The sequence below is a fragment of the Strongylocentrotus purpuratus genome, unplaced genomic scaffold, assembly GCF_000002235.5.
Source record: "Strongylocentrotus purpuratus isolate Spur 01 unplaced genomic scaffold, Spur_5.0 spur5_scaffold_14, whole genome shotgun sequence".
NCBI classification, from domain to species: domain Eukaryota; kingdom Metazoa; phylum Echinodermata; class Echinoidea; order Camarodonta; family Strongylocentrotidae; genus Strongylocentrotus; species Strongylocentrotus purpuratus.
In genome coordinates, this window is record NW_022145599.1 from 17,428,688 (window position 1) to 17,500,776 (window position 72,089).

Here is a 72,089-nt window from a genome sequence, read left to right on the forward strand (position 1 = left end):
TACCCATCTCCACCACATACCCCCCCCCCCTCTCTCTCTCTCTCTCTCTCTCTCTCTTCTTTTTTTTTCTCCTCATTTGTATTCCTTTCCACTTCCCTTTTCTTTTCTCTAATAATAATTATTGCCTTGCTTTCGTTTATCCAAGTACGATAAAATAGTTTCATGTTAGATTCCTTAGCCTGCAAATGATTACCTCAAAACATGTTAAATACATGTTGAATACAACCCCAACATTGAAAATAAAGGTACAAAATAAAGTTTGCTTCTTTTTTCTTCCTATTTCACTTCTTCATTTCGGTGAAATGAAATGAAATGTCCGCGCAGACAGAAACTCAAGATACATTCGCTTCCTAATTCTTCCCTTGACAAACCAAATCGAATTTTCATCGAAAGCACACACAATCATGCGAGGCATGGGGTTTGCCACAGTGAGAAATGAAGTCCCTGAATTCATTCAACCCTTCATTATACACTCTAGATCTAATGCTCAGGCCAGCCCCCTCGACTGGAGATAATCGAAATAATTCAATATTGCCTCAGCTGACATGACTGCTTGAGTTCACTGCACACACATTCGAGAGTACATTATGCGCGAGGCCTGGATTACCTACCCTGTACGAATGGGAGCTAGAGTATGGTCACAAATCGATGCTTCCTGTGTACACGCCCCTGTCTCACATCATTATCAGGATCGCAATGATTACATCTGAATGAGAATGCCCAACATATCAACAGCTTTTTAGTACACATCTGGCTAGAAACACAACCTCGCGTTGATTCGAAAGACACAGAGCTACAACTGTATGCTATTGCCATAGTAAATAAGCACTGTTTTATGACGTCATTTGTTTGATCGTGATCTCATTTTTTTTTTTTTTTTTGGTAATATGAGGGGAAATGAGATGCAGTCAAAAGAGAGAATGGATTGAAGTGTTGAACATGATATCCCGATTCTGTAAAATATAATTTGTGACTGTTCTTTCAGTTTAATTTGGCTTCTGTACCAAGACCTCTTAAAAGAAAAGGTCTGCATAAGAGCAATGCTAGAATGCGGCGTGCAAATTAGTGACTCCTTAAACTCATAATGGTGCTTCTGTATCGAAACATGAACACATAAGAGGTTAGTTTCAGACTCCTTTGCTCCGACTTCTTTTATCAAGGCAATATGCCTTCGTGCACGCGAGGTTGTACTAGCTCCTTTATGTAAAAAATAAAAAATAAAACTTAAAGGTACATGTAGATGGATACATATTACCCAGAACAACAATATAATTAAGAATGTGACCGTGCTAGATTTGGGGGATTTTACCAAAATAACGATGAACTTCAACTGTGTATAGACCTAAATGTATTCTTCAGCATCTTCGATATTAAGAGAATCAGACAAACTGAATTTATTGGTGCACCACCAATTGCCCCCGAATCAATATCTACGCACCCTCAATACAACCGATTACATCTGCCTCTGTAATATTTCTGGATTGCATCGAAAAAGTGGCGAATCGGCGACCTACTTTTTGATCACGTGCTTTAATAGATATGGCAGTGACTTTCTGCGCGCTGTCGCTTTCTTGATTAATTAAATTGTGTTAAAAGTGTCTGAAGATTGGGGTAAAATGCTAGGCTCCCGCCCAAACCGGGTTTCTGGCGCTCGCCTGGTTAACGCCGGATATGAACTTTGGAAAGTACTGGGGTATTACTGAGGAAGTGGGTACAGGGGGGTATCTTACCAACTAATGCATGTAATTTAGCGTATAGGAGGATAAGGACTGTGATGTGTTTAAGCATTAGCGTACGAAGGTTATGGACGAATAGTGACAGACTGCTTGTGCAAAAGCTTTCTATGTTGATTTATTGTTATCTTGGCGAGTCATGTCAGTGCCCTGTTTTGTTTTTGTTTGCCTACATGTAGTATATACTGAGCCACGTGATCACTTCATCAGAACTGAGTTCGTAAAAGAATCGAATTCCTTGGATTTTTAGCAAAGACTGTTGCATTTCAATATTTCAATGTTAGTATAATGTAACGTTCACGTTTACTTCCAAACATATACCAAAGAGTATTGACAAGTTATGATCCCATTAAATAGCTCATGAAAATGAAGCAACCATCATCAATGCATATTGTGCAATGGTGTGTGCTAACAAAATAATCCTACCAGGTGCTCAATTACTTCACCTGGGTCGAGGGTGACCATTGTAGCAGAGATTCCAACCCCGTACTTTGTGATCAAATGTTCGATGTCCAGAAAACCACTAGACCTGCACAAAGAGGACTAATTTGTTTTGTTCTCGTTAAGATGAATACTTTTCCAATTCCAACAGACCGTTACCTTAAAAACCATTTGGAATAAACAATTCATGCATCGCCGACTGGATATGGAAGAAAAACATCTTCTTCTATTTCTTTTATGACGATACTCAGCAGGATCCATAAGTGAGGATGTAGTGCTGAGGAATCAACTGAGGTGCTCATTTGCAGTGCATGCTTATTGGTGCATTTAAAGCCCCACTGTTCCACTTGTAGCTACTTGCTCCCTCTATATAGAAAAATTCCCCAATCGGTGCCTGTTGGGCCCCCATGATCCTCTTTTTCTTATGTTAGTAGAGAGCTGAGTTAATGAGATAGCCACCTGTCAGTGACCTCGCTGTGTTGTCTAATCCCCTCTGGCCCAGTAGTATTGACGGTCTTTAAAGGGTAGTGCAAGTAAAACTATAGTTCTTAGTCTAGATGCTGGGTGGAAGCGCCCCCTTGAAGGCCTCCGATGAAGTAGCATCAAGAGTGATTTTCATGATGATAGATGGGGGAAATGGAAAGCAAAATGTTGAGAAAATTCTGTCGAACAGGTAGATTGCTCTCTCGTATAACCTCATAGGCATTTCACTAATTCTGTCAATAGAAAGAGTACATCTACCCTCTGTTTCATTTATTTGCATAAGATACACTTTGTATCCGTTAGTGAAGCCGCTGGCTGAGGGGCAATTGTAGGTGGAGGGTATATCGGCATCGAAATCTAGAACACGAAATAAGCGTTCCAATGGCGTCGAGTGCAAAGTGATAATGGCATTGTCAATACGTAGTAGTGTCTCAATGGCCATATACACATGCATTACTAGTTATTTGGTTAGGGGAAGGAGGAAAACCCATCTGCGAGAAAAATAACAAGTTGGTGTGAATGTTGCGCTTGATATACTTCATGTGGCTCTTGAAACATTGGGTCGCCAATCCATTTTCATCGAGATTCGGAGGGGCAATACCGTATGAACTGGAAGCATTTATCAATGTCAATCTGATACTGGGGGGGGGGGGGTGAGATTCCACCCCCCCCCCCTCCTACCATCACCACAGAAATTTTTCTCTCTTTCCTTTCTTCCTCTTCTTATCATTACCATTAATATTCCTAATCTTGTTTTTCTTGAAAAAGTTTTGTTTAACTTATCGCCATTTTAATCTGTTAAACCCTTTTCCCATTAAAATGGCATATGTGCACCTTTGCTGCCTTAAACTTTCGTTAAATCAGATGTATGTTGATAATCATATTAAATACCCATAAATGTGTATCATATATACTGCTATATCTAATAAGTATATTGATTCCATGTATCGTGACAATCTACTATTATTCTAACTGACAAATATTCCATTTTTTAAAATCTCCACTACAGACTTGCGCCGAAAGCAAACTCAGCGACAAGAGCATCTACCCGACCTTCGCCCGGACGATCCCGACCGACGACCTCCTGACCGAAGCCGTGTCCGTCCTCCTCGAGTACTTCAACTGGTACAACGTCAGCATCGTGTCGTCGTCGGAATCGAACCGCCTCAGCGTGAGCGAGAGCCTGCAGTTGAAGCTGCCCACGAAGAATATTCACATCAGCGACGTCAAGATCTACGCGAGCCCCTACATCCCGCCCCTCTATGAACCCGAAAACGGGGTGGAGCCTGAGATGCGTGCGATTGTCCGGGAGACCTACGAACACACTAGAAGTAAGAGAAACATTCTTCGCTTTCTATGATTAATAAATATTAGTTTAGGTTATCCCTATTCCACATCTGAGTGTGAATTTATAAGCAAGAAAAAGAAGAAGAAAAAACAAAATGCTTTTTTATTTTGTATTCATGCTATTCTTTTTTCGGGGGGTGGCGATAACACGACAAGACAGTCTCGAAAAGTAATCTAAAAATTTCCGACAAAAATACACAAACACAACTGGCACTGGGGCGTAATACCTCACGTCCCACTGATGACGCTTCTGACGCTTTATTTTAGTTCTCTAAAAGTAGAAGGAAGATTACCGTGGTTACACTATTGGAACATTCTTGTCTACACTTGCCACTCACGACACAGAGAATAAATAGTATCCTGGGAAGATGTGGAAAGCCGTCGTAACTGAATTTTGCACATGCCCAAACGAGAGCAACAAAAGTTGTATACTCCCACGAAAAAGCGGATACAGCGCATATTACCATGATTACTGTCTGACAAAATGGACATGTAAATCACTCGAATAATAATAAATCAAGCTTATCACTGCTATACAAGTTCAAATCCATCTTTACCTCAACCCTTAACCCTTAACCCTTAACCTTCATGACCTATGGGAACCCGACCTAAATGTAGGTGATATGATTACACAGTTCATTCAACAAGTACGTGTTCTTCATGTAACGGTTTTTTGTATGTGTGTTTCATGTATACAAAAACAACAATTTATTGAAATGGCAACCCCTTTTATCCTTCCGAATGTTCGTCTTTATCAAACCAATCTAAAAACCCGTATCATATCCCGTCCTCAAGTCGCTGTGCATCTACATGTACCATTGGTTGTACACTTGGGTTTCAATCCGGGAAATTTTTAATTGATCTGTCGATCCCTGTGGACAATTAAAATGGAATTTGCTCGGTTGTTGCTTCGAGCTGTGAAAATAATCCCTTTTGATGAAATCGAGCAGATCATGAAAAGGGAAAGTGAGCAGCGGTTTAATTTGTTTTCGTCCGGTCATATCACTATTGCTATAAATCCACTTAGTTTACACGGGAATTCAGGCAATGATGTTTATGGGGTAAAACAAACCTAGGGTACCCCCCTCCTATTTTCTTTTCCTTGTAGACCTGCATGTATGCCATTATAGATAGGGGCGAAAGGCAAGGAAATTAATTGGGAACACAAATTTAGCCACATATCCTTTACCTCGTCATACAGTGTCCTCATTTCTTCATTTCAAATCTTGAGGTACGTTCGTCAAGTTATGATCAGAGAAGAGATACATCGCCAAGAGACCCAGAAGATATCACTAAAGACACAACGTTTAATTGATATGTACAAAACTAGGTTAAGTTTCCAATTGTAGCGATCATTTCTCTTCCTTACACAACATGCTTGGTGTTTTTTTTTTGCATTATATTTTCCCTTCGAATGCCTAAAGGTCGAGTAAGAATACGCGCGTCGGGTGTCGTTAACCAGCGATGAGGGCGCACTGTGTGGCCTAACAGTAGTACAGTATATTCTCTTTATTGGAGGGCATTCTACCCCTAAAACTTGCTTCTCATATCCTCTGCTTCGTTTTCGGTTATGATCCTGCATGTGCATGTAACCCCACACTGACCAAGAGAAAACTTTCATTGATTTACCCTTTTCCCTGCGTGACTCGACCTAAGGGAGGGCCATCGGCTCGCGGTCTAACAGAATCATGTAACTAGTCCGCTGTTCCAAAAAGAAGGGAAGGTAGGACAAAACAAAATGGCGTCGTCAACTGAGATAGGTCGACCCCTGTGGGTCCAATATCTTTCGTTCCACTTTTCTCTCGTGTGTCGTGTTGCCCCTGGAAATTGTACATTCTCCGATGTCTTTGAGTGTTCCTCTTAAAACCAATGTTCCCGAATAAATAGCACACGTGTAGAAGGAGCAGGAAGGAGAAAGAACAAAATATATTTATTACAAGAGAGATCCAAACGGACTAAAAAAAAAAACGACTGTTGACTCGGTAATGTTCCACTTGGTACAATTTACCCAAATTTAATAGAATTGAGGAAAATAAGAAAATGTAGTTTAGCTATAATTTTACTCTAAAGCTAAACCATTGCCATGATATTAAAGTGAATAGGTAATAGCCCAAGCCATAAACATTACAACGACCAAGTATTTTGTTTTGTCTTTTGATTGTTCTTTCTTTCTTTCTAAAGTCTACATCTTTATTGGCGAGCTTTGGGAGGTTTACGAACTTCTACACGAGATGATGTACCATGGTCTCTTAGAAAACGGCGAGTATATGGTCATCTGGGCTAACCAAGAGAACTTCGATTACAAGCAACTTCATCTCTTTCAGGGAGGTAGGTATAGAGGAGATTCTCGCTCTTATCCTGCCACCGGGTTAATTTCCATTGTGCCAGGCCCCAAATCCCCGCAGTGCCAAGTTTATAACGAGATAATCGGATTAACGCGATGGTACTATCAATAGCGCGTGCAAAACACTAGGCACAGTCCAATAGGCATGAACAATAACTGCTATTACATATGCGTGCAGACATGCAAGAAGCAGAGGAGCAGTAGCTTGCTGAGGTGTACATGGCATTATAACAATAGCGTGCATGCATCCTTATGGCAGGCTATGAGTTTAACGATCAATTTATTGATTTCATTTGATTCATCTCTGTATTAAATGTATTTTTGTTTGCAATTTTACAAATGAAATAATCAGTACAGGCCCTTTGTTTATAGTTACCACGTATTATACCTCCCTCGAGAAAAAAAATGTGTGACATCGAACTTATGTCTAGAAAGGCCAACGTCTACAGTGGCCACTTTCTTTGGTTCCCTCGGGCGGCCTCGGTAGACATCTCAAAATGTAGTTACGTAATTATCGATGACAATAGAAAACAATGAAATGGACCATATATTCGCATCAGATCAAGAAATAAAACGAGTGGGCTACCAGAATAAATAAAGTTTGATACCAAAATCACCCTAAAATACAATAGGAATTATGTAAGTAATCTTTTTTTTTTCTTAAATGGGAAGGAGTCTACTCCCATTTAAATTAGAATTCACGGATCTACCGTGTGAGTCAAAAAAAAGTTTACACCTAGAAAATTGCTAATTATTTGAAAAATCATCTATGAACAGTATATCATTATACATCTTATGAAAGAGTGTTTTATCTCAAATCATTTGGTATCATTTTTGTGTGATATGTGTTTACGCTTCGATGAACAGGAGGCATTGTTTGCGACAGTCCCGCTGCTGTCGCGGTGTTTACTCAGTGTGAAGGCTCTCCGCTATAACACCGCGACAAACACGTGTGATTTGTTTACTTACCTATCACTGACCTCTTTTCTCCAGCAATGGGGAACATAAAGTGAAATAGAAATAAAGTAACCAGTGGATTCAAATTGATTTTATTATTATGTAGATATTATAATTATCCAAATAAAAATATTTCACACTTCAAAAAATTAAAATATTCTGACTGGAAGCAATAAAAATGCTAGTTTTTTAAAAAGTAATATGATCGAGCTAGCTACATGAGGAAGAGTGTGTAAAGTACAGCTAGCGCGCGCAATTTCAAGCAATCGAAAACCCCGCGCTGAAGTATTTCCGGTCATATCGGGGTCACTCGCGGGTCATGAGCCATGCATACACGTGTTTGTTACGGAGGTAATAAAAATCACCCGCTGCAGCGTGAATGGGTACATGATATTTATCCCGCTGCTGCAGCGGGATAACTTTTCTACTGTGAATGCATTTGTAGCGGTGTTATGGCGGTGTCGCCGCTCCGCTACAACACCGCTACAAATTTCAAAACCACTGTGAATGGGGTATTAGAATAATAACTGCCAAAGTCCTAGATGTGCTTCATGAATACCTTTTATTTGCCCTCTTGAAAAGAATACGTCCACCTGCGTATCTTAGAATGTACCGTTGGTGCATAAATGAATAATGTTACATAACTTTCATGAGCGCATATCCAGTATTCATATTTGGTGGGTTTTACCTTTTTGGTACATTAATGACCTTTATCTGCCCATGCGCAGATTGTATCTGTAAACTCCCTTATTCCCTTATTAAAAGAAGCTGAAATTCTGAAACATACACAGGTTACAGGGCAAAATATTTAGGACGCTTACCCCATCCCCTGGTAACTTAACATTTCTCACCTCACCTGTGCAATTATCGATGGTTATGCCGCATACATATCGACTCACATTTTACGCATTTTCATTCTAATCTTTAAAGATCCTTACCTTCGCCAACCTTCGAGGGAGGTCATGATGTACTACCGGACGTTGCTGGCGCTCTTTCTCTCTCCTGCTACCGATCCGAGTTACGATAATTTCCAACGAAAGACCTATAAAAAACTCCAGGAACCCCCTTTCAACTTTGACTTTGGAGATGCAGTTGACGTTCTCGGAGTAAGTATATACATGTAGTTATCGCTGTTCTTAGTATTTCATATCATGTTTGGGCAAATCAAAGCGGTGTGAAAAAGGGGGCTTTTTGCCTTGGAGATTTACAGTTTCCCAAAGCCTATCACCCTGACAAAAAGACACCTCGCAGTTTGCTTTGACTTACATGTGAATTCATAGCAAGATACTCTGAGCTGTTGCACTTTTTTCCCCTAACAAGCTACATTAATTCAAAGTAGCCACACGAAGAAATCAAAAGTGTTTTGAATTGATGCAAAACTCATATATTATTACGAAGGGGAAGCCTTGCCGATCAAATACAACAACTCTTCTCTATTTGGGGCCCGCAGTAATCAACTCTCAAAAATGTTAGTTTTGAGATCCAGATTTTCTGCCTTCAGCGGTCCTTTGTAGAGCGTCAATATTCGTGACGTCATATACGAGACACGGCTGGCTAGCTGCATACTGCTACACGGCACTGAGCTGTTCGTCCAGTGTGTGACGTCACAATTCAGAGCTCGCTACGCTTGTGTGTTTGACTTACGTTCAGGGGCGTTCGGGGGTCTAAGGAGGGTCTTGAACAATTGCATTTTACGCCTTTCCATGATATCTATATGATTTCTCAGTAAATTGTTCTATTTATGAGTTGTTAGTGAATTATCTTTGTGTAGCTCCTTTAATGATGACTGATTATTCCGCCTTAATTTACGATGGTTGAGTTACCACCTTAACGTCACATGAATAATAAATTAGCTTCGCGGTGCTGCGAATGTAATGAATGATATGAATGTCCAAACGCAACGTGAGTTGAATTGAATCCTCTTGCACACCACTACTTGTTAATACCCGTAATTATATAAAGAATCGCAAATAAACACGGTGCCAGTCACGTGTGCGTAGGTGTGGGGAACGTCAGCCGATGATTGTGAGAAAAGGGTGGAACAGTGAGGGGGAAGCACGTGGCAAGAACATAGGACGACCCATTCCAGCACTCTCCCCTCCCCTAGATGACCTCGGTCAACTTGCATTTCATCCACCGGCCGCTGCCCCCCTCCCCCAATGGTGCAAGTGCCCCCCCCCCCCCCCCCCCCCTCTACTACCGCTGTTAAAGAGAAGGTTGAGTTTTCGGAAGAGGTGAAAAATAATCTCTGAGCGTTATCATGTTATTATGCAAGTGTGGAAGAACATCAGATAACAAATGTTCCCTGAAAAGAATGGCTCTTCAAAATGCCTTAATATTCTAAATATGACATGCAACAGCATAAAAATCGGGACGGATTTTTATGCCACATGTTTATGTAGTCCCATATACATCTTTCTGTGTACAGTGCTTGTAATGTTACCAAGCAAATTTCTTATCATGTTGATAATTCCAGAACCTTGAATTACACACTAATACTTATATGCTAGATGATCAACCTTTTCTGATCGATTCCACAACTGTTCTCTCCCCATGCAATCGCATGACCAGAACCCAACTTTATATTTAAGGAATAAACATTTTTACCCACTTATATGATTTATTTCGAAAGGCAAAACGTTCTTGAAATTGTTTAAACCATAGCGTAGAACATTACATTGCTCGAACGCAACTATTCTCGAAATAGCAACTCAATTGCAATTGTAATACCTATAGAACATCCAGTAGCAATCATGTTATGGTTACGTAATACATCATTGTCAGGTTTGCACTTTTCAATAGGTGACACACAAAGTAATAACAATCGCCTTTAAAGGGTGATTTTTCGGAAGTACAGTAGTCGCGATTATGTAATATTGCGTTAGTATGTGTATCGAATACTGATGAAAGACATGCAATGACATTAAACCTTATCAAATGAACCAGGGAATAATTTTCTGGGATTAAACGGAAGAAATTCCAACTACTCAAATTAAAGTTTGACTTCGATACACACCATCAAATCACTCATTTCGTACGACCCCCTAAAGGAAGATGTCCATGTCAGTCCGAAAGTGAGGGATGAAGTTACTGTTCTCGATTCAAAATAGAATTAAGACCAGACAAACTGGATCATAAACTTTCGTTTTTACAAAACAATAGCTGAAACCGTATACATTTATTTCGATGTTTATTGGCTCGGAACTAGTTTTCTTTGCCCCAAGACAGTGTTGACCAATTACCACCCTAAAGGGTAAACTCAATACATACGTGGGAATGTGATTCTGACGCGGACTCGCAGGAAACTGAAATGTATATGCCCCAGAGTCCTGTAGATAGCCATCAGTCGGTATTCAATGTAAATTTGGCGTCTGAAAAGAGGCGACTTTAGGCCAGTCCCATCGTAGTCTGCTCGCACAGACTCTAACTTGAGATTTAAAAAATAATTGTATAGAGTCTTGGCCGAGTCTAAATTTGTCAGTCTGAAATGAGGCTGTTTCAGGAGCTGCTACAGTACATAACTTACGGACTCCAGCCTCAGTATAGTCTCCTTACCCAGACCTACCGTTATGCACTCCCTACTGACAAGGGTCTGCACTTGCAAGACTAGTCCCACCTAGCCACCACAGCGCTTCTGGGGGGATAACATTTCGGTCAAATATTCGCTAGAAGGGAAGGATTTACCTATATATTTTCAATTTTTAGCGTTACCCAGGAAAGATAATTGTGATTAATGTTGTAACGTGTGGGGGCGTAATTTGATATATTGCTATTTGCCTTTCAGGTGGAACCTATAATTAGAAGTAATTTATGACTTTTTTTCTAGAGCACATGCCGTTTTGAACTGCGGTAGTACATGTAAATGGAAATTATCAGGTGACGACGTATTCCTGGCAAAATGATACTTCCGCTGATCATGCGTACTGTCTTATCATGGTATTGGAGAATCAAATCAAACGTTATTAATCACCATTTTAAAGGTGCAATTATTACGTTTCCAGTAAAACTGAATGATAAGATCAGAATGAGCACCGAAAGGAAGACATGACGTCAGAGTGTCAGGGCGTGTTTATGCTCAACTTTTTCTGGCCAGAATCAGGCATCTGTTACGCGTTTAGTTTAAAACACGGTTGCGCCGTTTCTCACTTTTGTAGAATCACCGAAAAACGGCGATCACGATCGCCGATCGTAAACTCACAAAAAGATGCGTTTACAATTTGTAAACGCGTTTAAATGGGGTCAACGCACTGACCTCTAGTGGGTCTACGTAGCATGCACAGTGTAGGTTTGCGAATCCAGCTGCAAGGCCAATTAAGGCCACTCAGTGAGAGTTGCCTGGAGGAGCCAGAGAAGTGAGCATAAACAGTACACCGTGGAACTGCGATTACGATGAGCGTTTACGATGTGCGTTTCAAATCGCTCATTCTGCCTTCAAAATTGAGCTTAAACGCACCTTCAGTCATGTTATTGGATTATGCAATCTAAAAAAAGGATCAACTCAAAAGTAGGATTTCTTAGAGATGTAGTCGAGTTCTGGGTCCCGTCCTATAAACAGATCCGATTAGTCGCAACTTATTTGCAATTGATACCAATCGCAACTACATGTATGTACATAAGAAATAAGAGAATGCAAACTTGGATTGGATAGAGGACGCATCTCTTTATAAGAAGGGGCCTTGACATGCAATTACAATGTGAAGGGAACTGTTCGGAGGCGATTGGAAATATTGATCATGTTGCACGTAAGGCCAAATAAATATTTAATAAAACATGTTTAGCGTCCTGCCTTTTTGAAAAATAGGAAGGAGGAGGCCCTTTTCTTCTTTTTTTCTTCAAAATGGCCGCTCAAAATTGCCGCTAGGAACATTTTCCCTGACACCCGAATTATTTTTCAAGATGGCCGGCGGCATTTTTTTTCCATTTAAAAAAAAATAAAAAATAGATCATTTTAGGAGTGTTTTTCATGCTGTTTTTTTATTTAACAAAATAAAAAGAAGAAGAAGAAAAAGGAGGCGACCATCAAAAAGGAAGCGGGCGGGGACGCTAATCATGTATTTTTTTTGTTAATGGCCTAAGTATGGGTGCGTACTGTCCGGTTTTGAAATCATCAAAATGAAAAGAAGTGGGCTCAGTCTTGATAAGAGTCACATTTACTGTACACAGAAATGTATATATTGGACTATACAAACATGTGGCGTAAAAATTGTGGTCCACAACCTTTTAATAACTATTGTTTGTCATATTTCGAATATGAAGGCATTTAAAGAGCCATCCTTTTCAGTGGATATTTTTGCTATGAAATGTTTCCACACCGTTACAAAAAAATATAACAAAACTCACAAATTGTTTGTGGCCTTTCCCAGAACCCACGAGGTATTTAGAAAGATTTTTAAATTACTAACAGGGGAGAGATTAAATAATTTCTTGGTTGTTTTCATTGATCTCCTGGAACCTCATGAAAATTTAAGTGAGGTTTAACTTTAATCGTTCTATTAATAGCTTGGAAGAAAAAAAAGGTTGAAAGAATGTGAGCTGCAGATATTATAATACGCTTACTGTCTTTGCAATGGAAAGCAGGTGCACTTGTTTGTGGTTACGTCCATACGTATTGATTAACTTGAAGATGATTCTCATCGAGCTAATGCTGATGTTAAAAGGGTTTCTACAGAGGAGACCGTTTCATTTTCCAGCTGGCGCAAAGGTTTGTTGCCCGAGTGAGCATTCACCCTGTCTCTTTCCCTCTCTCTCTCTCTCTCTCTCTCTCTTTATCTCTCCCTCTCTCTCTCTGTCTGTCTCTCTGTCTCTGTCTCTGTCTCTCTCTCTCTCTCTCTCTCCCCCCCCCCTCTCTCTCTCTCTCTCTCTCTCTGTCGAGTGATAACAATCTGTCCAAAAAAAAATCCTAGCTGACATCAAATTGATTTAAACACATGAATGAAAAATAATCGCAGCAATCTGAGAAAGATCTGCTAAAGGTTTAATCATAGTTATTTCAAAGTTGTGATTGAACAAGAAAAAATTGACAGATCTCTGATTTCCTCAGAAACCAGCTCTCCTATCATTTATGTAATTTCAATGGTCATTATTTTTTCTCTTTCATAGGGAATACTTGGGCCCTGGAATTTACCAACATTTGGTTTCTTTTATTTTTGATAATTTTGATATAAGGGCGGATTTCTCCTGTTAAGGATGCATTCTTACGTTGTAATAATGAAGTTCGTCTGTTCTTACGATGTCGCATTTTTACTTCGCATCTCTTAGCGGACCGAGATATGTCACACCTTATTGTCAGCGAACGTGATAAAAAATCAGGGACAAAGTTTCATCAAACGATTTCAACAATCGCGGTGAAGTAAAAACGAATAGGGTTTGGATGTGCACATCCCCTCGTCAATAAAGATGCACTGGGAAATGGAATATTATTAAGTGACTGACCCTTCGCACCGCGTTCCGCCCTCCCTTACCCCCCCCCCCCCCCCCCCCCCACACTCACACACACACACACACACACACAAATGATTCCGTCATAGATATTGTTGTAATGGTTATTCCATTCCCCTCTGAATTTCTCAAGCTTCAATTTTTTTTTAACGTTTGACGAGCTCCTCGAGGGGTTCCGCAGAACTTAGCAATCAGGGTAGCTAGCATGTTCGGCGTCTCGGTTTCGCCCTCGTCGGAGATATGAAGATTTTCTTGAGAATCGCGAAATGATCTTCTAGAGCGTCGAGAGGATGAATTATGAGGATAGGGAAAAATAAATGATTTGATACGAGCCCTTGATTGCCTTTTTGGAGAGATTTGGCGCCTCTTCTGGTTTCAAGAGACTTCAAGTGGAAGATTAGCACGTCAGCTGAACTTTTTCAGATTAATACTTGGCATTTTCAACCTAAAGGGTTCATTATGCACATATCATTTTCTTGGTAATCCCAAGCGAAAAGAGCAAATATTCTCAGAGTAGGGTTTATTATGACGCAAACCACTTTGCAAAAGAGGTCTCCAGTAAAGTGTATTCATTTTGAAGGAAATATTTCTGCGGTCAATTGTCCTCTCTTCCCCATCATGCCATTAATCATCTGTCATCTTCCCATCTATCCCATTTCACGCTTTCAGAATCCTTTGAGGTTTGGTTTCGGTCTATTCAGGTTTTATCATTGCAAACTACAAATCCTGAATAGATTTATACCAGACAGTGTTCTTGCATGATAAGAAGAAATCCATCCTCTACTAGTAAAAAGGTCGAGCATTGCAAATTATAAATACATGATTGTATTTGAAATGTGTAGTTGAAATAAAAGATATGAAAGTATAATTTATCTATACAAGATATGTTATTATTTCATAAGCTGCAGTAACTATATATTTTGTCACTTCGTTTATTATATTATTTGTCTTTGGCATCAGAGAGTTCCTAATTTGGTGAAAGTTGGTAATGATACGATCACTGAATCATACGCCCAAACTTTCTGATTATTGTAGTTCTTGCGTTATTGGAATTATGGAATACACCAAATATTTATGTTTAAATTAATGTTCTCTCTCTCTCTCTCTCTCTATTTCTCTCTCTCTCTCTCTCTCTCTCTCTCTCTCTCACTCATTATCTTTTCATGATTCCTTCTTTTCCCATGCTTCTATTTACATTTTTCCTATACCTCTGTTTCCCTCCTCTATCTTTACCCTCATTTTCCTCCTACTGCTACCCTTTCCTCCCTTCCATACCCTGCCCTATCCTCTTTTCCATTCTATTTGTCTCCTCCTCCTCCTCCTCCTCCTCCTCCTCCTCCTCCTCCTCCTCCTCCCGAATATCCCTCTCTTTTTGCTCCTCCTAACTCCTATATTAACCTTCCGCTTCTTATTCCTCCTTCATTCTCGCATTTCTTTCTCCCCATACACATTTTCCTTCAACCCTTCGTATTTCTTCCCATTCCCCTGATCATCCCTCATCTCAAACCCTCATCCTCTCCATCCATTCTCCTCCTTCTCCTCTCCATATCTTCTCTCCTTCTCCTTTCCATCTCTTCTCCTCCTTCTCCTCTCCATCCATTCTCCTCCTTCTCCTCTCCATATCTTCTCTCCTTCTCCTTTCCATCTCTTCTCCTCCTTCTCCTCTCCATCTCTTCTCCTCCTTCTCCTCTCCATCTATTCTCCTCCTTCTCCTCTCTATCTATTCTCCTCCTTTTCCTCTCCATCTCTTCTCCTCCTTCTCCTCTCCATCTATTCTCCTCCTTCTCCTCTCCATCTCTTCTCCTCCTTTTCCTCTCTATCTCTTCTCCTCCTTCTCCTCTCCATCTATTCTCCTCCTTCTCCTCTCCATCTCTTCTCCTCCTTCTCATTTTCCATCTCTTCTCCTCCTTCTCCTCTCCATCTCTTCTCCTCCTTCTCCTCTCTATCTCTTTTCCTCCTTTTCCTCTCTATCTCTTCTCCTCCTTTTCCTCTCTATCTCTTCTCCTCCTTCTCCTCTCCATCTCTTCTCCTCCTTCCCCTCTACACCCCTTCTCCTCCTTCTCCTCTCCATCCATTCTCCTCTTTCTCCTCTCCATCCATTCTCCTCCTTCTCCTCTCCATCTCTTCTCATCCTTCTCCTCTCCATCTCTTCTCCTCCTTCTCCTCTCTATCTATTCTCCTCCTTTTCCTCTCCATCTCTTCTCCTCCTTCTCCTCTCCATCTATTCTCCTCCTTCTCCTCTCCATCTATTCTCCTCCTTCTCCTCTCTATCTATTCTCCTCCTTCTCCTCTCCATCTCTTCTCCTCCTTTTCCTCTCCATCTCTTCTCCTCCTTCTCCTCTCTATCTATTCTCCTCCTTTTCCTCTCCATCTCTTCTCCTCCTTCTCCTCTCCATCTATTCTCCTCCTTCTCCTCTCCATCTATTCTCCTCCTTCTCCTCTCCATCTATTCTCCTCCTTCTCCTCTCTATCTATTCTCCTCCTTCTCCTCTCCATCTCTTCTCCTCCTTTTCCTCTCCATCTATTCTCCTCTTTCTCCTCTCCATCCATTCTCCTCATTCTCCTCTCCATCTCTTCTCATCCTTCTCCTCTCCATCTCTTCTCCTCCTTCTCCTCTCCATCTATTCTCCTCCTTCTCCTCTCCATCCATTCTCCTCATTCTCCTCTCCATCTCTTCTCATCCTTCTCCTCTCCATCTCTTCTCCTCCTTCTCCTCTCCATCTCTTCTCCTCCTTCTCCTCTCCATCTCTTCTCCTCCTTCCCCTCTACACCCCTTCTCCTCCTTCTCCTCTCCATCTCTTCTCCTCCTTCTCCTCTCCATCTCTTCTCCTCCTTCTCCTCTCCATCTCTTCTCATCCTTCTCCTCTCCATCTCTTCTCATCCTTCTCCTCTCCATCTCTTCTCCTCCTTCTCCTCTCCATCTCTTCTCATCCTTCTCCTCTCCATCTCTTCTCCTCCTTCTCCTCTCCATCTCTTCTCCTCCTTCTCCTCTCCATCTCTTCTCCTCCTTCTCCTCTCCATCTCTTCTCATCCTTCTCCTCTCCATCTCTTCTCCTCCTTCTCCTCTCCATCTATTCTCCTCCTTCTCCTCTCTATCTCTTCTCCTCCTTTTCCTCTCCATCTCTTCTCATCCTTCTCCTCTCCATCTCTTCTCCTCCTTCTCCTCTCCATCTCTTCTCCTCCTTCTCCTCTCTATCTCTTCTCCTCCTTCTCCTCTCCATCACTTCTCCTTCCATCCACAGATTCCTATCGAGGCGGCCTACCTCTACGACAATGTGTACAACGTGTATGCTCCAGCACTGAACGAGACCTTGGCCGCTGGTTACGACATCAGGAATGGAACGGAGATCCTGCGCAGGATTTTGTGCAGGAAACATGCTAGTAAGTTTCGATTTCAACCACTCATAATCCAGGTCTTCGATTAGTAGAAGAGGGTTTAAATTCGGCTCAACTACTGTCTTTATTAGATATATAATATTCTTCACTTTCACAGTACTCCAGCACTGAACGAAATCCTAGCTGAGACTTACGATATCAGCAATGGAACGTAGATCATGAGCACGATATCATGTGTCGATTTAGACTACTTCTCATCCAGCCCTTACCCTAATAGCAGTCTCTTAATCCAGCCAAAAAGGGGTTTTAAAGTAGGATTAAACCATCAATATAAGATAGCCTATGGATTATAACTCTCCCCATTCCCCTATTCATCCCTCTTCTTAATCCCTTCATCCTCTTCCTTATGCTCCTCCTTCTCCTCTCCATCTCTGGATGATATTAATCCTGCGAGAAGGGGATAAAACTTGGGTTAATCTTCGATCTTGAACATATCGTCACCGCCCCCTTAATCTTAAAGGGATCCGGTAACTTTGTCTCAGATTCTGAAACAAAATTCTGAATTTAGCTCGTGATGCAATGATATTTATAAACCTTTAGGTCAGTCAGGAACCCCATGTCTTTTACAAGCCGATCGCCTGTCTGATTATCAAGATATTTATGATTGGAATTACAAATTTTGAAAACCGTTCGCCTGACGGTTTTCATAACACTACAGTCTATTGGGGAAAACGAGTATGGTAAAACCGGTCACTCAAAGATTTTTACTTTTTTTAGGCACTTCTTGATCATTTTGAAGCGCGATTTTTTTTTAGAGCTTCAATATTACACCATATCACAGACACTGATAACCCGTAGGGCCGTGTATCTCAGATTTAACATTGCTAAACGATCCCTTTAAGAAAAGGGAGGAAACTGTTGGGTTGAATTTAAAAGTTCTAAATAAAGGCGATCTCCAATTCTAAATCTTTGAATTTCACACACCTGTTTCTGTCGTATTCCAGCTCTTAGTCAAGCAGAAGAAAGATTACATTCTTAATCCGATGAATCTTTCTACATGTATCTCGAAAAGTTTTTTAATCTTGAATTTTCAACCACTTGATCAGACCATAATCCAGCCCTTAATCCAACGGAAGGCGGTTTATATTTGGGTTAACCTTCAATTCAATTTCAATTCAATTTCAATTTATTATTTCATAAAAAATCACATACAATATATATACATTGAGAATTGTGCTGGATCATTTACACCCTATAAAGCCGATGGCTTGAGAGAAGTGGGTGGACCCATATCAATAATAATCGGAGAAAAACTTGGCCACTGCCCAACCACCCCTTTTAACACTTTCAATCCTATTCCTAATCCAGCTCTTGGTCAGCTAGAGGTGAGAATTCTTGACCATCTTCAAACCACCACTGTCACGTGATTTTTGTGATATTTAATAGTTTTCCCCCTCAAAACAGAAAAACAAAAATGATTTTTCACAATTTTTTTTTTCTTCACAAATAAAGATACGATATACACTATTAAAATGCAAACAAAAATATGAAAACAAAACTGTATTCATATAGTCATGTAGAAAATATATAGTATACAAATATACCAAACTGCTAGAATGTATAGTGGAAATTGTCTATCTGAGCAAGATAATGATATGATCATTGATACTAATGATGACTTAATAATAATATATTAATAATAACAATAGTATTGATAAAAATAGTAATGATAATAATAGTAGTAAGATTATACTAATAATAATGATAACAACGATGATGATGGTGATGATGATGATGATGATGGTGATGATGACACTAATAATATAGCAGTGAAAAGAGATACATGTATATTAAAGCTTTACTACTTTCCTATTCTTTAATATTTCTCGATTTTGCAGTACCAATCATCTCTTTAATGGCAATTGAAAAACACTCTAAAATACAATCGACCGTCTCCCTATTTATACGATTTAATTTCAGTTACATGCACAATCTTCCATTCATTTTTGTTTCAGGTATAACGGGGCGACCAAAGTATATAGATGCACGCGGTGACGCCTATGCCGATATAACAGTGATTGCGGTCAAGTTGGGAGAGGACGTCGACGAAACATTCGGCTACATCATGCACCCCGTCGCCACCATCAAAATCACGAATAGCACCCCGGTAAATGTCTTTGCTTCCATATTTCGCATCTAAATCAGAAAGAATCATGTTCGACCAGAACATTCAATCTAATCATACTATATGTATAATAGTTTGACAATCGATCCACGGGTCACGTTTTGTAAAACAAAAATGAATTTGATATTGTGTTTTCGCTCGTATTTAAAGGTGGCTTCAAATGAACTCCCTCTATTCACAAACAATTATACTTGTGTATACGACAATTTTTTTAAAATATGACACATTTATCAAAGCTTAATGCTGATGATGTTGCAGCTCACAGAGATACAGAGGCGTACGAACGAGGGGTGGGGGCTCTAGCCAACACCCCTCCCTCCCCCCCCCCCCGCGCCATAGACAATATCCAATATTATATAACAGTCTTACAGTGAAATTGCTTGTCAAGCACTCAATTTAATGTTTAGACATTTTTCGTATTTATTTTATTTTACAGGAAGTAGAACAGTCATGTCTTGGAAACGGAACATCTTTCCAATGGGTGAGTACATTCTTATAAATTGTTTCGTTTAGATTAACCAAGGATGGGTCAAATGGGGTTGAAACGGACTCGGTTCATCCCCACCCCTCGTATTAATAGCAAATTTGGCCCCACTGCACTACTTATAGCTACTTGCGCCCTCTATATAGCAAACAATGCCTAGTCGGTGACCATTGGTCCCCCATGGTCCCCTTTTTTATATTAATTGAGAGTTGATTTGATGACATAACCACCGACAGTGACCATGCAGGGAGGTATAATCCATCCTGGCCAAACATATATATGTACCACATAACCAAGCTTCCTGCTTCTTCTACATCAATGTAAATAGTTCCTTCTTCATTTTCTCTTCTTTCTTTTTTCCTTTTGTTTACAATTAATGATATCGCAAGACCAGTAATGAACTTTATCTTTAAACAATGTCTCCCCACCCCCACCTCCCCCTCTAGGTGTACGAGCCTATCAACGGGACCTTCATTCCGTGGATCAGCGGTAGCGTGCCCCTGGCCGTGCCCACCTGCGGCTTCTACGGCGAGTTCTGTGACACACCCTACAGACCCATCGTCGAGATCGTCTCGGGTGTCGTCGGCGGTCTTCTTCTCGTCATCCTCATCGTTGCCATCACCGTGTATAGGTAAGCCACTGTCAGGCCGTGGTTTACGATTCTTGTATTATTGTTATTGTTATTATTATCCCATCTATTGGGGTACCTATGATATACAAGATTAACTTCTTCACCTACTATTCCACTATATGTCTATCAATTTTTTTTTTATTATGTATTCTCTTGTTAAAGGCTATGTTTAACAATGTTTCCAGTTGTACATATATGTGATGCACGGCCCTACGTGTTATCAGTGTCTGTGATATGGTGTAATATTGAAGTCCTAAACATTGCGCTTCAAAATGATCATGAAGGACTTCAAAACAGAACAATTTTGAGTGACCGGTTTTACCATACTCATTTTCCCCAATAGACTGTAGTGTTATAACAAACTGTTCAAAACCGTTTGGCAAACAGTTTTTGACATTTCAAATTCCAATCATAAATATCTGGATAATCAGACAGGCGATCGGTTTGTAAAAGTCATGGGATTCCTGACTGACCTTAAGGTTTATAATTATGATTGCAGCATGAGCTACATCCAGGATTTTGTTTAGAATTTGGGGCAACTTACATTCCCAATTCCTTTAAATATCATGTTAGAGGCAACCTTCTTATGTGGAAGGTGGAACATTATACGAGAACAATAAAACACACTAAACAAAACGAAACACTCACATTTTTCAAAGAGATAATGGAATTAAGTTTTCCAAATCTCTTCTAATCGGCAAGAATGATATAGTATCTTTCAAAACATTTACATAATTTTAAATTGACTAAGTCCCTCCATTTGTTGATTTATATGACATGTTTCAACACTTAATGATTTGTTTTCTCCCCCATTTTAATCAACAGATGTACAGCCACCTACTTTTTATGGTAGCATTAAACGACCATAATATTCAAATACCTCTCTGATATCATTGTCTTTTTTTTTAGAAATTGGAAATACGAGCAAGAGCTTGCGAGTCTCCTGTGGAAGATCGACTATGCTGATATTCAAACTAAGCGGCATAACGGATCAACTATATCTGCGATTAGTAAGGTAGGTCTTCCTTTTTTTGTAATGGTTGTGTGGGGGGAGGGGAGATTATCGTCAAGCTTACGATGATCTCAAAGATATTTGTCGGAATTTCGAAATACGCTTAAGATCAAAGTATCCGTGTGTCGATAGTCGATACATGTACCTTAATATTCAAATGAAGATGCATAATGCCTCAAAATGTGATGATTAGCAAAGGAAGTCTCTTTCCCCTTTAAGTGTGTTGTTATGGAGGAGGGGTGTTTCGTAAAACTTGATTTTGTGGATATGTTTTTAATCGATATGGGCACGATGGGAAATGGGAGCAAGAGATTGCAAATCCCCTTAAGAAGATGCCTTGATGTTCAAAACAAAGGCTGGAACATAAGGGCTCCGAATATATCAACGATTAGCGAGGTACGTATTCACACTATTGAAATGGATGTGGAGCAGGCGTGTTTCGTAATGCTTTCGATGATTTTGTGGATATTTGTTAGAAATGAGCATGATGGAAAACGGAAGCAAGGGCTTGTAAGTCTACCTCAGAAGATATCTTGCCATTTAAATCAAGAGATGTAATGATTCAAAGTATATCCACGATGAAAAAAGTAAGCCGCTTTACTCTTTAAATTGTTGTGGATGAGGAGTACTTCTTAAATCTCACGATAATTTTGTAGATTTTTGTTGAGCAATGAGTATGATGGAAGATGGAAGCAAGGGCTCTTGTAAATCTAATTTATCTTGCCATTTAAATCAAGAGGCATAATGACTCAAAGTATATCCACGATTAAAAAAGTGAGCCGCTTTACTCGTTAAAATGTTGTGGATTAGAAGTGCTTCTTAACTCTCACGATAATTTTGTAGATTTTAGTTGAGCAATGAGTATGATGGAAGATGGAAGCAAGGGTTTTTGTAAATCTAATTTATCTTGCCATTGAAATCAAGAGGCGTAATGACTCAAAGTATATCCACGATTAAAAAAAGTATGTCGCTATAGAATTGTTGTGGATTGGGAGTGCTTCTTATTTTTTACGATAATATTGCAGATTTTTTTTAGAGAAATGACTATCATGATGTAAAATGTTGGCATTTAAGTCTACTCTAGAATATTCAAATGAAAGTCATTATGGCGCAAACTATGATCGGCGATCAGCATGGTATGAATTCACAATATATTAATGGCTGTTGGGGCGGAGTGTTCTTTAAACACGAAAAGCCTTTGGTAATCCTACCGATTCTTGTTCTAAAAAGTTGAAATAACAGCAAGAGCTTTCGAGATTCCTTTTGGAAAACTCGTTATGATGTTGAAGCCCAAAGGCATAACGGCTTAAACATATCGGCGATTAGCGAGATGGCAGCGGAGGAGTAGTGCTTCGTCTAGTAGATTTTCATAAACGAAAGACATCATGATCAATCAAATTGTTCTGAAATTCAATGAAGGGTTTTCGATTACATAAAACACGTTTATTGTTACTTATAGCAGAGGCCTTCCCCTTCCCATTTATTAATCTAAAGTTTCTTGAAACTCATATCTACAATACACCCTGAATTCATCTTCTTAATGGAGTCGAATCATTGAATTTGAGAAAAAGATTGCTGGAAATAGGTTTTTGTCGTGAAGATATTTACGGCCAACATTGATCGATTAGATTTCGAGACAGAAAAGCATCAGCCCAATTTCCTTGAAATTTCAAAGAAATGTTTTGAGTTTCATAAATCACTAATCGTTATTAATTTTGGAGGGGTTTGACGTATGTAACATCGTCCTGTTTTCCCTTTTTTATTACCTGAAGTTTCCGGAGAAGATATCCCACATGATCATAACTATAACGCAACCTCGATAACATATATCGAAACCAAATAAAACTCCATGATTATAGGAGGAAATTAGAATTGTCGGTAGATTTATCTCTACAAAGTCATTAAATAGATTTGAGATCAGCTTCATAACTTTTCGTATTTGTATTTCGTTCTAATTCGCTTCAGGGGTTTCCCCTTGTATTTAAAATAAATCGATGTGAATTTCCGAGCCTCTATGAATCCGCAAGATTTGAAGACAAGAAGCCAGTTATCAACTGTGGTGACATTGCAAAGAATGTCTTGAATTTGATAATGCATAAGATGCTTTCGGAAAAGGTGTTGACAGATATAACATCATTTCTTTTTATTTGTATATATCTAGGGATTCTTGACAAGGAAATCCATGTAAACATCATTATATTTCAACCTGAATTTATATTATCAACCGCGAAACGAAACACTGTGATTACTGTTGCAAATAGGATCGTTGCAAAGTAGGTTTGTCACTATATTCAAAAACCGTGACAAATGTTGTAAAGGTATTGAATATATTTGTGAGCGTCTTAAAGCTTATCTGCCGTAGTTTACAGGAGGGATTAGACTGCCCTGCAAGGTCACTGGACAGGTGGTTATCTCATCAACTCAGCTCTCAGTTAACATAAGAAAAAGAGGATCATGGGGGACCAATGGTCACCGATTAGGCATTGTTTGTTACATAGAGGGCGCAAGTAGCTACAAGTAGTGCAGTGGGCCTTTAAAGCAATTTCTTATCTTTATTCAATCTTCTACACTTGGGGCTTTCCCTAGTTTTCTATTCTAAAAAAAATCAATTTTAATTACAAAGCCCATGTTGATCCAAAATAAATTTTAAAAAAAATGCCTCCAGTCAAAAAGCGTTTCGTTTCTTTATACGACGTAAATACATTATTTTTCATTTATACTCCTCTACATGTTTATATCTTTTTTTATAGAAAAAATCAATAAAAAATAGGATTTAATCCCTATTTATAGCATTTCAGGGAAATCAAAGCGTCATGTCCAGAAAATCAGATGGGGAAAAACGTTGAAATTTTGAGCGAATTCTGAAAATCAGTATAAGAAAAATATTGAAAAAAGTAACTAAATATAATCGAACATTTGAGGTCACTGAATGTATTGGAAAATCATATAGGAAATTGAATTGCGTGATTTTTGTTCTTCATTTAACCGGATGGGAATAAATCGAATGCGCTTGTGAAGTTTCTTAAAACTAGGCTCCTCTCGTGTGTATCCCGTGTGATGTCATGAACTCTATTTTTTATTTCATATTTTAACTCTGCGTCTCGCCGGAACTCTGTTCTTCTTAATATACTTCAGCTATTTTGTGTGGTGGGCCAAACGGGAGAGTTATGCGACTATAGATATGATAGGCCTTTCACATAAACATTACAAATATGCCCATGTGAAATCCCCGTGCGTATAGTCATTTTGATTTCTTACTGTATATTTTATTTTATTCAAATTGTTACCATTCTATTTCTTTGATTTGATCGTCTATAATGTCTTATTATGTATTTTCTTGTCAACTTTGAACGTGCCTTTCGAACAGCCTGAAGGAATTTCCGAAAGCAGAATAGTTCGATACAAACGTAGATGAAGTGAAAATAAATATGAAAATAGCCGACTGTGTTTGTAATGCAATTACATGTATGAGAGGCGTCTTGCTCATGCGGGAGTTTCCATAATATTCTAAAAATCAATGTAAACTGCATTGCTACATTTTGATTTAGATGCTTTTCGTAGGAAGACAAAATTATGGTATCTTCTTTTAAACTGCTCCGGAAACAGGTACATGTAGGTGAAAGTTTCTGTTCCTATACATAGCAGAGTCACTGACTGAATCAGACATTCAGACCATAGTGACGTCATCATGAGATGCTATCCCAAGATACCTTTGTGGATGTGAAAAGACAGAAGAAGGTTTTTCGAAAATATTCTGTAATAAGTTGAAAGATATGGCTGATTAGTTAAATGGATGGAAACCATTGCATCCTAAAAGATCCCCAAAATAAAAAATAAAACATTCAGTGTGTCTACAATCCCTAATTTCCACGGAACATCCTAACAGTGGATGATCCCGTGAGTGCCTTCGAGGAGTTTCACGACTTGACATCGAGTGGTTGCTCGAGGATGTAAGAAGACACACTTGGTAGCGGCTTCATAACTCACCAGGGGGGGGGGGCGGCAGGCTATGTATTATGTCGTCTAGTGCCAGCGGCAGACGATGGATATATTAATACAATTATTATCCAACATTCGTGCGCCTGTAGAACGCCGATGCCACTATCCGCCGTGCAATGGAAGTGTGCTTCAAATTAAAGGGATCCGGTAACTTTGTCTCAGATTCTGAAACAAAATCCTGGATTTAGCTCATGCTGCAATGATAAATATAAACCTTTAGGTCAGTCAGGAACCTCATGACGTTTACAAGCCGATCGCCTGTCAGCTTATCAAGATACTTATGATTGGAAATCGAAACTAAATTTTGCGTTTTCCTAACGGTTTTCATAACAGTACAGTCTATTGAGGAAAACGAATATGGTAAAACCGGTCACTCAAAGATTTTTACTTTTTTGAGGCACCCCTTCATCATTTTGAAGCGCACTTTGTTTAGGGCTTCAATATTACACCATATCGCAGACACTGATAACACGTAGGGCCGTGCATTTCAGATTTAACATTGTTAAACGGTGCCTTTAAACAAAGAATAGTTGTCAGCTTTCGATAGCGTATAAGAGAGCATACAGATACGATGTCAAATTCATGTCAATGAAGGAGGCAATGGAGGCAATAATCGGGCATTATTCGTGTAGAGCTTTACAAATGATTCGCCTTGAGAAAATTGTCGATTATTTGGCGGGAATTAAATCTGCATCAACAATGAAATGGGAATTGGAAGGGGTTTCCCCCTGTTTATAAACACGGTAGAGTGATTTCTTTAACTCGTCGGCAGGAACATTTAATTGTGGCGGAGAAATCCATAAGAGACATTGTTATCCAATTACCATGGGTTTTTCTACAAAATTAATGAAATTGTGAGTAGGTGAAAGTTTTTGATGGCATCTGAAGTAGAATGTTTATTAGAATTTAATCTTCATTCCATAATAGTAATATGCTATGATACTTTACTTGCTGAATCTGGATAATGTAACAGTTGTAACGCGTGAACTCGTTATTATAACAAAAAGGAAAATGAGGATTCGAAATGAATAACAAGTTTAATAAATGTTTCGAGGGGAGCCTTTGCAGTTTGGGTATTTGATAAATTCAAGAAAGCGTTCCCCTCGCAAAACATTCAGTAGCTCTGTTTTAAAAACAGATCGTGAGTTCCTATTTTTCTAATCGCGTAAATTTCGAAATACAGAAGTTTGTTGTCCATAAAGTGTGGATACATGTATATCGTCGTTACAAGGAACACATACAGATAGGCCGTCGCCTGTTTCTTTACAGAAACAACATGCGAACCACACTTCACTGCTTATCTCCATAAGCATGATGAGGTGCTATCGGCTACGTCTGTTTGTCTGACATTTATATTCTTTGAAAAATCGGTCAGTTGAGACAATTCACTTTGTACAGACACACAAATTATGATAAGCCATACTTCACTAATATCAAAACCAAACATGTTATTGAAATTGAAAATAAGTCTAACTGACACGCAATTTGTTAGCGTCAATATGCCAGGTCGCGTTGAATCTTGAATATAATAGATGTACAATCACCCATCATGAGATAAATTGATACGCATCCAACCAACTTTAGGCAATCGTATGTACAATTACGGTAAGATTTTGCCCACTCACGATCACGTTCCCTAAAAATTCAGCGAAAAGTTGGGCTGGCCAAGATTATCGCAGTGTCGCATGATCACACTAAAGGTTCACTCGACAAAAACTAACCAAGTGGTGATATGCACAGCCATGCTGAAGAACAGCCTTAGGCTGAAGTGTGCCACCGTGCTAAAATAAAATAAACAAACAAACAAACAATATTTTACTATCATTATTAATCTCATATTGTTCAACAGCTGAGTCTGATGACCACTGACAGCAAGAATTCCGTGGACCCTTACAGATGCCAGATCTTCACTGAAGTAGGAACCTATAAGAACATGTTGGTAGCCATCAAGAAGATACACAAGAGACACGTCGACCTCACCAGATCAGTGCGAAAGGAACTCAAAATTGTAAGTTTTGTCAGTCTTTCGTTGTTCTTACTTTTTGTCTTTGTTCCGCTCTTTTTTTTAGTACTTCTTTTCATTTTTCTTGCAGTATTTATTTCATTATATTCTTGTTTTACTTTAAATGCCTTTCTTTTGTTCCTCGTACCGCCATTTTCTTCTCTTTCCCGTTTGCGTCGCTTCCCGTTTCCCCCAATTTTCAGCATCGTCGTTTTTACCGTCTCGCTTTTCTTATTCCCTCCTCTCCTTTTATTTTTCTTCCTCTTCCACCCTTCTACTTATTTTTTTTTCCCTTAAATTCGAATTTAAGGAGAATGTGACAATAATACTCTATTAGCATAATTTTTTGTTGTTGAAATAGTCATTTGAGGAATGCATTCTTATAAATCATTGATGATAACATCTGCTTTTAATTTTAAGTTGTGCTGACCTAGCAACAATGATTTTTTTTTTAAAAGTTATATTAGAACGCCTGAATATTATTACATTCTTGTCCAGGTAACCAGAGGTTGGAGGTCGTACCCCAATGGGGGTGGGAATAACGTCACTGACCTAAAATTGCATTCGGGTGGCCGTTCTTATCATGTAGTCATGAAGGGTATGCACGACTGCAGTGTACAGAGATGACACAATAAAGTCGAATACCATAGTGCAAAGACTCAATACGCATTAAACACTCTCGTTAATTAATATTTATTTATTTCATTGTTTCAGATCAGAGACCTACGTCATCCGCATCTTAACCAGTTCATCGGCGCATGTGTAGATCCACCTAACATTTGCACCATCACAGAGTATTGCCCTAAAGGAAGCTTACAGGTAAGATATTAACGACAATTATTATTATTTTATTTTTTTTTTTGGAGGGGGGGCAGTGATCAGTTGGTTGTTTAAGATATTTAGTGCCCAGAATTTAAATACTCACAAGCCAGATATTGTTAGCTGTTACTGTTACTTTATCATAATCATCATAATCAGCAGCTAACTTTCTCCGTCCAAGTTTGGCAACAATACTGATATATTAACATTGTCGAGGCCTTTCTTTAAACAATCCTTTAATAAAGAGCCTACGATCTTAAGTGTGTTTTAATAGAAACGAAGACTATATGATACATATATACATTGTACCATGTCAAGCTGGACATGTTTAATAATAGTTCATGAAGCCTGCATTCAATTTTATTTTAGATGAGACCACAGATGAGTCAGAAATATTATAGTTGTAATTACAATGTAGATGTATTATTAACCCCAAAGAGAACTGCATATAATTTACTTTGTTTGTCTGTTTTAAACAATAATTTTAAACAGGATATCTTGGAAAATGATGAGGTCAAGTTGGACAGCATGTTCATTGCATCATTAATCGGAGACATCTTAAAAGTAAGTTGAATGCATTTGATACTCATCTTTACATACAGATTCATGCACTTAAGTATGCTGAAACAAAATAGATGTGGCTTCGTTGTGAGGAGTACAATACAGTACTGCAGTATGTTCTTCCCCCCCCCCCCTCACTCTCTCTCATATCATCTCTCTCTTTCTCTCTCTCTCTCTCTCTCTCTCTCTTCCTCCACCCCCCCCCCCCTCTTTTTTTTTCTCTTCCTATATCTCTCAGCAAAAACGACCTTTCCCTGCAAAATGAAAGCTCATGACCTAATAATTAAGCTAGATTTTGATTCTTACCTTATTTGAAAAGATATTCGCCTCATCATCTATTATCATATTGTAATTTAACTATCATACCAAAGATAAAGTAGGTACATGTATAAGTTGTCAACCAAGCATACAACATTTAATTTAGTTTTTGTTTGGTATTAACAATGTGGATTTCCACGTTTCATTGAATCACATTGTAGATGACTATATATGACAATGGAATCTTTCCAATTTTCTCTTTCAGGGCCTAAGCTGCCTGCACGCCAGTGAAACGCACTCGCATGGCAACCTCAAGTCCAGTAATTTGGTGGTGGACAGTCGATGGGTACTCAAGATTACAGACTTTGGGCTCCACCAGTTCAGGAGCGGTAGCCGTCCGCCTGAGATTGGTGAACACGCAAAATACGAGAGTAGGTTGCCCTGGAATTTTGTTGCTTAGACTTCACAAACAAAGATCGGGAAGATCCACTAAGTAAAACTTTACACTTGATCATTGTTTGGTATGATTTCGGGTTATGATGGGATCATAAGAGCATTGATCCACTTTGTGTTCAGTTAAAACAGACCTTGATCCTATTAAATAAATTTATATTAAAAAAGAAAAGAATTATGTTTTTAACACAATTTGACTGCACCTCTATTTAATAGTCTAAATACAAAAGATGTAAAACAATTTGTTTCTAAAGCAAAAGGTCCACCTGGCTTCGTGTCATAACAACCACATCCACAACATGGTAAAATTAGAGTAAACTCGATTGGAGATAAATGAATATGTTATATTGGCAATAACAGATGTCTCCTCAAAGCCAATTATTGCACTTAGCTTTCATATTTACCGTAACCAAAACACTGGTAATATATCTGTCATGAATAATGTACGTCAAGTAAAATGGCGCATCTATCCAAATGCACAGATGATTCAATGAACACAAATCTTACCACTCGGTCTTGAATGTTATGATTTTGTCTTTGAAGAGCTACTCTGGCGGGCACCAGAGCTACTCCGAGACCCCGCACCTAGACCAGAGGGTACTCAGAAAGGTGACATGTACTCACTAGGTATCATCCTGTATGAGATGGCTACGAGGCAGGGTCCTTATGGCAAGTGTGTCCTAGGACCAAAAGGTAAGGGTTGGAGAATAATAGCTCGACGAGATTTATTTTCGTTGTCATAATTTGAAGTACGTGTTTGTATGTTAAAACATTATGTCAAATAAGAACATACATCAATGGCTAAATTTAATGATAATTTTGCCATGATATCATAGCTGTTTTTTCGGAAGGTCTAGATGCAAACTATTTTCAGCAATTTCTGAACAAGAATGGGTTTGACTTCCAGGTTCTCGAAATGGCGCACTACGGGCTTCCCGCCAATATTATGGCGTATGTGCAAAACAAAAAGTAGTGATACGGTTTTGATGCTGCCAATAGTGCCATGCACCGCACCGGACTGGCTGTATAAAGAAGATTGTAAAAACTCCGACCTCTTTTGTAATCAATTTCAGTTTTCAATTTCCCGTTCCCCATTTTCATCATCTGTTTGTTATATATGGAAATTAGCACTCTGTCTTCGACGAAAAGCCTACTCTGACGGACGTAAATAACCATATCTCAGTCACACAAATCCCGGCATCTGTTAAAATTGAAATTCAGACACGCCTCGCACCTACCAAGGAGATATTATGCTGGTATCTCCTTGCACCTACAAACGAAAACATCCACACACACACGCGACTATGTTTACTGACGATTCCTTTTTTTTTTCACTTTCACTTACCAGAAATTGTAGACAAGGTGACTCACCCGCTGGACCCCAACACACCGTTCCGACCCAACGTGATGGAGGTTGATGACTGTCCGAACTGCATGCTGACTGGTATGCAGGAGTGCTGGAACGAAAACCCTGATGAAAGACCGGAAGTCAAGACCCTCACCACAAGACTCAAGCCGCTGCAGAAGGGAATGTAAGTAATGGTGGTGGTTAGTGTAGGTTATTTTACCTGACTGCTACGAAAGCATAAATGTTTGTTAGAAGGTAACCATAGGACCGACGCGTCGCGACGGCGTGTTTATAGGTCCTCTCCGAGAGACCTGGTAATAAGGATTAATGCCTTACCAAAGGGCACTAGCGAATCCCCTTGGTTTCGAGCCCAGGTCGCCGGATTACGAGACCAGTGCTCTACCAAGTGAGCTATCGCGCCTCCTAAGTTGATGCAGCGTTAACAACTTTGACGGTCAAAGGCATTATAAGAACAATTTTGTAGAACATTTTGATTCAGGGTGGGAGTAAGTTTCGGTTTGATTTTAGCGAAACATTTTGCCGACAGCTTTCCTCCAAGCAAAAGCAAAGAAAGAAAATGGCGTCACCTGTAAAAGATTGCTGAGGGTGCTAATATCAAGTTTACTCAGATCTATCTTTAACTTTCACTTAGATTTCCATGAATTGCAAACAAAATTTATTGGAACGATGCGTTAATCATCATATCTGTGTTAATTTATTATGGGCGTTCCCAACTCAAGCTATGCTTTCCGGGTTCTCGCCTCCTTCCGTATCTGAATTATTTATTGTATGCTCTATGTTGAAATAATTGTTACATAATCATGTATATATACATTGTGTTTCATACTGTACTGTTGAGAAGGAAATAAATGTTAATAAATACAAAAATACAAATTTCATGTTAATTTAATAAACAGCGATTTAATATCATATTGTACAGTTAAAGAAAAGCTTGTATGCTAGAAGACATAAACATATCTGTAAAGGTTCAGAAAAAAATTTGTTCATAATTAAGGAGGCTGATTTTAATGATGATTTAAATGATGTATTTTATTCTACAATGTACACTGTTGGTCATAATGGTGGAATAATTATTTTTACCCCAATTTATGGAATGATTTTGACATTGATTTATTCCTAATAGATCTAAATAATAGTATACATTCTCAGATTTTATTGAATAATAATTTGTGAGTGTTTGTTCTACCTTTATGACCAACAGTGTATATAAAGCAAATGAGATTGTGTATAATATATATTTATTGCGATGTATGTCAGTCCTATATTGTGGTTTCTCTTTTCAGGAAGCCGAATATCTTGGACAACATGATCGTCATCATGGAGAAATATGCTAATAACCTGGAAGACATCGTGGAGGACAGGACCCACCAACTTATAGAAGAGAAGAAGAAAACGGATAACCTTCTCCATCAGATGCTACCAAAGTAAGTAACCTGGGTAGTGTTTCACGAAGACTACGCAATATGGCCCATCTGTGTTGATTGTTTGGTAAACTAATGGTATAAACTTTATACACTACTGAGTCAGGAGAACAGGGGAATTTTTTACGAAGACTAAGATGGACTTTAAGTTGGACTTAACTATGACAGGCCGTTCATGCCACCGTTTGCTCTTACCGTTTACTGGCATTGGTTTCTGAAGGGTCGTATAAATCGTTTGTTGCAAATCTACAGAATTTACATTTGTTGATAGTTCATTATTGAAAGAAAAACATTATCTAAAGATCATAATTGAAAGACCAATAGTGAGAGCAACCAGTGGTATGAATGGCCTGCCATAGCTAAGTTCATCAGTCGATCTTAGTCGTTGTGAAACACTCCCCTGTTCTTCTGATTCGGTATGGTATAAAGTTGATACCATTATTTTACCAAACAATCAACACTGGAAGGCCACATTGCTTGCCCGAACTGCACCAAAAAAGGCATTTCATTGTCCAGGAATACTCTTTGATATGTTGAATATTCAATAGGTGGTGTTTTGAGTATAGTCGTACGTTCGCATGACAATCAAGCGAAATATTGATAGTTCGACTTCTCGCAAACCATTCATGTCCTAATAAATGTATTATTTCATCTGCAATTGTCTCTCTCGACACGGTCGTTAAATGTAAACTTAATTGAAGCACCATTTATCTCCTTTTCATTTATTGCAATTTCAGTTGTTGTTCCATTCCCTGTATCTCTATAAACCCGATCTCAAAAAAAGATTTTAGGCAATTTCAATAGCCCTATCTATTCCTTCTTAAAGTGCGCGAATATCAAAATGGGGTATTACGTAATCACAACATGAATCCAATATGATATACAATAGGGTAGAGGAATTGCCCTTGAGTTGATTTTTTTTTATTCAAAAGTAGTTATGATCGTCTTTATAATATTTGCTAAGGAAAAAATATGAGTAATTTCATTACATATTTTTTTCTTGCGAATCCAGGCCTGTGGCGAACCAGCTGAAGCGTGGGATGCAGGTAGTCCCAGAGTCGTTCGAATGTGTCACCATCTTCTTCAGTGATATCGTCGGCTTCACCAGTTTGTCCTCAGAAAGCACACCGTTCGAGGTATTATCACTATTATGAAACAGAGAGTACATATACCTTAAAGCCACACTGCACTACTTGTAGCTTCTTGCGCCCTCTATATAGCATTCAATGCCTAAGCGGTGACCATTGGTCCCCCATGATCCTCTTCTTCTTATGTTAATTGTGAGCTGATTTGATGAGGTAACCACCTGTCAGTGACTTTGCAGGGAGGTCTAATCCCTCCTGGCCAAACTAGTACAGTGGGGCTTAAAATATAATGATAATAATATGGCTCTGTCCATTTGCGTCATTCGTGATTAGTCATGTCTGCATCACGAACGCTCTCCATACTGTGTCGCTATATCGGCATGATAAGAAAATGCAACGTGAAATGAAAGAGAGAGTCGTGGGGAATTACGACTTACGACAGACAGTGGGACAACAGTAAACATTGGCAAAGTGTAGTATCAGGAGTGAACTGTAAGGACTAGACCAAAGGTTACATGAGAGATACATGTAAATACAGAAAATGGCACCCAATTGGAACAATTGGAAGTTAAATAAAGTAAGAACATTCTGAATGCAGACGGATATATAGATAGATGTACCAATGATGTCTTGATGCTTATCTACATTCGGAAAATTTAAGCAAAACGCAGTTGTTAATTAATGCTTATTGCCATGATTGAAACTATCATGACGTGGTCGATTCATGCCCATGTTTCCGTTTATGAACAGGTGGTCGATATGCTGAACGACCTCTACACGCTCTTCGACGAGATCATCAGCTACTACGATGTCTACAAGGTGGAGACCATCGGCGACGCTTACATGCTCGTCTCTGGACTTCCTCTCCGGAACGAGAAGAAGCACGCGGCCGAGATCGCCTCGACGTCGCTCCACTTGCTCGAAGATGTGAAGGCCTTCAAGGTTCGACATCGTCCGGAGGTCAACCTCAAATTGAGGATAGGCATCCATTCAGGTGAGATCTCCTCAGATATGACATAATCGTTGATGTGTTACGAAGGTTAAAGCAAACGTTTAAGATGTTAATGACACCGCCAAACCGACTCCACTCCGACTCCATACCGACAATGACGTCGGACTCTTGTGAAGCAAAGTAATTTTTGTCAGGTTTGCTGTCGGTCTGGGGTCGGTCCTGGGTGTGACAAAATTATACCTGACATACTTGTCCTATGTAGGTAATTTCCCTGGGGTAATTGTATATAGGTGGTGACAAGATACTTAACCAAAAATTATTTGAATTTCGAGTTCCAAGCTCCATCAGTAGCTTACTCAAATCTATAAAATACATAATTCCAACCATTAAATATGTGTATGAACCTATTTTGTTCGCATTATGATAACAATAATCATAATGGGATATTGTAAAGCGCTCATCTCTGGCACATTACCCTTTATATAAAACGACTGGAATTACAACGCCTGAGCAGTTTAAGGAAATAATTAGTCCAATGTACCCATTTACCTCACCTGGGTGGAGTGTGGCTAATATATTGCCTTTCTTCTTCCGATGTGAAGCTCCCGAAATTAGGGTGTAATGTATCGGTAAGACGTTCAAAAAAGGGATGTTGTATTGCCCTTTGCGACCGACCCCAAAATCGTGAAATCTACGGTCGGCTTTTTTGTTACCGTTGTTTAGGAAAATAATGTTTAATGAATTAAGAAAAATATGTATTAAAGCATTCAATACTGAGAATATCAGCCCAAAGAGGAAAAAAAGAAGGATAAAAGTTTTAAAAAACAAAACGATCCGACCGACCGACCGACCGACCCATGTTTTGGCACCTAAAGGGCGATAAAACATCTTCTTTTTTAGGCCTAATGTTGAGGCTTTTAATAGTCGATTCCTGCTTTATGCAATGTAGAGGTGCTGTATTTCATTTAGCAGCATAGCCACAGTACAAAACTTAATTTGAGTGACCCTCAAAAACTTAGGTTTTGTCTTTCCCCTCCCAGACCAGAGAACGTAAAACAGTCTTGGGACGTAAATAAACGTACTCGAAACGTATTAACGTCCCTGGACGTTTTGTGAACGCTTTGTGAGCGTTGTGTGATTGCTGGGATAATCCCTTTTCTCTCTCCTAATTCTCTGTCAACATTTCATGTGACTTACCTGTTTTGTCTTTCTTTTATGTGTGGTCTTAGGATCAACGGTATCTGGAGTTGTTGGTCTGACTATGCCCAGATATTGTCTCTTTGGAGATACCGTCAATACCGCATCCAGGATGGAATCTAATGGAGAAGGTATGGATGGATTCATCATTAATCATACTTTAAATTACGACACTAAGAATATGGGTAATGACTCCTAAATAACCAAGGGTTGCTTTGGAGCATTGACGATTTGTAAAACCATAGGATATTCTGACAACAGCTCATTTTCAATCATCAAAATGATAACACTGAGCCGTTTACAGAATCAAATGAATCAACTACTACAATGACGACAAAAGTTCGTAAAGGATTAAGAAATCATGAGGTAGGTTTGAGAATATTGAACTTGGGTTTGAATGGATACGAGTGATGTACTTTCACAAATATCTTCCTTCAAGGCATATGAACTATGATGCCTAATTTAAGAGAATACAGTATTTCAGTCTTTTCGACATTTCTTTGTTTATTCGATCACGAACCAATTTTTGTTTAGCTTGTTGATGATCGGTGATTTTTCCATTTTTTTTTTTTACAGCCCTGAAGATCCACACCAGCTCAGAGACGAAGAATCTTCTGGAACAAATGGGAGGATTTGTGGTGGAAGAACGTGGCCTTATAAGCATGAAGGGCAAAGGGCAACTGGTCACGTACTGGCTGATCTCTGCCGATCCATCGTACCGCCGTAGCTCACCCTTCCGCACAGCAGAAGAAAACGCCACCGTAGGCCTTTTCGATTCAACGCACGGGAACCACTCGAACCGCCATTCTAAGATCAGCGCGCAGCCGCAAAAGGAGCCATTCGCGAAGCGATTGGAAGCCGATGGCCGTCCTGCCAATCCCAATGTGTGTCGTGACGTCATGAAACCCTTTCCGGATCAACCCGGCGTAGATCGCCAGAGACCGCATTCCATGTTCGCACCCGGCAGTCACGGTGGCACACCAAACCACTTTCCCAACTCGACCCTCATTGACTTCAGCCAGCTTAACAACTCGAACGAAAACTCGCCCAAAGTAACGGACCGGTTACTGGGACACCTCGACAGGAACGATAGCGGCGAGGCAAAGGTTGATTTGTCGTCGTGCACGAATTCGCTGTTAGACAAGCGACAGAGGCTAAACGACAGTGCCTTGGACTACTCTAGCAGAAACAGTAACAGCCAGATCAAGGAAGGGTTCCTTGACAACGAAGTGGAGACCGTCGTATGAGGGCGCTGTAACTAAACATTGACTGCAGAAGGAGGGTCTCCGCAAGAAACCCCCGATAAACTCATGTGACTTTCAAAAGCACAGTACTATGTTATTATGAGTAAACTATTACGGGATGTTGTTCTCTTGTGTTGATGCACTCACTGTTATGCTTTCTTGCCGAACTCATGGCAATTGATAAAATATTCTTCAGATTTATGCCCTGATATTGGAAACGGATGACAGCACTGTTTATGTTTTACCTGTGTAATCACATTCATTGGATACGTGTTTCAGTCCACATATATGTACATATATCCATTTCGTTGCGATTCGCGGTGAATAAGTATGGAGTGTGTATGATTATGGATTAACACATTCTAAAAGTTTTAATCCATCTGCATCGAAGAACCTTTCACTGTGGAAGACAAAATGTTTTTATTCTGTTTGTGAGCTTTAAGGATTTCTTAACGACAGTCAACAACGACATGATAACTGACGCCCTCATCGTTGAGCAGAAGTACTGGCCCTACGTGACCACCGAGACAAGAAGGAATTTATCGAAGGGGCCTGTGCAAACATGATCCAATTAAGAGATTGAGAGGGCATCATTAACATTGGTGGAACACGCAAGGTGACTTCTTTTCGGCTTCAACAGGATAGTTATTATTTATAATCGTTTTTTTTTTAATCTTTAGATGAACAGTGATAAGCAAGGTGGACACTTAAAAACCTGATATAAGTGTAAATTAATATAATAACACTGTATCTTAATCATTGATTTCTCTTTCAAGGTTATTTCCTTTAGTACAGAAGATGCTAGTATTATCTTGATGATATAATCGTTAAATACACCTGCAAAATAAGGAGAAATGTCGTGTTTTTAAATGCATAAGTTCATGCTACTCACAACACTTTATGCTCGTTTTTAACAAAATAGGTATTAGGAATGAGAATGGTAAGACTCATTTCATTGAAAATTTAATTCTTTAGAAATGTAACAACATTTCCTATGGAATTAGAAACTTTGATCATGACCACATTAGGGTTATTCTTCAAATTGCCCTTAAAGTTGCAGTAAGCTTTTATAAGACCGTTTATAGTTGAAAAGTCGGTCCTTTCTTAAAGGATGTTCAGCGATGAAAACAAAATTTTCTTTGTTGTTAGAAGAGAATGTTGTAATGCAATATTTATATTATATTGACTGTGCTTGAGGGGTATATCAGATATATTGACCAAGCTAAGATCATATAGGCCCGAGTCGAAGACGAGGGCAATATGGTCTTAGCGCGGTCAATATTTCTGATGTACCCCGAAAGAAGCCCTGTCAATATAATTATTATTACCTAAACAAGGCGTTTTTAAGCAAATTATTGATAGGGGCCTATACAACTTTGGTATCAATCTTGATTTTTACTCCCGTCTGTTTGCCGGTCCATCTGATTTCAGGTTATTCACGCAGGTATGTAATTGTGATGTAACAATGATTGTTACCGCGCGTACACTTTAACGCCTACACAATACTGCGCGTAAAGCGCACTGACAAGTAGAATATGGCTCAATATTGCCCTCTGATTTGGTACAGTGGTCTACCGGGCAAACCCGGAAGAGGGCAATATGGCAAATATTCACCGCTCCGGTTTCATATTCGGAGCAGCGTGCAAAATACGACTTTTTATTTAGCAGCTAAAATGCCTTGTATAGGTAATAATAGGCAGTATTTGTACAAGACAGTCTTAACCTTTTTACGTGAAGTATAAAGTATTCTTTCTTATGAGTAGTAAATGTTCGTTGTCTTGCAGGGATGCCAGATGTTCATGTTGTGTGTCTTTTCAGGCTCTGCTCCAGGCGTTATTGAATGTCGTACATGGTGTTTCCGCCGTCGGTTTAAAGGCAGAAGGGAGCTAACATAGAGTTAACTCTTTTTGACTCTCACCATGTACTTTGGATATTTTAATAAATATCTTGCACACATATCTGGTATCCCTGTATATTAACCATTCTAACTTCAAGTCATTTTATCTGTTGAGTTTCTAGTACTAAAAACACACATCGTGTTCGGGCAGTTTCGTGTGAATGCTGACGTAACTCATGACGTCACTGCTACAAAGAGCTGGGTATGGACCAAATTATCAGAAGTGAAATCGGAAAAGTAGTATGCGCGGACAGAAAAGAGTGACATGTTGGAAAGAAAGGTGGGCGATTCTGCTGGGGAAAGGGGATTGGTAGAAGGCCAAAATGATTGTAGGACTTTTTCCATAAAACTCTTTTTCCCGCCGGTTGAGTTTCACTGTGAATCGATCTTAAATTTCTGTTCTCGTGCAATTTGTTTGATGTTGTGTCTCAAAATTAAGGTCATTTCTACGAAATGTAAGTTATGAGATATGTATAGATGTGTAATGTATTATATATGATGAACTGCAAGCGTATAGGTCATAAATTACATAAGTTACATTTCTGAATTGTTCTTTTCGCTGCGATTAGAGTCTCATTGCGGTTGAAAAATTTGTGCAATATCGAAATATATGCCTAACAGAAATATTATTTGGTGAATATCATTTACTAATATGGTTAATGATCATTCTAATTGTGTAATCACACACTTGAGATTACATTGTCTAGACAGTCAGCAGATTATTACGGTACTTTCAACAATGTGCAGGTTTACAAAGTGCGTATTTAACAACTATGCTATGACAAAAATATTGGACCTGGATCCACAATGTCAATCATTGGACAACATTATATTGGGGGGAATATATTTGGAAATGTGTAAACATGCAGGTATAGTAGTGTGTTGGAGAAGGGGTGCGCTCAAAACCTCATCCCAAAGAGTAGGCGCCCCTCTCCTCCCTACCCCCAATCTGGATTCGCAACGTGTATTACTTACCATATCTTTACCGATGTATTTACGCTGTCAAGCCTCGTAAAATTAATGAACTTTAAAGTATTCTCGTAAAATACTGATTGAAATTTATTGGAAGAAGATAACAGGTTTAGTACATTTGGGAATGTGTCAAGTGATGGTGGCAATATCAACTCTAGCACGTTTGTAAGTTGCCATACAAATGCCCCCAGTTTTGTCATGTAAATAAGGACAGTAAATTGGGCATAATGCAGTAGAATTATTATTAAATAAGAGTGTATTGGATTTAAATAATATTGGTAATGGACACTTGTGTACATGACTAATGCATAATTAATTCACTGTACAAATGTTTAGTCTTGGCACATGTGCGGTTTTCAAAAACTCAAATAAATATGTCGTACGTGGTTATTATCATGATTATAACGAGACTGGACTGCTGCTCATTCTTTTTGTTTTCTTTCTTTTTCGTCTTCTTCTTCTTCTCCTTCTTTGTTCTTCTTCGTCTTCTCCTTCTTCCTCATGTTCTTCTTCTCCTCCTCCGTCTTCTTCTTCTTCTTCTTCTTCTTCTTCTTCTTTTGCTACGTCTTCTTTTGCTACTTCTTCTTCTTCTTCTTCTTCTTCTTCTTCTTCTTCTTTTGTTCTTCTTCTTCTTTTTTTCTTCTTCTTTTGTTTTCTTCTTTAATAATAAGTAAACAATATCTATACAAAATTAAAAGATCAAATTAAGGCAAAGTCATGTATCAAACTTTACTCATTTTGTATTGAAGTCTTGGCAAAGGTCTTGTAATCGTCTTTTAATACGTAATAGGAAATGATAAGTTGTTTAATAGCCTTTAGTATGTAATCTTTTTTCATTTTTCACTCGAGATATTTCATTAATGATTTACTAACAATTCAATTTTGCTCACCACTTAGGTTTGGGGGATAAATGTATGTGTGAGATATGTATATGTAATATGATCTTATTGTACGAATGACATCGATCAAATATATACAGGATTATTTGTAAACATTGTTTGTATGTCATTATCTATGTATAAAGTGATGGTTTTATTCATTATCAATCGAAAGTACTAAAATTTGATGAATTTTGGGTAGCCAATTACGTAGTAAAAATGTGTATAAAGTAGCTTTGAAGTGTATGTGTGTCAGTAATGTATATGAATATTATCATTATGAGAACTGTATTATCATGAAATTTTATTCCTCGAAATTATGCATTAAATTCTTTATATTTGAAATGTACAGAGTAAGTCTATAGATCGTTATTTGTCAATGCCTCTTTCATGTGTGTTTCTGCCAATATCACCCCCCCCCCTCATCATTCTCTTTCTCTCTCTCTCTCTCTCTCTCTCTCACTCTCACACACACACACACTCTCTCTCTCTCTCTCTCTCTCTCACTCTCGACTTCTACATTCTTTATGCAGAGGGGTGGACATCCACTTTTAGGATTCATATCTGGAGTCAATTATCTTCGAGTTGAATCCACTCCACTCCAAATAAGTGGTTAAATAACACTCTATACGAAGCGATTCTTAGAATACACTGCCCCCCCCCCCCCAAAAAAAAAAGAACGTGTCATTTCTGTATATTTTTTAAAAGCATGCCTGCTTACTATTTTTTTCTTCTCTCTCTCTCTCTCTCTTTCTCTCTCTCTCTCTCTCTCTCTCTCTCTCCTTATCCATTTGCAATATTGCAGCGATGGGGGGGGGGGGGGTAGTAATGTTCATGAAAATGGTCAGGATTCGTTTTTAATGCTATAAATGGAAGGACACTTCCGCGTCATATTTGTAAATGCTTATTGTTAGTCAATAATTACAGCAATATGTTTTTGAAATACGCCATCTGTCGTTTGTTACTCCGTGCAAACGAACTTCACATTCATTTTACTTTGTAGAATTTGCTCTCTCTCTCTCTCTCTCTCTCTCTCTCTCTCTTCCTCTTCTTCTTCTTCTTCTTCTTCTACTTCTTCTTCTTCTTCTTCTTCTTATTCTTCTTCTTCTTCTTCTTCTTCTTATTCTTCTTCTTCTTCTTCTTCTTCTTCTTCTTCTTCTTCTTCTTCGCCTGCTTTTTGTTTATTGATATGGATTATTCATTAGTTTCAGGTCTGTTTGACAAAACTTAGCATTGTACCTGTCTGACAAGATTATCATCCAATATAATCATAAGTCACGGTCGCGGTCATATAACCTTTGCTTGATTTTACTTGTATTCGTTGAAAATGTGGCCCACTTCGTAGATTTGTGTCGCTAAAATGTGCAATATTTTCAGTAAAACTCTTTTTAATTCACAACTTTAAACTTACAGTTCAACTGTGCTGACGTTCACACGCTTGAAAGGTGCGTAATAAAACATATCGTGTGAACACTTAGATTAGTATTAGATTTACACCCTAGTCACATCAACGAGACCGATACCATACCAGACCGACCACAGACCGAACAAAATGGCAATACCCCCCGAATGACAAAGAATCGGTCAGTTTAGGTTCGGTGTCGGTTTTGCCGGTGACTGTGGTATTATACCTCAGTCACACCGATGAGACCGTCACGAAACCGACAAGCAACCGGAAAGTTTGCAAAACCGCGAGTGGCCAAGAACCGCTCGGTTTGGAGTCGGTTTGGCGATGTAACTGAGATAACACACCACAGTCACACCGGCGAGACCGTCACCAAACCGACAACAGACCAAAAAAAGATTACATACATAACCCCCGAAGGCCAGCAAACCGTCTGTCTGAAGCCGGTTTGGCGTCGGTTTGCAGGTGTGACTGAGGTTTTATTGCAATGTATTGTGACAAAGATCGCGTGACCTAAATAAGGATTCACAACAGCACGGTATAAATAATCAACAAATTAACTTACTATCTTTAGGTGCTTGTCATATGTCAATATTTACTATAGAAGAGGCGTGTTCTAATGATAGTATACATGCATGTACTATCAATCTAGGGTTCACTTATCAACCTAGTTGGGAAGAATATTGGCAGAGCGAACTCTTATATTTTCGAAGGTACAAATTAATGGAGATTTGGTTGTATTCGGGAAAAATATTGTGAAATACAGGGGGAAACGGGGGATTTTCTTGCCAAATTTGAACGATTTCCATACCGCCCACTGTGTCTGAAAATAACGCGTTCAGTATACTTCAATCTTCTATTTGATTTCCGCCTCTCTCTCTCTCTCTATCTCTCTCCCTCCCTCTTTCCCTCACAACATGTAGCTTTCTATAAAACGGGATATTCCAAACCTTTTCATTATTTGCACAGCCTTTACAACAACAATCTTTTCGTCATGGTGTATTATTATTTCTAACATGAAGGCGAGGAAGTTGAACTGGATTTATTGAACGGAAGCTATCAAGCAGCAAAACTAGCCTTTTATATGCCTACTATTCATATTTGACTTTGGTATTTAAAGTCCATGCACACGCGTAATACGAATCGTTAGCTAGCCGGAGTAAAGGATCGTAGGCGCTGTAACTATATAGGAACCAGTGATAGAGTCTCCCTCTATATTAATTTGATTGTCAATCCTCCAATTGGTTAGTTAGTAAACACATCATTTTCGTTAACGGTTGTATCTTCGCATCTAGGTTCAGCGATCTGCGTTCTACTTCTCGCATGTGATCTTACGACTAAAGGTCTGCAATATTTATCAAGGAAGTTTATCAGTTCTAAATTGATCTCCTCGTTCCTGAGAGACAAGCGACATGGTATCGATCTAAGTGGTGCTCAGATCTAAGGTGAAGTGGATGAATTTGGACTTCAGTGAGAGATTAAAATGAGTTATTTTTGTCCAATCTTTCATCGTTGTACAATTATCATATGATATTGCTCGTGTTAATCTAACTGATTTTGTTATCTTCATCGTTCCATGGACCAATGTACGATATACCCTTGATTTGCGGAACCCTAGATTTGATTTGATTCCCGTTTACAAGTTGGACGGACTATTAACTTTAGGGGCCAACTTCAAGCGGCTACTTTTTAGAGACTTGTACTTTTAAAAACAAGATTCGTCGCCTAGCTGCAAAGGACGTTGACTCCAAGCATGGCGGGAGTTAAGTTGTTTGTGGTGGCGATGTGTTGCTGTGTGGCAGCCACGGTGGTGGCAACACCGTTGGACGACTATGTCAGCATGCCGGACTCTCACTACAAGTTCGAAGTCCTGAGCGAACATCGAGTACACGGGGAGTACATCGCCTATGTCCTCAACATGACGTCACAGAAATGGCTCACATGTAAGTTATACACAACATCAACATTATATTTCAATTACACCATAATAATAATAATAATAATAATTATAGTGCTTATATAGCGTCTAACACTTACTTTGTCAGAAGTCTCTAAGCGCTCTACAATAATGCACAAATCGACACCAACACCAAAACCCCAATGGGCAATACCTTATCTGTTTAATGATCTGTATGGTATCGGTTTGGCGGAGTGAATGGGGGTTTGTATAGCTAATTTCAGTGTTGATATTAAAATGGAATTATATTTTTGAGCAAAATTGGCTTAAAAGTTACTCTAAATCGTTTATCATGCAGTAGATGTGTTGTTTTGACCGGCAAAATTGCCTTTGAACTAGCAAACACATGCTACTTAAATACGAAAGCAACACGATAATCAACCTAAGGTATTTTCAATAGCCTTGTGCTTCACCTATTGAACTTTGCGAACATGACAATAACGAGTTAGTAATCCGAATATGATTTTAATGGGTCGTAAAATAAGGTATTGAAATTGCTAGTGAGTAGATTTTTGTTTATCAAGTTACAATCGTGTGCCAATCACATTCCCTAAAAAGTACGTAACAATCCACAAAACTTGTAGGACCGTTTTTTATAAACAAGCGACCACTACCCGTTTTCCTTTCTTTGGCCATCACTCTGCTGCTTCACAGTTTCTACCAGACTCTCCTTCCTTATCGTATTAGCTAAAGATGTAGAATTTGAATTATGACGATTCCAGTCCAACTCAAGCATTTGCTTTCAAAATAATGTTGAACCGAATCAAATTGAGACTCGTTTGACACGGATAGGAAATGCATTATAGTATTGAACTTTCAGTTTTGAATTAGGTTTTATCCTGCTAATTAGCATTTGTTGTTTCATACTTCGTACATCAGATAATATTTATCGAGGGACTGATAATAAATAGATACCATTATTAAAAGCCGGAATAGGGAGTTTTTAATTAGATCAGATAGTATCGCCCTTTTGTTTAACAATACCAGTTTAACAAGAATAGACATTATTTATGTCATGGAGGCGAAAAGCAAACTGAATCGATGTAACTCTCGGGGCTCTTCTTCTCCTGGTAAAACCGATTAGGGGTGTGCATGTGGGCAGATGGACCACTACACCGAGGTTTCCCCTACTCTTATACGAATTAGTGCAGGGCGTTCTTAACGTGCAAATGTGGTGACTCCCCTCTATAAGGGGCCACCATTTAAATTCCTATCCAAGGGACGGTTTTTTTCACTGTAACCTAGCCTGCATGACTGAAACAGAGGATGGGGCACGTTAAAACACGACTCAGGCTTCAGTCATCCGCCTGCGTTGGATTCGAACCCACGATATTTGATTCGACAGACAGACACTTTACCGACTAGGCCAACTCATCTCTTTTAGTTTAAGGAATCATTTAAAGAGGAGTATTTAAGTTAACTGTATTTTCTAAAAGATTTTTTTCTTTAAATTCCAGTCAAAAATACTTGTGATAATGTCCACATTGAGAATTTCATAATCATAATTATAATATTTCCTACATTTGTTCGTGTTAATTTAGATGATTTAGGTCATAAACACACACCACACACACGCACACACGCAAACACACTCTCACTTTCTCTCTCTCTCTCTCTCTCTCTCTCTCAATATATGATTAACCCACTTATATTTCTCTACGAATACATATCTTATCTATCTATGTTCCCTCTTACTCTCTCTCTCTCTCTCTCTCTCTCTCTCTCTCTCTCTTCTCTTCCTCTCACTCAACATTTCTATACCCATTTTCCTCCTTTATTGTCTGTATCACTCTCTCTCACTCTCTTTTTGTCAATCTATATATTTATTTCTACTTCTTAATTCGCATTTCTCGATCCGCTCGAGGTGGAAACACTCTCTCATCTAATCTCACCATGAATAATCATGATTATGTTGATATTTTCATTACTGCAGACAATGATTCTGACTCGGCCATCTGGTGGCATTACTTGACTATCACTGTCCCGGATAAGCTAACCCATCCTGGCCATGCCGCCCTATATGTGACAGGCGGATCTAATCGTGGAGGGTATATAGAAACACATTTTCTTTCTTTATAAACATATAATTACTGATTTAATTACTGATTTATTCATTCATTGATTCACACCTTGCTTGCTTGCTTGATAAATTGAATGAATGCTCGTTGGTTTTATTGATCGACTGACTGTTTAGTGGACTGAAAGATTGATCAATTGATTGATGATTTAATTGCTTGACTCATGGATTCAACGATCGAGTACTTGGTCTGCTGATTGATTGATTGACTGATTGATCAATTGATTGATGGTTTAATTGCTTGACTCATGGATTGAACGATCGAGTACTTGGTCTGCTGATTGATTGATTGACTGATTGATCAATTGATTGATGGTTTAATTGCTTGACTCATGGATTGAACGATCGAGTACTTGGTCTGCTGATTGCTTGATTGACTAATTGATTGATTGACTGATTGATCAATTGATTGATGGTTTAATTGATTGACTTATGGATTGAACGATCGAGTACTTGGTCTGCTGATTGAGTGATTGACTGTTTAGTGGACTGAAAGATTGATCAATTGATTGATGATTTAATTGCTTGACTCATGGATTGAACGATCGAGTACTTGGTCTGCTGATTGCTTGATTGACTGATTGATTGATTGACTGATTGATCAATTGATTGATGATTTAATTGCTTGACTCATGGATTGAATGATCGAGTACTTGGTCTGCTGATTGATTGATTGACTGATTGATTGATTGACTGATTGATTGATTGATTGATGGTTTAATTGATTGACTCATGGATTGAACGATCGAGTACTTGGTCTGCTGATTGATTGATTGACTGATTGATTGATTGATTGATTGATTGAATGACTGATTGACTGATTGATTGATTGATTGAATGACTGATTGATTGATGAATTGATTGATTGAATGACTGACTGATTGATTGATTGATTAATTGATTGAATGCTTGAATGGTTTATTGATTGATAAGTTACCTGACCATTACTTCCACTGATAACCTGACAATTTTGGTGTAGTTAATTGAGTGATTTAGTTGTTGATTGGTTGGTTGACTGACTGATTGAATTCGATTGATCATTTGTTTGGTCTATTATTAAATTACCAAAAAAAATCATTTTCTTATAATGAATTATTTAATTACTTGACCTACTTTGTGTTACATGTTTTCACTCTCAATTAATGAGTTTTTGTTTGTTGGTAATCAATAACAATTACCGTTGTATTCAATCGATTTATATATATATATATATATTGCAGTCCCCCCGACCCTCTGAAGGATCAAGAGACTCTTTTAACCTCTTTTATGGCCGTTGGTGCGGGGTGGTAAGTACCTAAACATGTTTGTATTCAGCTAGTGGTTGTTACTCGGTTTCATTTTCCTTAATACTTCGTAATGTGACATGGTAATGTTAAATAATAATCTTCCAAAGGATTCCGCTAGTAGTGCTTATAAGAGTTCATTACAAGGAAAAATGTAATTAATAACACTTAGTGATGTATTAATATTTGTAAGAGGAGATGTAGGCATGTAGATGTTCAGTTACATTGCGTGAATAAAAGAATCGCATGATAACAGATTAACGCAGGGAAAAGAATTGTATCGGTATATATTGTCATATCAACTTCATTCCGAAAGGAATATGTAATTAATTACACGTATCGCCTGAGTGGTGTATTAAGATTTTTAAGAGGAGATGCGTGAAGAGAAGAATCGCATGACAACAGATTAACATAGGGAAAAGAATTGTAGCGGTATATTATTTGTCATATCAACTTCATTCCGAAAGGAATATGTAATTAATAACACTTATCACCTGAGTGATGTATTAAGATTTTTAAGAGGGGGTGAATGCACTGCATATTACATTGCGTGAAGAAAAGAATCGCATGATAACAGATTAACGCAGGGAAAAGAATAGTTTCGGTTTATTATTTGTAATATCAACTTAATAACTGATTCAACATCATGTAAAAAAAAAATGCATAACAAAAAAGTAGAACTACTTTACACACAAAAGCGAAGGACAAATATGTCTGAAGCAATTTCTAAAGATCAAGTCATCTTCATCAAACATGCATTGAATAAGACATTTTAAAAGAGTTGATTTGTTTTCTTTATGTGCAGCACTTGCATTGTTATAATATATACGGTGTTCACCCCATAAACATCTTTGAAAAACGTTTGCTTTCTATTTGTAGTATAGGTGCTATTCTAAGGCAGGTTCCAAACCAACCCATTGTCTTTAAGGTGAGTTGGTAAATTTACTTTTGTTGTTCAATTTACAATGAAAGTGACTATGTTCTATTTTTATAGATATGTCCGTTTATGTGTCGTTGTAGGGATTTTATTCAAAGGCACGGATGACATAATTAATTTTATGTTCTTATTACAAATTGAAAGGAAAATCAAGACCTCGACATTTTATTTATGATGCATTTTAATACAAACTACAAGCTACCGTAGCAATAATTGTTATTTCTAATGCTCTAAAGTTGGCCAGGTCAGCAACACAGCGAATCAACCCACTCAATAGAGTTTTATGTCAGTCTATAATTTGATATCAGAAAGCCAAGGATTATAATTATAATAACGAATAGTATATGATAACGAGGTTCAAGTTTCTGTATATAATCTCTCCTCATTAGAAGAAATGCTATGCTATAGAAAAAACAGTCATTTGAGTGTATTTACTGCCTTAGTGATTCCCAGCAAGTTTCGATAAAAATAGATATGCCGGTCCAAAGAACCCATCAAGTGTATGATACCAGATACACAATTCGGAATAATCCCTCTTTAAAGCCCCTCTGTACTACTCATAGCTATTTGCGCCCTCTATATAGCAAACAATGCCTAATCGGTGACCATTGGTCCCCCATGATCCTCTTTTTCTTATGTTAATTGAGAGCTAATTTGGTGAGATACCCACCTGTCCAGTGACCTTGCAGGGTCGTCTAATCCCTCCTGTAAACTAGTTCAGATGGGTTTTAAATGCAATCCCATGAATTTAACTCTATATTTGTTTTGAAGATGATTTTTAATGTTTGTTCATCTTGTAGACGGATCCACTGCAGAAGAAGCGAACCGAGGACGCCATCATCGCCTTTACCTGGCGCCATTTTGTAGAGAATGGGACGGACGAACCCTATTGGTTGTTGAGAATGCCCATGACAAAGGTAACCCCTCCTCCCCCCCCCCCCCCCCTACACACACACACACACACACGCACACGCACACGCACCTACATACACACAAACACACTTATCAAGTTTTCACTCTCCGCTGTCGTTGTAGAAAGCCTTGTAATGAGTTCGTTGGGAGTCATAACGTGTAAATATAAAATCCTTTGCACTGTACACGTATTAGTCCAAGCGATAGTGACAAATGCTAAATAAAGAAAAAATTTACTTGTTGATTCAGACTTGACAACATGTTTTCATTAGCTCATCAGTTTATGTGATGTACGAATAATGTCAAAAATCACAATATATATATATATATATATATATATATATAAAGCGCTTTGAGAGGGCCTTCGTCCTGAAACGCGCTATATAAGAACTAGCTATTATAATTATTATTATTAATACTGCATTGTTTTCATTTTTTAGTATTTATGGTGTCTTTTGCAATTTACAGGCAGTGGTTCGCGCTATGGATACTATTACTGATCACGTGTCAAATGTACGTGGGGTAAACGTGTCGAAGTTTATGGTAGCTGGAGCCTCTAAGGTGAGAGACGGATACAATTTTGTTGGTAATACATATTTGTGTGATTTTAATTTAATGAACATAAATTGTATTGTATGAAGAAGTCCCATATTACAAGCTATTTGTGGATAACTTCGGACCATGGATGAATCCGATAAAACTGTCACATTAATCGAATTGTAAATAATAGTACACTGTCGCTCATATAGTTAGAATATTTTTGTTTTACCCCAATTTATGGAATTATTTTTAAAATAATTTAAAAATAATAAAACTACATAATAGTATACATTCTCAGATTTTATTGAATAATAATTTGACAATGTGTGTTTTGCGTGTGTATGCTACTTTGATTATCAAAGGGGACCTACGCACTTAAGTCATAAATGACAGTAATGAGGATTAATGCCCCACAAAAGGGCACTAATATAGCACATCGACACGGTTTTGATCCTGGGGCCTCACGGTTACGAGGCCATTGCTTTGTCACTGAACCATGACCGTACGCAGTGGGGTCTAGGGTAGGGGGCAGTTTCCATAAATAAAATAAAAAAACAAAAAATGCAATAAATTTTAAATAATTTATTGCATTTTACCCCGGTCCCCAACATTAAAAAATCCTCTGGACGGCCATGCATTGTGGCTCAAGGCATGGGCACACAGAGGGGTAAAACAAAAATATTCCAACTATATGAGCGACTGTGTACTTTATTTCATGTACACGTTTAATCTAGTCGAAGTCTATGAAATAATCGTCTTGCAAGTACGTTCGGCTGCACATTTATGTCATGTTGTATATGCATTTTGATAACTGGATGGGTGTTGTTTCATACAATTTGTTTTATTCATTCTATTTACTTATCCTATATAATATGTCTAACATTGTCTCTGTTTGATAACTTGATTAATTATCCCCTCTTTTCTGTTTGACAGAGAGGCTGGACCACATGGACCACGGGAGCAGTGGACAAACGGGTTGTTGGGATCGCACCCATGGTCCTCGATCTTCTTAATATGGTTAAGGTATTGGAGGGTTATTAGTATTGCATCCTTGGTCTAGGTTCTTCTTAATTTGGGTTTAGATATGAAAATGGCTCACTGTTCACAGTGCTCTGAGTAGAACAAAATAAATGGCTCTCAATAAAGCAATCCAGTGATATTACTTTTTGATAAATGATAAGTATAATTGTTAATATTCATGCTGGTGTAAATACTTTTTTTATACGGAAACTAGAACCAACCTACGAACCAGATAGCGTATACCATTAACTCGCACTTGAGATAAGATTGGTAGGCAAGAGGGTTGTTGAGATGGCACCCATAGACCTGGATTTCTCTCTCTCCCTCTCTCTCTCTCTCTCTCTCTTGATCTATCAGTCTAAATATTAATATTTCTATATCTCTATTAAACAAAGTTGTCTATCTATATATCTTTCTTATACATGTAGCTCTGTACTCTCTTTTCATTAAAATATTGATACATATTCGAACGCATTCGCATTAATTTTATAGATTTCCTAAGATTAATGTTTTTGTGGTCGTTCCTGCAGAATCTTCATCACATGTACCGGTCCTTGGGAGGATGGACCTTTGCCTTTGAGGACTACTTCACAGAGAATGTCACCCTCCATCTCGATGACCCCAATACTCAAAAGATGGCTGACATCATTGACCCCCTCGGTAAAAAAAAAATTAATTTAAAACAAAACATTATCATGTCATCAATATTGCATTCTGTCCCTCACATCTTGACCTCACATCTCCCTAAAACACGATCTCAACTATTTTCGAAAAATAAGCTCAAGGCAATGTTGAAACGGTATGGTACATCCTATAGATCTGAAATCACATTCGGAATACGTAATACCCCATTGTCATATTCACATATTTTAAAAAAATGACGCGCAGGGCTTTTGATATTGCCTCAGGTTGATTTTTCGTAAGTAGTTAAGACCGTTCTCTAAGTACAAGGACATTGGTCCATTTTCATGAAGGGAAGAGGAGTATGAGCAAAAGGATTTATAGTCGGTAAATACATGTACACTCCACAGGAAAAAAAATATTACTGAAATTATTGGTAATTGTCCCTGCATCTCAACCCTCCCCCCCCCCCCCCCCTCCCCCTCCCTTTCCCCTTTCTACTCCCTCTCTCACCCTTGGTCGACGCATTTTTCTTCATGTGATAATTACATTAATTAGTTTATGAAATATAAAGAATTACAACATAATCTGTTTATATAATTAACGAGTTGTTTAAATTGAACAACAGAGGGAGACCCGTCGGAAGATTTTATTCATCCTTACTCCCATATTATCTTTTTCATAGAAAACTGACGTGTAGTTCCTTTATCAATCGCTGTTTATTAATAAACAAAGATAGTGTAAAGATACAGAGAAGGCATGGTCTCGGTAAAATCACAGCATAATCTGAACACTACCATGACTAAATTTATGTTAAATCATGCTTAATCTCCTGACAGAACCTGCCGCGAAAAAAAAATGAGTTGCACATTAATCGGTTATTAATAGAGTTTTGTTCGTCAACATTGATTTCATTTCTGTATCATACCTTTCCCTCTGAAAAGCTTATGCGGACCGACTGACGATGCCCAAGCTAATCATCACAGCTGGATCAGATGAGTTCTTCCTCCCTGATGATTCTTACTATTACTTCGACCTGATTCCAGAACCAAAGTTTCTCAGGTGACTAGTCATGTGACTGCTCCTCCCCTCTCCCCACTCTCTCTCTCTCTCTCTCTCCCTTTCTCTCTCTCTCTCTCTCTCTCTCTCTTTCTCTCTCTTGATTATCTTTTTTCTCGTATTTTCCTTCGTCTTCGTTCCACAGCAGCATTATTATGACATTTGCTCCATTAGAATTAGGACCAAACAATCTACTCAATCCTGATCAGCTTGCTCCAGGAATGAATCCACATCTCATTATGATAGAATATCTTAACTGTTAACTTGCAAATGTACAGTAAAAAGATGTAAATGTAGCCATTTGGCAGAAGATGATTTTATATAGTCGCTCTCTCTCAAAATATGCTATTCATTTCCCAGAAACTGTATCATTTTCTGTTTTTGCATGAACTGCAGGAGCATTTTCACAATCATCTCTGTGTACTGTTCATGATCACACGGATTACATTAATAACTGGAATTTTATAATGACTTGGCGATGAAATGTTTAATGATTAAGAGTCTTTATTTCATAACATTATGTGGTTGTTGTTGTTTTATGTACATAGAATTACTCCTAACGGTGAACACTCTCTCACTCTGCATCATGTCGAACTCTTGACTGTGATGACGTCATTCATGAGAACTCTCACCGAGGTATAATATTTCTTAAATCATGAAATGTTTCAGTACATGGATGGATGATTCTAAAATGTGTATTTGTGTAAGCAGAGCATATTTAGTTTCTCTTGTTCATCTTCTTCTTCTTCTTCTTCTTCTCTTTCTTTTTCTTCTTCTCTTTCTTCTTTTTCTTTTCATTCTTTTTCTCCCTCTTCTCCTTCTACATATTTGTATTTTCCTTTTCCTCTTTTGTTGAAAAGGCAACGTTTTGTTAGATAGCCAAAACATTAATAAGTTTAAGATGCTATGGAGTGGTAGGGGGCATGGGAGACCCCTCCCCCCCCCCAAAAAAAAAAAAATATATATATATATATATATTGAAAGGCAGAAAAAGGGAGGAACAAAGATGAAAGGAAACGAGAAAGAATGTAATACAATCTATATAGCCTCCCCTCACTGTTTCTCCTTGTTCTTAACATTTCATCTTCCAAAAATATTCCCGGCACCCCCCCCCCCCCCCCCCCCAATGACACTAGTGCGCTGTAACTTTCTAGACCACAGATACACCACTTTGTAGTAGTGTAGAAACGCAGGGGAATAAATGTTTTTCAAACTCATGAACAAGGATGAGGCGAGCGACGAGAACTTGATTATCCTTCGCAATTAAACTTACATCTTTTTTAGGCGTTATCGATGAGTCGTACATTCTCCGTAAAATCAATATAAACGACAAAAATGGATAGGTTATTTAGCGGAATATTTTGTTTCATAGGGATCATCCCATCTTGCAGACGATAATGGTGATAAAAATCAATTGCTTTGTATCCTATATCTACTTTCCCATAAATTAAGTTTTAAAGTAGTTCAGAAAAGAAATTGGGAATGCAGTATTCCTAGTGGAAAGGAGAACTTGATTAAATGTCTTCTGTATTCACTATTTTGTTTCTTTTATTTGATTTTGTTCAGCCCGATGAGTGGACGCAACCCAAAATGACCTGGAAAAGATATGAGGTGAGTTCTACTTTTATGCCATTTGTCAGCTGAAGTTTTTATATTTACCCTGCTTCATGAACTTTCGATGACAGCGAATGGTACATGTCATACTGTACGAGAGATACTAATTCCATTTTCTTATTTTTTTTTATATACATGAGGACATCCTTAAGTAAAGTGTTATGCTCTCTACAAAACAGGTTTATCAGTGTTTTTGTTGTTGTTATTATCATTAATGTTCTTATCAATATTACTAGTATTATTATTATTATTATTATTATTATTTTACTACTACTATCAATACTATTATTACTGTTGTTGTCAGTGCTATTATTATCATCGTTACTATTATTATCATTATCATTATTATTATCGATAGTAGTTTTATAATTATTACTATTATCATTATCATTATTATTATTTATTTATAATACGATTTAGGAGAGCCATAGAAATGTTTTTGAGCCATATCAGTTTAAAAACACATTTTGAAGAACATTTTAACTGTGATTCAGCTCAAATGATTCCTCAATTCAAAGCACTGACATACATTATATTTCATAATTTTCGACTCTCCAGAACAGCACACATGGAATAATCGAACTGAACTCCGATCCACCGCCATTTAGAATTGAAGTCTGGCGTACTCTCACAAACAGAGGAAAGAGGTATATTTCTTCTAATTTTAACATATTTCGTTCAGTTTATACCCTTTTCTACTTATCACTACTCACATGAGACTTAAACATAAATGAATAGGTGTAAAGTTGAATAGTTCTCATCATTTTGAGAATTTAATGCGTATTTTGTTTCCAGGCAGAAGTGTGCGAACAAATCTGTGCTAGTAATTACTCGGGAAAAGAATTCATTGCAGAGGCGAATCACGAAAGAGTATAAATATAATTTACCGTTCTAACTGGAGTATTGTTCGTTTTCTCATTCAAGACGAGATTTCCGTCTCGCAGTTGCCGCGACAGAGGGCTCATCCAAGCTCTACCCTCATATCATTCTCTACAAGAACTTCCCTGCGAGAAACCCGGTACGTATGTTAGACTTATTATCAGTGACATAATAGTTATGAAGAGGGCATGTGACCTCCCCCCCCCCCCCCCACCCCTTCGAATCAAATGGCAAGGATGGGCAGAAAGACATAGAGAAGAGAAAATTGATAAACAGAGAGGGCAAAGGAAAGTTTGTTTTTTCATTAACCCAACTCCATCACAATCCAAAATCCTTCCATGACCCTCTTGGTGTCCCCGTTCCAATATATTTCATCCACAAACAAAAACCAATCCCCTCACCCCCGCCCCCCCCCCCCCCATTATGATTCGATCCAAGCTCAGCCACTACATCAAAATGATGACTCTTTATTTGTCGATACTATAGAAGAATCTTCATTGTAACCAACTACCATGAATCGTTTATTTCCTTTTAGATTGATCAATCAATATCCAATAGAAATCATTAATTTTATTTAATATTGTGTATACAGGGTTTATTGTTAGGAAATGCCAAAGATATTGAATTTTTTTCTATATCTCTGTTTTAGTCTCCAGGAAAATACATCGCCGAGTTCCTAACTCCTAAAATTGGATGGCAGTGCTTCTTCATCAAGGTGATAATTTAGATATTACACCATTCATTTCAAGAGTCCAATGATTATTATTCTTTGTAATTCTGGAGATGAGTGACACAATCAAACAATTTATTTGAATCCTGCGTTTAATATCCTTTCTGTTGGGAGCAGATTGGTAGAAAGTCATATATTACCTTCATAGTAAGTCCTGCGTGAAATTAAAAGTTATTTTCGTCATCAGAATTTGAATTTCAAAGTTGCTCATCTTTGTTTGATTTCTTACATAAATTTAGATATCGATAATTTCAATATGTTCTTATTGCCCGATGTGTATACAAACGTATGATCAAATGTAAAATAAATATTAGTTTAATTTCTAGTAGGACATGCTGTCCTTTTCCTAAATATGTTAATAATTGTTCTACTCTCTCTCTCTCTCTCTCTCTTTCTTTCCCCAGGCCTTCTACTACGCCCCCGGGGGCGCCACCATTAGCTTCACAACGGAAGCCAACATAACACCAGCCCAAGAGTACGCCGTTCCTGACTGTCACGGTGCCGAATGTCGTGGGACCCTCGTGTGACCCCCGTGTGACCACACCCCTGTCCTCTACTATCACTTTCTCCTCCTTCTTCCACCCGTCACTACGTTCCTATAGTGTATACCTAGTTCCAAATTCTTCATGATAATCCTTAAAATTTGCCAATAGTATGCCTTGCCTTAGATGTTTATTTAATAGACTACGATGAACCTAAAATAGAATACACATTATGTATTAAGTGGGAGATCACAATGTATGGACGGGTACATTATTTTGCATGATATGGTGTTATCCGTACGAGTGAGATCATCTCGGCGCGCTGTGAAAAAAGATTAAACACCCGCGCTTGAGATCTCTTACTGTGTTCACAGCAAACATGATTAAAACATGGATTAATTTTATACAGGAATGTATTTCACCATATGGATGCACTCTTTAGTAAGAGATACGTGTACTATGAAACGAGAAGAACATATGACAGAGTTGCAATATCACTACATTCAGTATTTTATTTTTCTTTACAAAGAGGTGAAGGTTTATGATATTGCTTGTATTAATGTAGTTACACAATACTTGCACATTTTTATCATATCACTTTATAGGGCTCCATTTTCTGTAAAATAGTTATTGTTCGTTTTAACATAATAAACACGTATTTCTGTCAATAATTTCATGATGATCTACTTTAAAGTCATTATCTATACGTTATGTTGACTTAAACTGTAATGTGTATTATGTTGCTAGTTGCATGTTGCTAGTAATTATGGTATCATAATACTTATTTTGCCACAATAATTTGTTTTCTTTTATTTAGTATCCAATGCTTGATCGTACAGATTTTATACACGATGCAATATTCATTTTCAGGAACTGCATACAATGATTTTTTTTTCGATTAACTATGCTATCAGAAACTGGAATCAATGCTGTTATATGACTAACCATGCTATTAATAGTATTGTATGATGTACTGTAAACGTTTTATGAAAAATTGAATTGTTAAGATGCTGCAATAAAACTTCAGAACACAATTTATTTGAGTTTCACTTCCCCATTCAAATGTGATTATGAGTCTCTTTAATGAATTTCTCTTTTCATCTTCTTCTTCTTCTATTTTGTAGTTTTTAACCCTCTTGTCTAGATCAGTCTTTCCATAGAATTGCGTCTTCCGTTTGTTTAAACGGATTTTACTTAATCACTTGACGTTTTAGTAGTAATAGTGGTAGTAGAAGTAGTAGTATCACAGAGTATCACATATTGTATTAAATAGCACAGTGATGGGATACATGCGATATGTAGTACGTAATCGTCATTTGATTCTTGAGTTCTCCAATCTGTGCCGAATCAAAGCAGTAATGACGTCATCATGGGATGTCAATCGTCGTTTTATTTGAATAAATTTACAAATCATTAATAATAGTATAAAAGAGAAATACACTTTCACTAAATTTTCCAACGGCATCGTTTGAAAATTCATGTCAATTTCTAACAACTGATACTATACATACATAAGATATTATGTGAATATACAGTGTGAGTCCAAAAAAAATTACACCTAGAAAATGATTGTTAATCATTAGTAATTTTAAAAATCATCTATGAACAGTAAATTATTATACATCTTATAAAAGAATGTTTTATCCCAAAACATTTGGTATGATTTGTGTGTGGTATGTGTTTACGCTTGGATGAACAGTTAATTGTTTGCGAGAGTGCAAAAATCGATTTGCGCCAAAGTTGCTTATGTGATGTTTGAATAAAACAATTGGGAATTGGGTATTAATTCGGTTTTTGCAGATCCAAATAACATCCCTAACAAAAGTAATCATGCCACACATCGAAATATCGAATATCAAATATCAACGAACATCTGTGCGCGCGCGCGTGTGTGTGTGTGTGTGACTTTGCTTCTTGCAAAAGCATACGCAATGTATTTCATTTGATACATTCAATTCATTCTGTCACTCCGCTAATCCCAACATAATACATACTGTAGGCATCACTTTGGCGCAAGTCGATTTTTTCACTCTCGCAAACAATGCCTCCTGTTCATCCAAGCACGAACACATACTACACAAAAATGATACCAAATGATCTGGAATAAAACACTCTCTTATTAGATGAATAATCATTTACTGTTCATAGATGATTTTTTTTTAACTTATTAGCAATTTTCTAAGTGTAAACTTACTCACACGATATACGACCTTTTTTGTTCTAATCAACCTAAATAAAAAAAAAAGAAGATTCTTAACATGTACATGTTTATTTCGTGTTTAAAAAAATTGTTTGGAACCAGCAACCTTGACAACTTTGCTACTATGACATCACACCTCGCTACTATATGCTTTCGCTTATCGTAGTGATAGATTCTCCTTTTATATTCGCCACATCTCATGTACAGTTTCGCGAATATAGCTGGCGCTATTCTTCTTTTGATCATGTCAAAACTTGTGACATTTGTAATTTGTGCAGAGACAATTCTTTGTGTAGAACTATAGATTGCTATAATAAACATTGCTTTGTTGTCAATGACCCTCAAACAATATTTAGAAATGTGTTTTTTTTCCTAAAAGCTCCTCCATATTTTTAAAATTAAGATGATCATATTTTCTCAATTCTTTGGTAACGAGTCAACGTTCATGTTCACTAAAGAAGTATGTACATCATTTAGAATTTGCAATAAAGCAGTGCATTACCTAAATCGGTACACTGTACCGATTTAAGTAATGCACTGCTTTGTTCTATTTGTGTTTTATATGATGTATGTAATATGAACAAGTGGAAATATATTTCAGGTTAAACCATTGAACAATACACCAGTTTACGGTTGTATCAGTGCGCATGCGCAGACAGTTGACGGGTCATTGGCTTTGAATCAAAGCCAATGACCTGAGGTCAGTGGTATTTATGCGTAAATTAAGATTGCGCCCATGCAAATGATGATGTGCGCGCACAATGCAGCGCGTAGGCAGTAATATCATCATAATTTGCATGGGCACATTCTTAATTTACGCATAAATACATGACTTCTAGGTCATTGGCTTTGTTTAAAATGGCGCACACAACTTTGGTGTCTCCACAACGTCATACCAGCAAAACTTTTATACGATTACCCATGCTATTAATGATACTGTAATGATGCATTATGAATATAATATGTAAACAATAACAAATAGAGACGCTGAAATAAAACTTCAAAGATTTTTTATTTCAGTTATGATGTCAATTTTAGCTCTTCAGTTGTATTTATGAGGCTACGTATAAATTCCTTCTTCTTCTTTCTCTTCTTTTTCATTTTCTTCTTCTTCTTCTTCTTCTCCTTAATCATTATCTTCCTATTATTATTCTTCCCGTCCACCTCCTCATGCTTATCTTTATCCTTCTTTTCAATTTCTTTTCTCCTTCTTTCTTCTTCTTCTTCATCATATTCTTCTTCTTCTTCTTTTACTTCTTCTTCTTCTTCTTCTTCTACTTCTCCTTCTTCTTCTTCTTCTTCTTCTTCTACTTCTCCTTCTTCTTCTTCTTCTTCTTCTTCTTCTTCTTCTACTTCTCCTTCTTCTTCTACTTCTCCTTCTTCTTCTTCTACTTCTCCTTCTTCTTCTACTTCTTCTTCTTCTTCTACTTCTCCTTCTTCTTCTACTTCTCCTTCTTCTTCTTCTTCTTCTTCTTCTTCTACTTCACCTTCCTCTTCTTCTTCTTCTTCTACTTCTCCTTCTTCTTCTTCTTCTTCTTCTTCTTCTTCTTCTTCTACTTCTCCTTCTTCTTCTTCTTCTTCTTCTTCTTCTACTTCTCCTTCTTCTTCTTCTACTTCTCCTTCTTCTTCTACTTCTTCTTCTTCTTCTACTTCTCCTTCTTCTTCTACTTCTCCTTCTTCTTCTTCTTCTTCTTCTTCTTCTTCTACTTCTCCTTCTTCTTCTTCTTCTTCTTCTTCTACTTCTCCTTCTTCTTCTTCTTCTACTTCTCCTTCTTCTTCTTCTTCTTCTTCTACTTCTCCTTCTTCTTCTTCTTCTTCTTCTTCTTCTTCTTCTACTTCTCCTTCTTCTTCTACTTCTCCTTCTTCTTCTTCTACTTCTCCTTCTTCTATTTTGTAGTTTTTCTACCCCGTGTCTTTTTTCAGCCTTTCCATAATCTTGTGTTTTCTGGCTATGTAAACAAATTTGCTTAATCACTTGAAGTTTGTCCAGTGAGATGATAATAATCTGATAATTAATATGACCTGAATTTAATCGTAGGACCTATCTGTGTATCATTGTTTATAAGGGTGTGCTAAGCAATAAGCATCCCAGGACCCTGGGATCCCCTGAAAATTCCAAACGGAGGTGTTCCCAAAAATATACCAAAAGGTGTCCACCGCTAGTAATGAATATATTGTGAAATTTGTATGGATTAAATAGTTGAATGGTCTGGAAATCACAAATCTATCGGTAGAGTATAAAAGATACATTCCCGACAAAATATATATAAAGGGGGAAGCAACCAAAGGGGTCTTCTTATATACAAATTAGCCGACAAGAGTGGCTTTGAAGAGATAGATTTTTGAGTGTGGGGGGGGGGGTAATTTATCCCCACCCATCCCTTCAATGTTTGCGTCGGTCGGACTTACATTGTTTTCAAACCGCTCCTTCTTCTTCAGGAACACGAACAATACCACGTTGATCAACAACTGAAATCATGACGCCTCCGCTGCGTGCCTCGGGCTGGGTTGCCGCCGTTCTTGTTGCATGTGTGGCAGCCACAGTCCACACAACACCGCTGGATGACTACGTCAACATGCCGGACAACAATTACAGTTATACGATCTTGAAAGAGTACAGGATACCGGGGGAATACACCGCGTATGTCGTCAACATGACTTCACAGCAGTGGTTGACATGTGAGTTATAAATCCAAGTCATGTGGTATTGCAGATTTATTGTAATACTTATTGAAAAGTTTGTTGACAGTACTGGTATTTCATGGGTACTAAGTATTATGGAAAATGTTAAAATATCCAGCCTGAAGAAGAGCAATGATGATCATCAATAACGATATTCTAATCTGAAAACATTATTTTTAACCAAATCATTTTTATCTGTCTATTGACACTGACAAGTAACAATGACAATCAACAATGCATTCCCAATATCCACTGCAATTACAAAGCATGTTATTTTGATTCGATTCATACAAGCTATGCTTTTTATTTTGGCTCCCCACATTTTGCATTGTATTACATTGCCTGTCACATCAATATTTCAGTACATGATGTCATTATTCGGTAGACTGGCTATATCAACATTGGCTTCCATTTTTTTGGAGTTAAAGTTTTTCTATCAGTAACGTTTACAACAGCAGATGTATTTTACTGATTCCATGACATTTGCTCCGGCGACAATTGCTCCGCTGTAAATTTCATACACTAATCGAATGGCTAACTTCAACCCTGGATTCAACACTATACCCTACCCTAAACCTAACCCTAAACCTAACATAAAACCCTATTGAAACCCTAACCCTAACCCTACATCTTAGACAAAATAAAGCCCGGAGCAATTGTCGCAGGAGCAAATGTCGTGTCACCATTTTACTTCCATACCTCCCTATTTCTCTCTCTCTCTCTCTCTCTCTGTCTCCCTCTCTCTCTCTCTCATTCTCTCCCACGCTGTCTCTATCTCTCTTTCTTTCTCTCTCTCTCTCTCTCACTCACTTTATCTCCCTCTACTCTCCCTCTCATCCCCCTTTCCCACACCCACCCCCTCGCACTCTCTCTCTCTCTATATATATCTCTCTCTCTTTCTCTATCTCTCTCTCTCTCTCTTTCTCTATCTCTCTCTCTCTTTCTCTATCTCTCTCTCTCTTATAACAGACAATGATTCGGACAGCGCTATCTGGTTCCACTATTTAACCATCACCATTCCCGAGCGTATCGTCAATTCCGAGCATGCATTTCTTTTCATCACCGGCGGATCCACGAAAAGCAGGTACGTTACCATGGAAACGACAAATGGTGTGTAATGGTCCTGACAAATTAAAAATCTCTTTGTTGGCCTATCTTATTTCAATGGGGGCGCTAGCACCTTTGATTAAGTTAAATTACCATGAATATGGCCCTCTTAAGACTTATTTTGTTCTTGTTTTGTTTGTTCGTTTGTACGTTGGTTCGTTTGTTTGTGTGAGTGTTTGTTTGTTTGTTTTCATTTTTCCCAATCGATGCAGGGCTCGTGCCTAATGCCTCTCCCCGATCACTGTAGCTTCAGAGTGTAGCTACGCATAACGTTCTAGATTATGCACAAATATCACTTGTAATACACCAGTAATAATGGATAATGTATGAATTATTCCCACTGATCGCAATGACATAAGATATTCTAATGATTTGCCATTGTCATATCTCTCCTCCCTCTCTCACTCTCTCTCTCTCTCTCTCTCTCTCTCTCTCTGTTGTACAGTCCCCCTGACCCACGGACCGATAAGGAAATCAGGAGAACATCCAACATCGCTGTCGGAGCTGGGATGTAAGTAATTTAAAGAAAACCATTACTTCTAAGAAACCTAAATATTATTAAGAATACTAAAACGAACATTACGAATATTAAAACGAACACAAAAAACATGTCAAATTTTTAAAGGGAATTTGATTATATCAGTTCAGATAATGTGAACCTATTTTATATTGCATAGAACTAGATAAATAAATTTGTGTTTTATTGGTTTAAAAGTTACCTGCTTACTTTATCATCAAAAGTAGACATACATGTACTTACAACGTATAGTTAAATGAATGAATAATAATAATAATAGCCTAATAGTCCACTCCAAATTTTATTAAACCGAAACGGAAATTCTTTTTGCCCAATTGATCGTGAGCCCGGCAGCCACTGAGCAGCGCCAGATCGACGTTGCTCTATCCCTTATTGTTGAACGCCAAACAAGGTAGCAACAACTCCCATCTTTTAACGTCTTTTGGTATGACGCGGCCGGGGTTCGAACCCACGACCTCCCGGTTGTGTGGCGGACGCTCTACTGACTGAGCCAACACTCCGGTACAGGCGCGGATCCAGGATTTCTTAGGGGAGGGGGCCCAACTTTTTTTTTTTTGCTCCCGAAAATTTGAAAATCGCGCCGGCCGAAAAGTCGCTCAGGGGGGGGGGGGGGGGGGGGGGGGTACAGAGCACAATTTTTTTTTTTTTTTTTTTTTTTTTGCTCCCGAAAATTTGAAAAACGCGCCGGCCAAAAATTCGCTCAGTGGGGGGGGGGGGGGGGGGGGGGGGGGGGGGGGGGGGGGGGGGGGGGGGGTAGTGAGCACATTTTTTTTTTTTTTTGATCCTCAAAAAAAATTTCGATTTGCACCCCCCCCCCCCCCCCTTGAGCGCCAGGGGGGGGGGGGCCCAACCCCCAAAAAAGGTAAAAATCACGTGATTTTACATGATTTTTTTCTCAAGGGGGGGGGGCCCGGGCCCCCGGGCCCCCCCCCCCCCTGGATCCGCCACTGCTCCGGTATCTTAAAGCAACTTAAGCAAAATAATATAAAAAATTAGCTCATTTATCATGAAAATATGTATCTATATGACTTTGAAAATGCTAATAATATAATCCCCCTGGATCCGCCACTGCTCCGGTATCTTAAAGCAACTTAAGCAAAATAATATAAAAAATTAGCTCATTTATCATGAAAATATGTATCTATATGACTTTGAAAATGCTAATAATATAACAATAAAAAGGTAAAACACGATGTGGTGGTTCATTAAGATACCTGTAGGTATAAAAATTGATAAATAAAACAAAAACAGTGAAAATTGCCCTTTCTATATTATGAATTCTCTCTTTTAGAGTTGGTGCAACACTACGCCAAGTGCCAAACCAACCGATCGTTTTCAAGGTAACACTTTCGCGGAAAGATATGAAGATATGAATGGAGTTAACAAGATTAAATACAGTTAAAAACTAAACTATTATGTCCTAACCAAATTGTGTAATGTTGTAAGTGTGTGAAAAAATGATTTGTCCCTATATATGTTTCTTGATAATGTGACATATTAAAGCTTACATCTTTAAATGCTCTGATAAACATAAATGCACTCCATAAAGGTGGGGTAAAATATGTAAGAAGGGAACAAGCATGCTTATTTTGTAAAATGATACCCAATAGATATTTTTCCCACCAAACATGCTACTTGTTGTACGCAATATTGGGAACAAATTTACCCAACTGTTTTAGAGTGTGGTGAACCTGGTAATGGATTGGTTTAGTACAAAGCACCGAATCCTAATTTATTATTTTAATCAGAAAAACAACAATTCAGAATAAGCTGAATGCAAGAAGAACTTTTGTCATTTGTGCGTTGTAAATAGCAAATTCATACAGAGAAGTGCACTTATTCCCTTATATTCAGGATACCAATTAAACACATAGGCCTATCAATTTTTTGGCTTAAAAAGTGAGAAAAATATGAAGTGTTGGTGAAACGTTACAATCTTGTATACAGCTCACATTGCATCATCTGACAGTCGTTCCTTACTTAGTACTTTATTACATGAATATATATATATATATATATATGTTTACATATGGGAAATTTATGTCAATATAATTTATATACAGTGCATATATCTATGAGATAGATATATATATATATATATATATATATATACAGATATGCATATAATTTCAATCAACACTCGGCTTATTGCAAGATATTGGTACATGTATACAATACAAAGGTCGTATTCATGACTATAAGACGGTGACGTTTACATTTTCTTTGGGAAAAACTATATAAATAAAATGAAAAATATATGTTCTTGGTGTGACTTTGTTTCACTTTCTACCTTAAATATTTACATATATTCATTTACATAATCATATTTCCTTTTCAATATCATAATCATGTTTGCATTCACGGGAGTACAAAGGGGCAGATGCCCTACAAATATCTGCCTTGCGCGTTTCTCTGGGCATATCCGTATGCCCTCTAGCATACATGTACTTGAGAACATCTTTTAAGACATAATCAAATCTTGATTCCTAATCTCCACGTGTGAGTGTCGTAAATGGTCAATCATCGTCTGCCAGCTATTGCACTTCTATTGCACTTCGATGTGTCGTGGTCTAGTGGATAAGTCATCAGACTGTGGATCCCGAGGTTCGAGTATCGCCACGACACTAACGACCTTTTGGTAAGACATTTATACATTTGCCACACTCGACCCAGGTGAGGCAAATGGGTACCTTGCAGGAATTAATTACTTGAAATGCTAGAGCGCCGTAATGGCAGCCAGCCGGTGTAATAATGATTATGGAGCGCCAGAAGGGTCGTGTTTTACAGACATGAGCGAAGTACAATAACCAACTCTTGCTATTAATATTTAATTATTATTATTTATTATTGTGATAAAGTTTCGTGACTTAAGGTCATCAAATCATTATATCACTATCTTCAGAAAAAAGTAAACAAGTCTTTATTAGCATGATTATGTTCGATGGCTCTTGACATTGAACGCGTGAATTACAGTAACATCCAAAAGGGTCTGTACTGAAAGATACCAAGGAATCAAACAAAGCCAATTACAATTTAACTTCTAAGAAATAGAGTCTATCGCAAGCAACAAACGCAAGTATGTGTGGAGCGAGAGAAACCATGCGAAAAGAATTATGATCTCCTGTCAAGTATAGTGGATTGAACTGAACTCTCTCCTCCAGGTTCAGACCATCAATGTCATAGAGTTTGATATGCACTTGTCCGGTATTCTGATCAACACTCGCTATATACACCCTGTCCAGCTCGTCCACGGCGTGACACAGATTGAACCTGGGTGGAGCTTTTAGATACCTCCCGGAATTCCCATCCCTGTCATAGACCATCACCATCTTTGGATTGTCATATTGTTTGCTGTAACAAGAAGTTGTGACGATCAAACCCGACTTGGTTGCAGATGTCTCGTAAGTGATTTTGTGTCTTGTTTGCACATCGTGTTTAAGTGTGTTTCCCGAGGGGTCGTAGATGGAGACATGATTTGAATATTGGGTCATGAGAATTTCATTTGATTGACTTCTACTCAACCGTAGAAGACGTCCATTGCTTGTCACTTCGGTGGTAGATTTCCGATCGCCATTGGGAGAGTACCTGTGTACCTTTGTATGACCTGTAGATACGCATAGAGTCATGTCACTTTGAAACACAATACCATAACATTTCATACCATTTGGAAAGTTAGAATAACCCCATGGTTCATCGTCATCTGATTTAAAGATATCAATGCGATGTGCATCACAATATGTGATTGCCACTGAGTTATTGGTGTATTTTGTCATATCCTCAAAATCTTCACGTAGATATACACATTTAATGACACGGAGTTTCGGTTGACTTTTAGACTGTGGTTCTGGAACGGATATCCCGTTCCTGATATCCTCATATGCAAACTCCAATCTCTCCTTCTGGACTTCCTCGCATTTGGTTGCTGCAGAAGTGTCATCGGTAGCTGCCCCATTCAGCATGCCATCCAGTAGTCTCAGAATCTGTTTCTGAGATATTCCCAAGGTCAAGACTGGCGTCATCTGCAGGCTTAAACCTCTGCTTCTGTGCCTTCTCCCTTATAGTTGCGGCAGAGGTTTGATCAATAACCTCCTTTAGCAAGCCATCGATCTCTTCGCAAAGGAATGTGTGAGCAGCCAGACTGTCCGTCTCGAGACATCCCAGTCTGGCATTACCCACAAGATCTACTGAACTACAAATGCTCTCGATCATCTGTCGCTCCTTTGATTTCAGATTGTTGAGGGTTTCATCAAAACTACGCTCCAGAGCGTCGATCTTCTCAACAAGTGCACATCGGTTGTCTTCTAGTTGTTTGACCTTGGTACGACAGGCTTGGCCGACATCTGCACGTAGTAGCTGAAGAGCATTGTGTGCTTCATGATGATGTGTCTCTACAGTCTGAATGTTCTTCTCCAGTTCTGATTGCTTCGCTTTACAACGATAGAGAAGATCACTCACCTGTAGAATGAAAGGAGTAGGGAAGCAAAATGAATGATTCTCACTTGAAGGTGAAATTCTGATCACATCCTTTAATAACCACTGTAAATTAAGACTCGTTCAGATATGACCCGGCAAAACCACATCGTTTTTTTTTAAAGGATGAAGTAAATTTTAATACGGTTAATTTTTTCTGTATCTTATGACACAGTGCTTAGTGAATACGCGCACTTGCCATTTATTTATATGGTTTTATTTTATAACCTGCAGCGACTTGTTTACGGCGGTTTACCGCGCCATATCAAATATTCACGATTGGAGGCTTTCCGTAAAACAATCTGGTAGCCTTACTGAAAAAGTTGTTAACTACTGTAATTATTCCGTCAAAAGGGACCCGCTTAGTTTTGTTTAAAGGAATTTACGAAGGAAGTACAGGAAAGGAAAAATGTGCTGATAGTGGAATGAAGTTTATTTCTGATCAAGTGGAACGGCATAAATGAATTCCACTCAGTTTAATACCAAAAACCTTCAATCGTAAATAGTGAACTCACCATGGAACCGACAGAGAACATTGTTACTTTGTTAAATTATATCTTAATGCCTAGGTCACATATAAACCGGGCCCCGTACGATTTTCCCCACCCGGCGGCTTGCCGTGGATTTAGAGACCGTACGGGAACCGTCCGATTTTCATTTCTACGGCATGTGTGGTCACATATTCTGCGGCGCCCGGGAGGTGCCCGGAGAAAATTGGTCGAGTGAAATGCAAGGTGCCCGTAAGGGTGCTGGCAGGCTGCCGGCCGAGTGCCGGTCGGTAACCTTACGGGCTCCGTCCGATGAGCAGGTGTACCGATGGCTCCCGGAAGGTGCCCGGCCGGTGTCCTAAAGGCGCCCGACCGGGTGCCGTGCGGTGCACTGAACTACAGAGTGAGTCAGAAAAAATGTCCCACTGTTTAAAAGTTGTATTGTTTGGAGCATGACTATTTAATCAAGGGTTTCATGATATATCTTGATACAGTTATCCTCCCAGTACATTTAGGTACCATTTTCATTTGAATCTCTGCATGCATCACTGAATATCAGACAATCTTTTACTGCTCTGCATGAATTATTCATAACGTTGGATGTATTGACCAATCAGAATGGCCATTTCCCAGTTGGCTTCGTTCGTGATTCGTTCATTATCAAAACATGTAAGCAAAGGTAAAAGACGTAAATAAGTTTTGCTGATGAGATGAGCATATCAATGATCAATACAAAATATAAAATTCAAATCTATTTTACAGGCAAAATTACAATAATATAGGAAGCATTTGATAACTTGAGCTAAGAATTGTAAGTGAGATAATTGGTTTTCCCTGTATATAAAATGACCCAGTCCGACTCGTTTTCGTTCTATGTAGAGGTTAGTGGTTTAAACATTACGTCATTCGTACTACGTAGAGTGTACTGTATGCGTGATAGATAATATATGCTGACGTCACTCGATGATACGTTCGCTAAGTTTTACGCTACCATTTCGGTAGAGAATTCCAGTCGGAAACAAAGGTTAACAAAAGAAATTCAAACCAGATTACTCAAGGTCTCTTGGCTGACGCCACTCGCTCTGGCATTCAATCGGGTTTTCGCGATTAGTCTCTTTTTAGTCGCTCGGTCGTCTATCAGACATGAGGCCTTGTCTATAGGCTAGGTGGGAGGGAGAGTTATACCGCTTCGATCGTGAGACAGTGGATTATAATTATGGTCAATTGTCGTAAGGCTTGGGGCGATGGTTTTTCATGACGATATCATGATTAATTTCAAATCCCGGCCGGGTCCCTAGGTCAATTTAGACTGTTTATTCTCGGGTTTAATTATGTTAGGTTACCGTTTGTATTTTTCATATATTTTATGTTGATCATTGTGAAGTTAAAGGTATTACAAAGTTTTGGGAAATTGTGAAAAATTAGTGGATGGTGATTCTTTACAATTTTGATATATTTGGATGCCCCTGTGGATGTAATAAACGCACTAGAAATGTTGGCCCCTAAAACACTTCTGCTTTCGAGAAAATTTGAATATAAAGATTTACCGGTGCTCCCGGTAAATTTTGATAAATTTCAATTAGCTCCTACGGCCATACAATAGTAGTTGCGACCATAAAAAATCTCAGAATATGTAGTTGTGGTATATCATTTCCGAAAGGGAATAGCTATTGGTCGATTTTAGTCAAGAAACATTTTTTTTGTATTAATTAATTTCTTGACCTTGAGAGGGAGCTATACAACATAAAGTGTTTATTATCTAGATTTTCATAACTTTATACTCGATTTCGACCGCGACAACGATCACTAAATATTGTAGGATCGCATAATTTATGCTTCCAATATGTTCATTTGAACCAAATTCATGACCCCATACCAAAACTTTGTATTGCCTTTAACAGCCTATTTTCGTTTGAAATATGTTTTACCACAAGTCTAATGATGACTGAAAGTTTCTATAACAAGTAATAAATACCATGGCCCATCGCAAAACAAATTGTCAATGTCCTTTTTCCTTGTCCCAGGTAGTAGCGCAATAATATCATTATTATTAAAGGTTGGATGCATTATGCAGCATAGTTTTAGACAGCATACACCGTTGCCCAGATGATAGTTCGAATATTTGTTTCTAATCCTTTTCATAAAAGGATTGAGGTATGATTTATTTTTGATAATGTTTATATCTCCCCAGACCCTTATAGATATATCTCTATGATCAATGCAGTTCTAAGAAGATGTAATCTATCAAGAATAAATCGTATTGTCACGATAAGAGGTAAGAAACAATTAGTATAACATCATTTGGCAAAGGTGTACAATCGGGTGATATGTAAAGAATAATTAATATTCGAATAAACAAGATATTTAAGACCATTGAATGACTTGCCATTGGACTACGTACCTTAACCTGCATTTCCTTTTCAAAGTCCTTATGTGATTTTATCATGTGATCTCGATGGTCGATGATGACGCACTTGAAACAAACACGTATCTTACAATCCTGACAGAACAAATGTTTGTTCTCTTGTCTGTGGACGGAGCATTTCTCGGAAGGGCGACCAGATCTAACATTTTCCTCAATGATATCCTGGAGAGATACGATCTCATGACCTTCGAAGAACAGCTTCACTTGTTTGTGGCCAATGCGGCATTGATCACACATGTATGCAATGCATGTCCTGCATAAAACGATGGCCTCTACTTGGAGGTTGCAGACAGTGCACTTTTGCCGTATCTCCAGGATGGCACTGGCCCCTCCAGACCTGGCACGGTAGTCGTCCACGAGTCCGTTGACGGTCACATTGGGGAGGAGATCGTCGACCCGGTTTGAAGACAACTTCGTCACTGTCCTGCAGAGAGGGCAGACCATGTGATCAAGATCCTGGTGGGATAGGTCGTATTTCCTGAGACAGGTTCGACAGAAGGTATGTCCGCAAGAGGTCAAGAGGGTTGCATCTTCGAAGATACCAAGACACAGTGGACATGTCAAACCTTGTGAAGAGATCGGAACGTCCTCTTCTTCCTGTTTCTCGGCCATGGATATGATATGCGAATCGGTGACAAATTAGAGAAAGCAATTATTCCTGCTCAAAATCCTGTGTAAATGTTTTATGAAGAGGTCGATATCTGTACTGCTTATTACGAAATACGTGTACGTCACAATAGTCCTCTACCCAAGCCTAAACGAACGGAACGTCAATGGTGCCTACTCTGCAAATAAGCGTCGCGCCCTGAATTGATGATAAATGTTGTAACTGGTGGGTTTTCCCAGAGAACGCCATTTTAACTTGGACTTCGATCTCATCACATCAATTTAATAGACTGTGTAGTATTGTCCCTTGTCCTTTCTATGTACAGTATTTACAATGAGTATTACATTCTTCTACACTGGCGTACGTATCAAATTTTGTTTTGATAACAAACAGGAGCACAATAAGCAATGTGTAAGGTATCCTTGCTTGCTTGCCTTTAGAAAGACAATGCTAATGGTGCCTGCATGGGGATATCTGCAGGCTTCAGTGTATAAGGATAATTAAAAGCATAAATACATACAACACGTAAAAATATATATATATTTATATATATATATATATATATATATATATATATATATAAACATCTATATATCAATCTGCATATTTATCAATCTATCCGTATATATATATATATATATTCATCATATGTATCTATCTTTCTGAAGACTGACCCGAAACAGATGAAGAGGTATGAGGATGAAGTCATTGCTTTCACCTGGCATCATTTCCTCTACAACGGTACGAACGAGCCTAACTGGCTGCTACGATTACCTATGACAAAGGTATAAATTCCATAACATATTTTTTATCGGAACCGGTTTCTATCGGATCATGGTTCATTTACTAAATTTGGGAATTCAGTATTAAATCATGGGTAAACATTCATTTCTTCTTTTTAAATAAAGGAATATAATAAGGATCCGGTGCATACTCATTGGTAACGGGTGGTGGGGTGGTCCTGCATGCCCCCTCCTCTAAGAAAAACGGGAAAATATTCATTTTACCGATTTCTTCATGAATGCATATGGATTCGTATTTGAATCCAAATCAATGTCAAATGTTTTTAAGGCAACAGATGTCATAAAAATAATCTTTATCGAATATTGGTTTAAAATATGTCTATAACTAACCCTTTTCTGATCAGTATTATAACGGTACTTTATGCAATTTACCTACAACGATTATGTCAGAATGATAAACATTTTTTCAATCGTTTGACTTTGTTGATAGTTACCTATAACATGCTATCATACCTCATAAAACCCATTAAAATATCATTAAGTATCTGTCATTTTTCTCTATTTCTTTGGCAAATACAGGCTGCTGTGCGGGCCATGGACACCATCACTGATGTGGTAAACAATGTCAGTCCAAACCAAAATATATCAAAATTCATTGTCGCTGGAGAATCCAAGGTATGTCATTCTTTAAAAAAAATAATATACCTATAATGATCTAACTGTTAATAAATGATAAGTCTGAAGTCAATAAGTCACAAGCTCCGGTTAACTTGGTAGGGGAACAAACAGAACCCCGTCACACAAAGTTTTGTAAT

General features: G+C 38.2%; 3 protein-coding genes across 3 annotated transcripts in view; all 3 read left to right on the forward strand.

The window, feature by feature from the left end:
• The first annotated feature begins 3,672 nt into the window (after positions 1-3,672).
• LOC576733 (speract receptor) lies at positions 3,673-37,286 on the forward strand. The gene is made up of 19 exons (XM_030984339.1): positions 3,673-3,988; positions 6,186-6,332; positions 8,236-8,411; positions 16,986-17,124; positions 19,095-19,246; positions 19,701-19,745; positions 20,195-20,379; positions 21,289-21,394; positions 27,240-27,398; positions 28,107-28,211; positions 28,704-28,775; positions 29,296-29,461; positions 30,027-30,176; positions 30,832-31,015; positions 32,136-32,276; positions 33,286-33,409; positions 34,109-34,352; positions 35,540-35,638; positions 36,084-37,286. Exons 1-19 carry the CDS (start codon positions 3,949-3,951, stop codon positions 36,752-36,754), a joined length of 3,105 nt encoding a protein of 1,034 aa, XP_030840199.1. The 5' UTR covers positions 3,673-3,948; the 3' UTR covers positions 36,755-37,286.
• A 5,590-nt stretch (positions 37,287-42,876) lies between these two features.
• Positions 42,877-57,052, forward strand: LOC100889644 (autocrine proliferation repressor protein A). The gene is made up of 15 exons (XM_030984340.1): positions 42,877-43,846; positions 45,794-45,908; positions 47,158-47,223; positions 48,100-48,148; positions 48,958-49,074; positions 49,538-49,630; positions 50,543-50,632; positions 51,160-51,289; positions 52,195-52,312; positions 52,858-52,945; positions 53,876-53,920; positions 54,482-54,570; positions 54,848-54,941; positions 55,452-55,517; positions 55,937-57,052. Exons 1-15 carry the CDS (start codon positions 43,657-43,659, stop codon positions 56,057-56,059), a joined length of 1,473 nt encoding a protein of 490 aa, XP_030840200.1. The 5' UTR covers positions 42,877-43,656; the 3' UTR covers positions 56,060-57,052.
• A 3,639-nt stretch (positions 57,053-60,691) lies between these two features.
• LOC100889791 (autocrine proliferation repressor protein A) overlaps positions 60,692-72,089 on the forward strand; it is a 14,889-nt gene continuing 3,491 nt past the window's right edge. Inside the window, exons 1-6 of the mRNA XM_030985121.1 lie at positions 60,692-60,893; positions 61,866-61,980; positions 62,449-62,514; positions 63,833-63,881; positions 71,200-71,316; positions 71,854-71,949. Coding sequence (XP_030840981.1) covers positions 60,692-60,893; positions 61,866-61,980; positions 62,449-62,514; positions 63,833-63,881; positions 71,200-71,316; positions 71,854-71,949 — 645 coding nt within the window. The remainder of the gene's footprint in view (positions 60,894-61,865; positions 61,981-62,448; positions 62,515-63,832; positions 63,882-71,199; positions 71,317-71,853; positions 71,950-72,089) is intronic.

Bases quoted from the DNA above. Each gene is read 5' to 3' on its own strand.
- LOC576733 (XM_030984339.1), top strand. From the start codon at position 3,949: ATGCGTGCGATTGTCCGGGAGACCTACGAACACACTAGAA. The intron at 28,212-28,703 runs GTAAGATATTAA...AATTTTAAACAG, and splicing joins GCCCTAAAGGAAGCTTACAG to GATATCTTGGAAAATGATGA. The intron at 35,639-36,083 runs GTATGGATGGAT...TTTTTTTTACAG, and splicing joins GATGGAATCTAATGGAGAAG to CCCTGAAGATCCACACCAGC.
- LOC100889644 (XM_030984340.1), top strand. From the start codon at position 43,657: ATGGCGGGAGTTAAGTTGTTTGTGGTGGCGATGTGTTGCTGTGTGGCA. The intron at 45,909-47,157 runs GTATATAGAAAC...TATATATTGCAG, and splicing joins GGCGGATCTAATCGTGGAGG to TCCCCCCGACCCTCTGAAGG. The intron at 48,149-48,957 runs GTGAGTTGGTAA...TTCATCTTGTAG, and splicing joins ACCAACCCATTGTCTTTAAG to ACGGATCCACTGCAGAAGAA.